Raw genomic sequence first — 61,295 nt, 5'->3', positions numbered from 1 at the left:
ACATAACACGCACAAAAACAGGGGGACTTTGAAGGTGAGGGGAGTCTGAAGTGGGACTCTGAGGCTCCCTTTAACAAACTGAGCCACCGCAATGCGTTGCAGTGCCAACTAGTCAATAATAAAATTATTACCATTATTATTATCATCATTATCATTGTCATACCTATCCCCCTTCAAGATGGCCCCCCTTTTGCTGTTGAAGGGCTGGCCTGTCTGCAGCCCCACATCCTCCCATCAGGGCCCCTACACCAGGGGCAGCGGCAGAGGAAGAGCCTCAGGAAAGCAGCCATGACTCCAGCAGGGCTGGGAACCATCTGGCCAGATGCAGAGGAAGAGGAGAAGGCTAGTTGACCCCTCTCCTTCCCCTCATAGGACCAGGGCCACAAGAGGCGCAGGATGCTGAGCAGGGGGAAAGGCGCTCAGCTGAAGAGCCTCTGGGGGAGATAAGATACCCCTCCATATTTTTTTCAGGATCCTCTAAACTGCACAAGGCCTTCTTAAATGCAGGCTTCAAAGTGATTCAGGAAGTTCAAGTAGCTCCTGTCAGATTTTTTTGTTTCTGTTCTTGCTTCTTTCTGTCCTTGGTTGACTAAAGAGACAAGTGACACTGGAGATGGCACAGATCCCATGATCCATCCCATAAAATAACCAGCTTTTTAAATCTCAGGCAGTGAACCTTGTAGGAAAACCTCACATCTAACTTCCTTTAGTTATTTCTGGATCACAAGCATTAATTAGCACTGCTCCATGATTTGGGGCTCCATTGCTTCCTGAGGCTCCAATCCGTTCCTCTCTCTGTTGCAGGTAGTGATGAATTGGAGCTGAAGAACAAGGGGGACCACGACAAAATCCACACAGTGGGAAAGTCATATCCATATTCAGTGTGCAGAGAGAGCTTCAGTCAGAGCTCCCATTCCACTTCAAATCAAATAAATCCCATTGAGAATAAACCCTATCAGTGCTTGGAATGTGAAAAGAGATTCAGGGAAAAAAACCATCTCACTGTCCATCAGAGAATTCATACAGGGGAGAAGCCCTATCAGTGCCAAGAGTGTGGCAAGAGATTCAGTAGACGAAAATGCTTTACTGTCCATCAGAGAATTCATACAGGGGAAAAACCCTATCAGTGCTTTGAATGTGAAAAGAAATTCAGAATAAAAAGCCATCTCACAGTCCATCAGAGAAGTCATACAGGGGAGAAACCCTATCAGTGCTTGGAATGTGGAAAGAGCTTCAGTCAGAGAAACAAGCTCACTGTCCATCAGAGAATTCATACAGGGAGAAAGCCATATCAGTGCCAAGAGTGTGGGAAGAGCTTCAGTCAAAAGGGGAGTTTAACTTACCATCAGAGAATTCATACAGGGGAGAAGCCATTTCAGTGCCTAGAGTGTGGAAGGAGCTTCATTCAAAAAGGCAATCTTATGGCCCATCAAAAAATTCATAAAGGAGAGAAAACCTTTCAGTGCCAAGAGTGTGGAAAGGGCTTCAAAAAAAAACACAGTTTAACTTCCCATCAGAGAATTCATAAAGGAGAGAAACCCTATCAGTGCCAAGAGTGTGGAAAGAGCTTCAGTCACCAAAGCCATCTTTCTGTACATCAAAGAATTCATACAGGGGAGAAGCCTTATCAGTGCTTGGAATGTGGAAAGAGCTTTATTCAAAAAGGCAATCTTATGGCCCATCAAAAAATTCATAAAGAAGAGAAACCCTTTCAGTGCCAAGAGTGTGGAAAGGGCTTCAGAAAAAAGGACAGTTTAACTTCCCATCAGAGAATTCATACAGGAGAGAAACCCTTTCAGTGCCAAGAGTGTGGAAAGAGCTTCAGACACCAAGGCCATCTTTCTATACATCAAAGAATTCATACAGGGGAGAAGCCTTATCAGTGCTTGGAGTGTGGAAAGAGCTTCATTCAAACAGGCAATCTTATGGCCCATCAAAAAATTCATAAAGGAGAGAAACCCTTTCAGTGCCAAGAGTGTGGAAAGGGCTTCAGAAAAAAGGACAGTTTAACTTCCTGATGGGAAGCAAAGGTTGCAAGCTTTTTAGCTGGGACAATTAGAATAAGACCCACTTTTTGACTATTGACTCAAAACCCTACAGTGTATTTTATATAACAGACTTTTTATTTTTATTCTTTGAATATAATATTGTTTTATTGGTATGGCCGGTGGCTGCCGCAAATAAAGACGGGCATAGTGTCAAAGTGAGACATAAGAGACCCAAATGGCCTGGGTACTCTGGGACACCGCAAGGTAATTTCTGAGGAGTCGATATCCACATTTAGCCACAAGTCCCATGACCTGTGACCTTTCTTGATGCAAGTGGAAGAGTGTTGTGGCATTTTATGAGTCTTTGTGTGCTGTGTATATAAGCTTTCTTCTAATATGCCTCTTGGCAGCCTTTTCGAACTGGCCGTTCTGCTGAACGGTTAGCAAGGCTGTGCTATTGCAATAGTTTGAATAGACCAGGTCCCTGCAGGATGCTGAGATTGCTCTCTCATTCTCTTGGTTCTGATATTTTGTTTCAGGTATTCCCTCCCCTGGGTCACGAACCGGTGATGTAGAAGCAAATGCTGATCACATGAGCAATTCACGTACTTTATATTTTCCTTTCTTCTGTGAGAAGCTTAAGTCAAGGATTCCCTTTCTGCTGTCCTCCGATCATTCACAATGGGCGTATGCCAAGAGGAAAGAATTGTATCCATAAGGAAGCAGAGTCCTTGGTTCATTGTACGCCAAAGGGAGTTAAGAGCAAGAGATGGACAAGTTTGTTTGCTTTAGGGTACTCCAGGGTATGCCTTCAAAGATGGAAGGAAGAAGATGAAGAGCTAAGGGCAGGAATGCATTTAAGGAGGGAATAGAATCTCATTGCATTGTTTCAATAAAATGTTGCATCCCAGGTACAAAGTTTCCATCCTCATTTCTGTCACTGATTGTAAGGCGGGAGAAGCAAGGTTATATAGTGACATCTAAAGGATATTAGACAAATAGTTTATTTGATATACAATAGAACCTTGGTTTTTTAGTGTCTTCGAAGTTGAACGTTTCGGTTTTCAAATGCCAAAAACCTGGAAGTAATTGCTTCCGTTTTTGAATGCACCTCGGACGTCAGATGTCTTCTGCTGTGTGTTTTTCCATATATATTTTTTGTGCCTCAATTTTCGAATGTCTTCCGGAACAGATTGTAATTCTACATGGTGATACAAATAGTTAAAGGTAAAGGGACCCTTGACCATTAGGTCTGGTCGTGACACTCTGGGGTTTCGGTGCTCATCTCGCGTTATTGGCCAAGGGAGCCGGCGTACAGCTTCAAGGTCATGTGGCCAGCAAGACTAAGCCGCTTCTGGTGAACCAGAGCAGCGCACGGAAACGCAGTTTACCTTCCCGCTTGGAGCTGTACCTATTTATCTACTTGCACTTTGACGTGCTTTCGAAATGCTAGGTTGGCAGAAGCTGGGACCGAGCAATGGGAGCTCACCCCGTCACGGGGATTCGAACCACCAAACCACCTACCTTCTGATCGGCAAGCCCAAGGCTCTGTGGTTTAGACCACAGCGCCACCTGCGTCCTGATACAAATAGTTATATGTAAATTTATCTAGACTGAGCTTCCACATATCACAAAAAGGGTTGTATTTATTTGGGAAAGTAGCAAATGTTAAAAGTAAAATGCTTTATTAGGAAGGGAAAATAAAGAGAGTAATGTCAAAGGAAATGGGGTTGGGAAAAGGCTGATGCGGTTTTCTGGCAGTGTTAGACCTCAGAGTTCAGGTCTCAGTCCTTTCAGGGTGCTGTTGGCATCAAAATGAAAGCCAGGCTGGAGCCCGGAGAGCTTGTTGCAGAGCCTCTCCCCGTCCGGGCCTTTCGCGCTCCTCCTGCTTCTGTTTCCAAGGGAGGGAACAGCTCAGAAGCCAGCCCAGAGGGTCCCCCCAAAAGACCCCCATGGGTGCAGGCCGTGCCCGGGGGTCCTGCTTTGCAGAGGGAGAGGGCGGGGAGTTGGGTGCGCCCGGCTCGCCAAGGGTTAAAAGGAACAGAGGACCGGGAATAAAGGAGGAGGCCCCACAGAGCAAAGCCCCCCCCCATCCCTTCCTGCATTGGAGGGGAGGCTGTTGTGTCTCTGCTCCGCAAGGACTGCCTCAGTGGCGCCTTCTAGGATCCGGTGAGTCTCCTTTCTCGTTGGGGAGATGGGGGAGTCCCAGGGCTGCAGGGGAGAGTGAAGGGCAGCCAGGAGGGTCCCCCAAAGAAGACCCCTCTGGGTGCCTGGCTCCTAAAGAGAGAGAGAGAGAGAGAGAGAGAGAGAGAGAGAGAGAGAGAGAGAGAGAGAGAGAGAGAGAGAGAGAGAGAGAGAGAGAGAAGGGAGCCTGGGGAGCGCCGCTTTGCAAGGGTTCAAAGGAACAGCGCAGAAAGCCAGCCAAGAGGCCCATGGAGTCGTCATTATAAGGTACACCCCAAAGTCATCTAGCCTAACCCCCGGCCACGCAGGAATCTCTTGCCCAACCTGGGGCTCGAACCCAAGACCCTGAGATCAAAGAGACTCGTGTTCAACCAACTGAGCTCTCCTGCCTTATTCGGGTTTATTTCTGCAATTCACGTGGATCCTCCTGGGCTCCTCAGAGAGAGAGAGAGAGAGAGAATGTGAGTTTGGTTTGCTCCAGCTTGCAAGGGTTAAAAGGAACTGAGATGCATTCCTAGAGAGGACAGAAAATGAAGGGAGCGAGGTCCTCCCGAGCCAAAGCCCCGCCCACTTTCCCGGGTTCCTCCCTGCAAGAGGGGGAAGGTGGCTTTCGTCCCCTCTGCAGGAGCTGCCTCAGTTTCCCTTCAGGGACCTGGTGAGTTTCCTCTCTTTTCTGGCTTAGGGTGCATTGGGGAGAAGTGGGGCGGGGGTGTCGCAGGGCTGCAGGGGGCGGGTCCATGGGGAGCCTGCTCAGCTCCTGCAGGGGGATCCCCAAGCCAGGGACAAGAGGTTCTGCCCCGCTTCCTCTCTGTAAAACTAGGGAGGCTGCAAGTAGCAGGAGGTCTGCAACTCTCTTTTTCCTTAGCATCAAGATGCCGCTTGTCCCTTTGGGGAGGAGGGGTCACCGAGTCAGGAAGAAAAGGGTATGAAAAGGAATCCCGATGGGATTGAGGAAACAGTCACGTTAATTAGCCCAGGTGGCAGCCAGATGGACACCTTTGGAGGTAGAAATAAATAAAGTCCTATGTCGCAGTACGCAGTTAGACCCATGGAACTCCCATCCACAGGAGGAAGGGATGGCCACCAAGCGAGATGGCTTTAGAAGAGGATGAAGCCAATTCAGGGAGGAGCAGAGGGTTAGCGATGGCTCCTCTACCACACAGTTGGAGGCAGCCGTGCTCCTGAATGCCAGCTGCTGGGAAGTGCAGGGAGAGAGGGTTGCTCTTGGGCTCCAGCCCTGCTGGTGGGCTTCCTAGAAGAGGCCCCTGGTTGGCCTCAGTGAGAACAGGAGGCTGGACTGTCTTCACCCTAAAGAAAAGCAGAGCCCAACCTGGTGGTAACAGAATAAAGGATGCAAGGAGGGAGCTGCATTGACTGGGTTAGCACAGCGGAATGGTGAGGGGAACCAGTTGGGGAACCTGCAAGGGAAGGCGGCTCTGGGCCAGGGGAGGGGTTTGGGGGCAATGATGAGTGGTCAGAGGGAGAAGACTGGGAGGAGGAGGTATCTGAATCTGAAGAGGTAACAGCATAGGTGCCAAGTTCCGGATTGAAAAATCCGGGATCAGCAGTGCCGCGGCACCAGGAGTTGCTTCTATGCACTTCCAGACATGCGTAGAAGCGACTTCTGGCGCTGCGGACATTTTGGAAATGGGCACAGCGGCATCGGAAGTTGCTTCTACGCATGTCCAGAAGATGGATGAGAAAGACTCAGCTGGCACTGAAGCAGGAAGAGGCCATTCCATCCTAACTCATAGCCATGGAGGAATCTGGGGAAAGTCTGTCCAAAGGATCCTGGGTGAGGAGGACACCCTCCACTCAGATGTGCAGAGCGAGCAGCTCGGGCGGCTTTGCTACCAGGAGGCCAAAGGACCCTGAGAGGTTTGCAACCGACTCTACCACCTTTGCCGTCAGTGGCTGAAACCAGAAAGGCACACGAAAGCTGAGATGCTGGACCTGGTGATCTTGGAGCGGTTCCTGGCTGTCCTTCCAGCAGAGATGCAGTGCTGGGTGAGGGAATGTGGAGCACAGACCAGTTCCCAGGCAGTGGCCCTGGTTGAAGGTGTCCTCCTGAGCCAGGCAGAGGAGAGAAAGCAGGCAGAGCAGCAGGTGAGAGAGACTTTCCTCTGGATACTCCCAAGGGGCTCCGAACTTGAGGGGAGTATCCCCCAATTCTCTTCTAATATTGTCATCCTTTTTTTGGTAAGCATCTGAGGAATGATATCCGATACCCCTAAAGTGTTTGCATCAGCTACTTCTTTTCTAATCCTTCTCCCCACTCTCTCTTTTGAACGCTTGTTGCTCTTGCAGGGGAAGGATCAGTTTCCAGAAATGGGTCAGGATTCCTCTGAGGTAGACAGAACTCCGATGGACTCCAGAGAGAAGCCACTGGGTAAGGAGGAAGGAGTTTTTTCTCCATGTAATTATATGTTGTGGATTTTGAAACTAATCCGTGAATTCTTTTCATCCTTTGGTGGAGGTCACTGGGGGCCAAACCCCAGAGGAGGGGAGATGTATTTTTGCACAACTAATACTGTATGTGAAATGGGTACAAACGTCCACATTTATGTGGCTACTCTTACTTTTTGGAAGGCCCACCTGTAGTTTTCCTTCTGAGTAAAGCATGCACTTACCTTTTTCTCTCGTAGGAGACAGAATGATGCCAGCAAAACCTGTTTGTCCATCTTTTCTTGGTGGCGAAGGGGAAGCTGCCACTGTGGAACCGGAGCAGGTAGGGGGAAGGAGCCATGTGGGGAAAGAGCATGTCGTAGACGGGTTGGACACAGAGGAATGGTGGAAGGAACCGCCAAGGAAAGAAGGGTTGAATGCTAAAATAGGCTTCTAAGCCGTTTACACACCATACCAAACAGTGGCCAGGATTCACCCCTTCAGTTGCACAATGGGGCTTTCCCCCTCTCATCCCCCTGTCATTGCCCCCGCGCACCTTGAAGTTGTCTATAGGGCATCAGGAGGGTCCTCCCCACCCGGCAAGAACAGCACACAGAGAAAGAAGAAAGGGATTCCTCCCATGTGGCAAATGGGAATGTGTCCATCATGAAATGTGCAGAAGAAGAATCCCATTAAAACATAACATCAATTAAGAGGCAGAAGACATCAGAGCAAAGTGCAACAGTTCACCTTGATGTTGTCTAAGAGGACAACCTTTTTCTTTTTCTTTTTCTTTTAGGGTCCAGTGTGCTTTGAAGATGTAGCTGTGTATTTCACAGAAAAGGAGTGCGCGTTGCTGGATCCTGACCAGAGAGCTCTGCACAAGGAAGTCATGGAGGAGAATCGTGGGATCTTGGACTCTCTCGGTAAGGCTTCCTCTTGGATCATCCTATCTGCTTTGAAATTCAAGACATCTCTCTATAGGAAGAAGCTCTGATATTTCGATGGGGCTCAACAGCAGCACCTGGGATGCTAACACTCCCACAGCAAGCATTGGATGGAAGACTATTGACTGCTTTCCCTGTGAATATTCTTCCTCCAGTTCTGCCTTTTCAAACCATGATCAGGCTCCTCCGAACTGCCCAGGCCGTCTTAAATATGGGCTTCAGACTGATTCAGGATGTGGAAATAGCTTCTGTCAAGTTCTTTGTTTCTGTTCTTGCTTCTTTCCGTCTCTTGTTGACGAAAGGGAGGATTGGCATAGGAGATTGCAAACTTCTCCTGTAAGGGAGAAATATGAACCTTCACTACTGGCAAGAAATAAATTTTCTTCTCTTTTGAGAGTATATCTGGGACAGGGACAACCCCTTTATCTCCATTTCCATTTCCTGTGAGCCCCTGCTAGGATATTTTTTGCTGGCTGCTCTGGTCACGGCAAAAGAGAAGAGTCAGAAATGCCATCTTGGAAGGGATTTTTTCCTTTGCTCGTTTGCTCCTTATCCCCTTTCTTCTCCCTCCCAGCATCAATATTCGGGGCCTTTTCATTTCCTTGTGTTTTGGACCTAAGGTCTTAGAGGCTTCTTGGTATTTGGGGTGAGGGGGAGCCTTGGAAAGGGCTTGAACAGGCAGAAAGGGCTTTTCTCCAAAGGAGACTTGTATTAGGAGCTGGACCTTTCTGCAGACTCATCAGAAGAGTCACTGGGGAGGCAGGGCTCCTGTGCAAGTGGCCCTGGGATCGACCCTGAATCCAGTAGCAGCGAATCCCTCGGCCACGCAGGTGGGGGGGGGACCAGAAACGCCTGCTTCAGCTTTCCAGGAAAAGGGGGGGGAGGCAAATGCTCATGCCTACCCACTCCTTGCAGGATGACCTCCTTTTGCTCTTGTAGGGCTGCCCTGTCTGGGACAGGCTCTGGGCCTCCCTCTGTCTGCCACAGACTCGTCAGGGCCCCTACACCAGGGGCAGCAGCAGAGGAAGGGCCTCAGGAAAGCAACCATGGCTCCAGCAGGGCTGGGAAACATCTGGCCAGATGCTGAGGAGGAGAAGGACGGTTGACCCCTCTCCTTCCCCTCATAGGGCCTGGGCCACCAGAGGCGCAGGGTGCTGAACAGGGGGAAAGGAGCTCAGCTGAAGAGCCTCTGGGGGAGATAAGATACCCCTCCATATTTTTTTCAGGATCCTCTAAACTGCACAAGGCCGTCTTAAATGCAGGCTTCAAAGTGATTCAGGAAGTTCAAGTAGCTTCTGTCAGATTTTTTTTGCTTCTCTTCTTGCTTCTTTCTGTCCTTGGTTGACTAAAGAGATGAGTGACATTGGAGATGGCACAGATGCCATGATTGGGCCAAACAAAACCCATCCCAGAAAATAACCAGGCTTTTTGAATCTCAGGCCGTGAACCCTGTAGGAAGACCTCGCTTCTTTCCCTGTCACAAGCATTAATCAACACTGCTCTATAATTTGCGGATCCATTGCTTCCTGAGGCTCTAATCTGTTTTGTCACTTAGTTGCAGGTGGTGATGAATTGGAGATGAAGAATGAGGGAGACCACGATAAAATCCACACAGTGGGGAAGTCAGAGTGCGGAGAGAGCTTCAGTCAGAACTCCCATTCCACTTCAAATCAAAGAAATTCCATCAGGAACAAACCCTATCAGTGCTTGGAGTGTGGAAAGAGCTTCAGTCAGAGAAACAAGCTCACTATCCACCAGAGAATTCATACAGGGGGGAAACCCTTTCAGTGCCAAGAGTGTGGAAAGGGCTTCAATAACGGGGGCAATCTCGCTTCCCATAAAATAATTCATACAGGAGAGAAACCCTATCAGTGCCAAGAGTGTGGAAAGAGCTTCACTTGGAAAACAAGTCTCATTTCCCATCAAAGAATTCATACTGGAGATAAACCCTATCACTGCTTGGAATGTGGAAAGACATTCAGAAAAAAAGGCAATCTCACTGTCCATCAGAGAATTCATACAGGGGGAAAACCCTATCAGTGCCAAGAGTGTGGAAAAAGCTTTAGTCAAAAGGGGAGTTTAACTTACCACCAGAGAATTCATACAGGGGAGAAGCCTTATCAGTGCTTGGAGTGTGGAAAGAGCTTCATTCGAAAAGGCCATCTTATGGCCCATCAAGAAATTCATAAAGGAGAGAAAACCTTTCAGTGCCAAGAGTGTGGAAAGGGCTTCAGAAAAAAGGACAGTTTAACTTCCCATCAGAGAATTCATACAGGAGAGAAACCCTATCAGTGCCTAGAGTGTGGAAAGAGCTTCTGTCACCAAGGCCATCTTTCTGTACATCAAAGAATTCATACAGGGGAGAAGCCTTATCAGTGCTTGCAGTGTGGAAAGAGCTTCACTGGGAAAGCAAGTCTCATTTCCCATCAAAGAATTCATACTGGAGATAAACCCTATCACTGTTTGGAATGTGGAAAGAGATTCAGAAAAAAATGTAATCTCACTGTCCATCAGAGAAGTCATACAGGGGAGAAACCTTATCAGTGCTTGGAATGTGGAAAGAGCTTCACTTGGAAAATAAGTTTCACTTCCCATAAAAGAATTCATACAGGAGTGAAACCCTATCAGTGCCAAAATTGTGGAAAAAGCTTCAGTCAACACGGCCAGCTTACTGTACATCAAAGAATTCATACAGGAGAGAAACCTTATCATTGCTTGCAATGTGGAAAGAGCTTCACTAGGAAAATAAGTTTCACTTCCCATCTAAGAATTCATACTGGAAACAAACCCTAGCACTGCTTAGAATGTGGAAAAAGCTTCTGTCAACAAGGCCTGTCTTGTTTCCTGTCAGGGGTACTCCCTACAGGGAGCCTCCCCCCGTCATCCTGACTAGCACTTCACCCAGCAATAGCATGAGCAGCGAGTCAGGAGGAGGGAACGAGGAATGGAGCGGAATGGGGGGAGGGCTCAGTGAGGCGTCCGAGCCCTGGCAACGCTCTGGTCGAGGGACAGCGGATGAGGGGCTTAGCGAGACATCAGAGCCCAGGCGCTGCCCCAACCAGCAAGAGGGGAGACCTCTCCATCCGGCGCCCGAATTGAAGTGCGCACCCTCACGTAGGGCTAAGGGACGGCGTTTCGGGGTGCCCAGGCTTTTATGCTGGCCCTGAAGCAGACGAAAGCCATTGCCGGACTCTGAAAGTGACTAGGTGGCCATGTTTTCTGCTATCTCTGCACTGTAAATAGTATGCACAATAAAACTCTTTAAGACAGTGTGGACTGGAGCATCTTTACTCGGGAGTAGCCCGAACAACTCCCTGATGTTTCCGATCAAAGAACTCACAGTGGGGGAGAACTATAAAAGTTACTATATACAGATTTAATTTTAGGAGACTTCAGTCAGTGTGAGGTGAGGATTGTAGCTGGGTTCTTTGCCACATCTGGTGCCCCATATCTCTTCCTACTATGTACCCGGAACTGTGACTTGCAAGTCCTTGGCCAAGGTGTTTAATACCTTCTTCACGTCATGGCTGAACAGAGTGATAAGAGCAATTGGGCGAGACTGATGAAGTTGCCGTCCATGTTCAACTTTCCTTGGAAGGACTTGGAGTAAAAATTTTGATAGTTGATTGAATATTAAATATTATAGATTTTGATATTGTTCAAAGTGTCCTAGTATTAATTGCATTTAGCCTCTTAGATCAAATGTATTAGGCTTGATTTTTATGGGTCTGCATTTTGTAACCTTCATGCCACCCTCCTGCACTGTGTAAAGCTGTGATGTGTACATTGCCTACCACTTCCAGCCTTATCTGACCCTAGAAGGGCAGGTGATGTTTTGGGAAAGAGGGAGGTGTTGAGCTACCACCACGGTGTGAACTCACATCTCTCCTCAAACCCCTTTGACATGTTTTGGTACCAGGGAAGTAAGATAGGGGATTGGAATGTCAACAGTCCCATGGAAGGCCTGGTTGCCATGGGCATGGTGTCAAAGTGACACATAAGAGACCCAAATGGCCTGGGCACTCTGGGACACTGCAAGGTAATATCAGGGGAGTCCATACCCGCATGGAACCACGTGCCCCATGACCTGTGACCTTTTTCTGATGTTTTATGAGTCTTCAGTGTTGTGCATATAAGTTTCTTCTAACGTGCCTCCTAGCAGCCTTTTCAAGCTAGCCGTTCTGCAGAACAACAGGTTAGCAAGGCTTTCCTATTGCAATACAAGTTTGCATAAACCGGGTCCCTGCAGGGTGCTGAGATTGCTCTCATTCTCTTGGTTCTGAGTTTTTGTTTCAGGTGTTCCCTCCCCTGGGTCACGAACTGGTGATGTGGAAGCAAATTCTTACCACATGAGCAATTCACATACTTCATTATTTCTATTGCTATTCAATTTGTATACAGGTACCGCCCTTGATCTGAAGATGCCTGGGTTTTCACAGCATGATTAGGGAGGCTCAAGGTGCTTCCTCTTTCAGCTCCTCAAAGCTGCAAATTGGTGGTGCTCCTTTTTTCTCCTGCTCTGGAGGTTAGGATATGAACCAGTGGCCTAAAGATCCTGGAATGGGGTTCTGATTAAACTTCAGGAAGATCTCTCTGACAGTAAGAACTCTTCAACAGTAGAACAGACTCCGTCAGAAGGTGGTGTCCTCTTCTTCTTGGGAGGTTTTTAATCAGATGTTGGATGACCCATCTCTCATTGAGTTGAGATTCCTGCATTGTCAGTAGTTGGGGGTGCCTTTCTACTCTACATTTCTGTTCTGTTCTATTCCTGTTTGCCATAGTCAGCCTTGGCATGACCAGGATGGTGGCAGTGTCTGCTTGAAGCTCTTCCTGGTATCTTCTGAACACACACAGAGCATGTTTGCCATAAAAGGCAGTAGTTTCAATCTTTCGTCTGTGAGAAGCTTAAGTCAAGTGCTGTCCTCTTCATTTTCGAAGTTGAGCAGTTAAGCAAACACTCTACTCATTGCACAAGTGTGTGCGCACAGAGTGAGAGAGAAAAACATTTACAAAGCAACAATTGATGTGAGGGGTTGAAATGGTTGTAAAAATACACTGATGGTTCGGGAAACCCTATCAGGCTCCTCAGTGGTCGGAAGGATGGGTGAACTCCCACCAAGGAGAAGCGAAGCAAAGGCAATGGTCGTTTATTCTGTTGCAACCGGGTTCCCTATACAAGCAGCAACAGGAGGAGGAGGAGGAAGCTCTATGCAAGGCAAGTCTGGATTTCTTACACCCCTAGGATTGTGGGGGGTCCTAAACGCCATGGATCCGTCATTTTGCAAGGTGAGGGGAGTTGCATTGGTGTGGAGTCCAAGGTGTAAGGGTTGCGGGCAAATTGATTTCTCCAACCCACAGAGATCCCATTGAAGATGATCTTTAATGACATGACCATCAATTTCTTAGGATAACAAGAGGGCTGGCGATGGGATGGGAGCTTCTCTAATCCAAGTTCTTTCTCCATGGGAGGAAGTGGATCTGTCCTGACTAGCGTCTTCAAAGATGGAAGGAAGGAGACGAAGGGAAGAGCGCTAAGGGCAGGAATGTGTTTAATAGAGAATAGCATCTGATTGCATTGCTTCCATGAAATGTTGCATCCCAGGTACAAAGTTCCCATTCTCATTTCCAACACTGATTGTAAGGCGGGAGAAGCAAGGTTATATAGTGACATCTAAAGGATACTAGGCGAATAAAGTTCACTGGCGGAGGAGCTTAATTTCTTCTTCGCTCGCTTTGAGAGAGAGCCACCAGAGAAGGCTGTATTACAGCTACCAGCCCAGAGTGGCCCCTCATTTACTGTAGAAGAGCATAAGGTGAGGCAGGTACTGAGGTCTCTGAATCCAAGGAAGGCTGTTGGCCCTGATGGCATCACTGGACGGGTGTTGAGGGGCTGTGCGGACCAGCTGGCGAGGGTCTTTACTAAGATCTTCAACAAGTCCCTACACCAGTCTATTATCCCACCCTGCCTGAAGTCATCAACTATTGTTCCTCTGCCAAAAAAATCCACAATTAGTAGTCTGAATGACCACAGACCAGTTGCACTTACTCCGATTATTATGAAGTGTTTTGAGAAACTGGTACGGAGTTACATCATTTCCTGTCTTCCATCGACATTTGACAACTCCCAGTTTGCATACAGGGTGAATTGATCCACGGAGTATGCCCTCACTACCACACTCCATGCCGCTCTGTCCCATCTGGAGCAGCTGGGGAGTTATGTGAGGCTGGTGTTCATGGACTTTAGCTCTGCTTTTAACACTATCCTCCCCCATAGACTGATGTCCAAACTAGAGGCGCTTGGACTTTCTAACTCCATTTGTCTCTGGGTTTTGAAGTTTCTGTCGGACCACTCCCAGAGGGTTAGAGTAGGGTCATATATGTCCACAGCCCTTAGCCTTAACACCGGCTCCCCACAGGGTTGTGTGTTGAGTCCCCTGCTCTATACCCTCTACACCAGGCATCCCCAAACTGCGGCCCTCCAGATGTTTTGGCCTACAACTCCCATGATCCCTAGCTAACAGGACCAGTGGTCGGGGATGATGGGAATTGTAGTCCAAAACATCTGGAGGGACGAAGTTTGGGGATGCCTGCTCTACACTTATGATTGTACAGCTATCCACTCTAGCAACAAAATCATCAAGTTTGCTGATGACACCACTGTGGTGGGGCTCATTTCTGGGGGGGATGAGTCCGACTATCAGGATGAGGTGGAGCAGCTCTATGGTTGATGTGGAGATAATAATCTGGTCCTTAATACTGTCAAGACCAAGGAACTGGTGGTGGACTACAGGAAGAAAAAGGTGGACATTCAGCCCCTGTATATTGGCAGGGACCGGGTGGAGAGGGTGGCTGTGTTTAAGTTCTTGGGTGTTACCATCGAGCAGAGAATGACCTGGAGTGCGAATACCACTGCTCTGGTGAAGAAGGCCCAGCGGAGAATATATTTCCTCAGACTTTAAAAAAAAGAACAAGCTGAGTGAGAGACTGCTGGTGTCCTTCTACCGAGGCTCCATAGAGAACATTCTTACATACTGTATCTGTGCTTGGTTTTCCAGCTTCACAGTCATGGATAGGAAAGTGCTCCAGAAGATCATAATCACAGCCCAAAAGATTATCGGTCATCCTCTGCCATCTCTGGAAGAACTATACAACTCCCATTGCCTTCAAAAAGCAAATAATATTTTACAGGATTCATCTCATCCTGGATATAGTCTTTTTGCACCGTTGCCTTCGGGCAAGAGATACAGAACAATTCAATCAAGAACGAATAGATTAAAAAAGTGTCTATGCAAGAGCTATAACCATCTTAAATGCTGTAACTAAATAATATGATCCCGGAGTTGTGATGGGTGTATGTGTGTGTGTGTATTCTATTCTATTCTATTCTATTCTATTTGATATACTGTACAGCGGAACCTCGGTTTTTTAGCGTCTTCGAAGCTGAACGATTCAGTTTTCGAATGCCGAAAAACTGGAAGTAATTGCTTCCATTTTCAAATGTGGAAGAGGCTGGTGCGATTTTAAGGCAGTGTTTGACCTCAGAGTTCAGGTCTCAGTTCTTTCAGGGTGCTGTTGGCATCAAAATGAAAGCCAGGCTGGTGCCCGGAGGATGTCTTTGCAGAGCCTGTCCCCATTCGGGCCTTTCGTGCTCCTCCTGCTTCTGTATCCAAGAGAGGGAACAGCTCAGAAGCCAGCCCAGAGGGCCCCCCAAATAAGACCCCGATGGGTGCAGGCCATGCCCGGGGAGCCTGCTTGGCAGAGGGAGAGAGGGGGGAGATGGGTGCGCCCGGCTCGCCAAGGGTTAAAAGGAACTGAGCTGGATTTCTAGAGAGGACCAGGAATAAAGGGAGGAGGCTCCCCCTTTCTGCAAGGGGAGGGGGGCTGTTGTCTCTCTGCTCCGCCTTCTGGGATCCGGTGAGTCTCATTTCTCGTTGGGGAGATGGGGGGAGTCCCAGGGCTGCAGGGGAGGGTGCAGGGCAGCCAGGAGGGTCCCCAAAAGAAGACCCCTCTGGGTGCCTGGCTCCTGAGAGAGAGAGAAGGGAGCCTGGGGAGCTCCGCTTTGCAAGGTTTCGAAGGAACAGCGCAGAAAGCCAGCCAAGAGGGCCATGGAGTCGTCATTATTTTGTTGTTTAGTCGTTTAGTCGTGTCCGACTCTTCGTGACCCCATGGACCATAGCACGCCAGGCGTCATTATTAGGGACACCCCTAATAAATCTAGCCCAACCCCCGGCCACGCAGGAATCTCTTGCCCAACCTGGGGCTCGAACCCAAGACCCTGAGATCAAAGAGACTCGTGTTCAACCAACTGAGCTCTCCTGCCTTATTCGGGTTTATTTCTGCAATTCACGTGGATCCTCCTGGGCTCCTCAGAGAGAGAGAGAGAATGTGAGTTTGGTTTGCTCCAGCTTGCAAGGGTTAAAAGGAACTGAGATGCATTCCTAGAGTGGATAGGAAATAAAGGGAGCGAGGTCCTCCCGAGCCAAAGCCCCGTCCACTTTCCCAGGTTCCTCCCTGCAAGAGGAAGAAGGTGGCTTTCGTCTCCTCTGCAGGGGCTGCCTCAGTTTCCCTTCCGGGACCTGGTGAGTTTCCTCTCTTTTCTGCCTTAGGGTGCATTGGGGGAAAAGTGGGGCGGGGTTGTCCCAGGGCTGCATGGGGGCGGGTCCATGGGGAGCATGCGCAGCTCCTGCAGGGGGATCCCCAAGCCAGGGACAAGAGGTTCTGCCCCGCTTCCTCTCTGCAAAACCAGGGAGGCTGCAAGTAGCAGGACTCGGTCTGCAACTCTCTTCTTCCTTAGACACCGCTTGCTCCTTTGGAGAGGGGGGGGGGTGTCACTGAGTCAGGAAGTAAAGGGCATGCAAAGGAACCCCGATGGGATTGAGGAAACAGTCACGTTCATTAGCCCAGGTGGCAGCCAGATGGACACCTTTGGAGGTAGAACTAAAACCTTGGCCTCTATGATAAACAAAGTCCTTCCATGTCACAGTGCACAGTTAGACCCATGGAACTCCCATCAACAGTAGGAAGGGATGGCCACCAAGCAAGATGGCTTTAGAAGAGGATGAGGCCAATTCAGGGAGGAGCAGTGGGTTAGCAATGGCTCCTGCCCTCCCCCCCAGTTGGAGGCAGCCATGCTTCTGAATGCCAGCTGCTGGGAAGAGCAGGGAGAGAGAGTTGCCCTTGGGCTCCAGCCTTGTTGGTGGGCTTCCCAGAAGAGGCCCCAGGTTGTCACCTGAGAGAACAGGAGGATGGACTGTCTTCACCCTAAAGAAAAGCAGAGCCCAACCTGGTGGTAACAGAATAAAGGATGCAAGGAGGGAGCTGCATGGACTGGGGTAGCACAGCGGAATGGTGAGGGGAACCAGCTGGGGAAGGCGGCTCTGGGCCAGGGGGCAATGATGAGTGGTCAGAGGGAGAAGACTGGGAGGAGGAGGTAGCTGAAGCTGAAGAGGTAACGGTGCTTAGTGAGCGGGGAGAATCTGTGGCAGAGAGCAATCTAGACCCAGAGGCAGGAGGGTGGGATGAGGGAGGTCAAGAGGTAGGGATGATTCTGGCTGGTGAAGAGGAATAGGGGTCTCCCCTCCTCCTGTGACAAGCTCCCCCCCCCTCCATCATCATAATCAATTACTTGCTGTTCACCCAAAATTCCCTTATTAAAAAAGTAAATCACAATATTAAGAAGAGTATAAAACTAATCACAGAAAGAAGGCAAATCCTATACATTCATACCTCAGGTTGCGTCCGCTGCGGGTTGCGTCTTTTCAGGGACCCGTCTTTACTTCTGGGTTCCTCCGCATGCGCACATGCATGTGCGAAAGCTCTGCTCAGGTTGCGGACTTTTCAGGGTGCAAACGGCACCCCGGAATGGATCAGGTCCACAACCCGAGGTACCACTGTATCTTTTTTAAACAGTGTCCTTTGGCCCCACCCACAAGTTATTTGGTCCCACCCACGTGTTATTTGGCCAGGTGAAGCTCTGGTCCTTAGGCGGTTGGCCAGGTAAAGATCTGACCCTCAGAATAAAGAAAGTGGGACCCAGCCCAGGAGTCTTGAGAATGTGGTAGAATCCAAGTGCTGGAACATGAGGCAGAAGCAGGAAAGAAATGTGCCCTGACATTTGGGTGTGTGAGTGTATCAGTTACACTTAGTACAAATAACTCACTCATACATTCTGACTTCCTTTATTTTTTAAAGAAAGCGCACTCTGAGTTGTGGTGCAGTCCAGCCCTGGTTCCTAGCAAGACTCATCCATGCTTGCCCAGGGAACATTTATATTCACCTGATTGTGTATTAATTTTTATCAGAAAAATGTATTTGCTTTTTAGGATTTGCTAAAACCTCTCATTAGAACAGACAGAACTTGGCAGAAGACATAGAGACTTATTTTGATTTCTTGGAGGTTTCCTGAGAACAGAGATGGATGAGCAAGACTCAGCTGGGCCTGAAGCAGGAAGAGGCCATTCCATCCTAACTCTTAGCCATGGAGGATTCAGGGGAGAGTCTGTCCAAAGGATCCTGGGTGAGGAGGACACCCTCCACTCAGATGTGCAGAGCCAGCACCTCGGGCGGCTTTGCTACCAGGAGGCCAAAGGACCCAGAGAGGTTTGCAACCGACTCTACCACCTTTGCCATCAGTGGCTGAAACCAGAAACCCACACGAAAGCTGAGATGCTGGACCTGGTGATCTTGGAGCGGTTCCTGGCTGTCCTTCCAGCAGAGATGGAGTGCTGGGTGAGGGAATGTGGAGCACAGACCAGTTCCCAGGCAGTGGCCTTGGCTGAAGGTTTCCTCCTGAGTCAGGCAGAGGAGAGAAAGCAGGCAGAGCAGCAGGTGAGAGAGACTTTCCTCTGGATACTCCCAAGGGGCTCAGAACTTGAGGGAGAGTATCCCCCAATTCTCTTCTAATTTTGTCATCCTTTTTTTGGTAAGCATCTGAGAAATGATAATCCGATACCCCCAAAATGTTTGCGTCAGCTGCTTCTTTTCTAATCCTTCTCCCCACTCTCTTTTGAATGCTTTTAAAAAAAAAAATAAACATTTTTATTTTTATTAGATTTTCCAATTTTAACATCTAATTCATTCTCAAATTATACAAATTATACAAATTTCATTTAAACAATCCAAATCTTCTGCCAAATTATACAAATTTAAAATTGACTTCCCATGCTTCAGACTCAGAAAGTTCCCTCCTCCTCTTGTCACTGCTTTCTAATCCATAATGTCCAGATCTTATCCAATACTCTATTAAAGTCCTGGTTACAGGTAGGTAGCCGTGTTGGTCTGGATCGAAGTAAAATAAAAAAATTCCTTCAGTAGCACCTTAAAGACCAACTAAGTTTTTATTTTGGTATGAGCTTTCGTGTGCATGCACACTTCTTCAGATAGGACTTCCATTTCATGCGGCTCAATGTGGTGCCTTCCATAGTTCTGGTTACAGGTAGGTAGCCGTGTTGGTCTGGATCGAAGTAAAATAAAAAAATTCCTTCAGTAGCACCTTAAAGACCAACTAAGTTTTTATTTTGGTATGATGGAAGGACTATTAAAGTCCTTCCATCTTCTTTCAAGCCCCTGAGTTTTCTCAGGCAAGCGAGTTTGACCCAAATAGAAGTTTTTGTGTGAATTTGTGCCTATGATTCCTCTGTAAATTAACACTGTCTCTTTGCACGCTGGTATCTTGCCAAGTCCGCCCAAGAATCCAAAAATCCATCTCTCAGCCGGCAACAGCCATCTTTGAGCAGTCGTCATAAATCAGATCTTTACACTCCTGTCGTATTTTGCTCCAGATCACTCCTGTGGTATTTCTCGAGATAGTCTTTCCAGGGGGAGAATTGCCAAATCAAAGCTATAAACACACATCCGATCTCTTATTTATGGCTCTCTCCCCCCTTTGACTAATCTCGAGTCGGAATAGTCTCCTCCATGTCAGACTTTGAATTAAAGCTGCATCGTAACTCAAAAATGTCTCAACAAGTTTCCAGCCTCTAATGAGACAGCTTCTCTGATGACCATAATTTGAGGATTCTTTAACCATAATCCAGGCGATTCCAAGGATGATTCTCTGATTGTTCATATTTTCAATTCACACAGTATATATACTCAAATGAACATATTGATTCAATAAATTTCAACTTTCTCATCTCGCTTGCTTTGTAAATATTTTTCGGTTCTTCAGGCGGGCGGTTGTTCAGTGTAAATATAATGAAGCAAAGCTATAATGTTCTCACTCCCCCCTTCAGTCCCGTTAAATACATACATTTCTTGTTGGTTACATTCCTCTGTTCTCTTGTTCTCTCAGCGGCAGAGTTTGGCAGAATGAATCTTCTTTCCTTGTCTGAAGCATGTCCATGACTTAATCCAATCTTTCTCTTCTCATGGAGCCTGTATTCACTCGTAGAAATGGCGTCCGGGGGATCCAAAATTCCCACGGGGGCTTTCCACCAGCGCTCCCAGCTTCTTCCTTCTGAGGTTGAAGCTGGTAACGGGCCACTGTGGGTGAGACTGCACCCCCCATACCCTGGGGGGGCTTCGGGAGGCTGCATACTCCCCTCGGCAGCCTTGTAAATCAGCCCGTGGGATCGGAGAGATGGAATCTGTCAGCCATTTTCTACTGCGATCCAAGCGGAAGTCTCTTTTGAATGCTTGTTGCTCTTGCAGGGGAAGGATCAGTTTCCAGAAATGGGTCTGGATTCCTCTGAGGTAGACAGAACTCCGATGGACTCCAGAGAGAAGCTACTGGGTAAGGAGGAATGAGTTTTTTCTCCATTTAATTTTATTTTGTGGATTTTGAAACTAATTCGTGAATTATTCTCATCTTTTGGTGGAGGTCACAGGGGGCCAAAAGCCCAGAGGAGGGGAGATGTATTTTTGCACAACTAATATGTGAAATGGGTACAAACGTCCACATTTACGTGGCAACTCTTACTTTTTTGAAGGCCCACCTGTAGTTTTCCTTCTGAGTAAAGCATGCGCTTACCTTTTTCTCTCGTAGGAGACAGAATGATGCCAGCAAGACCTGTTTGTCCATCTTTTCTTGGTGGCGAAGGGGAAGCTGCCACTGTGGAACCAGAGCAGGTAGGAGGAAGGACCCATGTGGGGAAAGAGGATGTCGTGGACGGGTTGGACACAGAGGAATGGTGGAAGGAACCGCCAAGGAAAGAAGGGTTGAATGCTAAAATAGGCTTCTAAGCAGTTTACACACCATACCAAACAGTGGCCAGGATTCACATCATCAGTCGCAGAATGGGGCTTCTCCCCTCTCATCCCCATATCGTTGCCCCCCTGCGCACCTTGAAGTTGTCTATAGGGCATCAGGAGGGTCCTCCCCACCCGGCAAGAACAGCACACAGGGAAAGAAGAAAGGGATTCCTCCCATGTGGCAAATGGGAATGTGTCCATAATGAAATGTGCAGAAAAGAATCCAATTAAAACATAACATCAAGTAAGAGGCAGAAGACATCAGAGCAAAGTGTAACAGTTCACCTTGATGTTGTCTAAGAGGACAACCTTTTTCTTTTTCTTTTTCTTTTAGGGTCCAGTGTGCTTTGAAGATGTAGCTGTGTATTTCACAGAAGAGGAGTGGGCGTTGCTGGATCCTGACCAGAGAGCTCTGCACAAGGAAGTCATGGAGGAGAATCGTGGGATCTTGGACTCTCTCGGTAAGGCTTCCTCTTGGATCATCCTATCTGCTTTGAAATTCAACACATCTCTCTATGGGAAGAAGCTCTGATATTTCGATGGGGCTCAACAGCAGCACCTGGGATGCTAACACTCCCACAGCAAGCCTTGGATGGAAGACTGTTTACTGTTTTCCCTATGAATATTCTTCCTCCTGTTCTGCCTTTTCAAAGGATAAAACCCAGCCAGGTGGGTGGGTTATAAATAATGAAATTATTATTATTATAATCATGCATGCCCCCTCCAAGATGGCCCCCCTTTTGCTGTTGAAGGGCTGGCCTGTCTGCAGCCCCACATCCTCTCATCAGGGCCCCTACACCAGGGGCAGCAGCAGAGGAAGGGCCTCAGGAAAGCAGCCATGACTCCAGCAGGGCTGGGAACCATCTGGCCAGATGCTGAGGAGGAGGAGAAGGAAGGCTGACCCCTCTCCTTCCCCTCATAGTGCCTGGGCCACCAGAGGCGCAGGGTGCTGAACAGGGGGAAAGGAGCTCAGCTGAAGAGCCTCTGGGGGAGATAAGATACCTCTCCATATTTTTTTCAGGCTCCTCTAAACTGCACAAGGCCTTCTTAAATGTAGGCTTCAAAGTGATTCAGGAAGTTGAAGTAGCTCCTGTCAGATTTTTTGTTTCTGTTCTTGCTTCTTTCTGTCCTTGGTTGACTAAAGACACTGCAGATGGCACAGATCCCACGATTGGGCCAAACAAAATCCATGCCAGAAAATAACCAGGCTTTTTGAATCTCAGGCAGTGAACCCTGTAGGATGACCTCACATCTAACTCCCTTTAGTTATTCCTGGGTCACAAACATTAATTAGCACTGCTCCATGATTTGGGGCTCCATTGCTTCCTGAGGCTCCAATGCATTTCTCTCTCAGTTGCAGGTGGTGTTGAAGTGGAACTGAAGAATGAGGGAGACCACAACAAAATCCACACAGTGGGGAAGTCCTATTCAGAGTGCAGAGAGAGCTTCAGTCAGAGCTCCCATTCCACTTCAAATCAAAGAAATCCCATTGAGAATAAACCCTATCAGTGCTTGGAATGTGGAAAGAGCTTCAATAACAGAAACAAGTTCACTGTCCATCAGAGAATTCATACAGGGGAAAAACCCCATCAGTGCCTAGAGTGTGGGAAGAGCTTCAGTCAAAAGGGGAGTTTAACTTACCATCAGAAAATTCATACAGGGGAGAAGCCATATCAGTGCCTAGAGTGTGGAAAGAGCTTCATTCAAAAAGGCAACCTTATGACCCATCAAAAAATTCATAAAGGAGAGAAAACCTTTCAGTGCCAAGAGTGTGGAAAGGGCTTCAGAAAAAAGGACAGTTTAACTTCCCATCAGAGAATTCATACAGGAGAGAAACCCTATCAGTGCCTAGAGTGTGGAAAGAGCTTCTGTCACCAAGGCCATCTTTCTGTACATCAAAGAATCCATACAGGGGAGAAGCCTTATCAGTGCTTGGAGTGTGGAAAGAGCTTCACTGGGAAAACAAGTCTCATTTCCCATCAAAGAATTCATACTGGAGATAAACCCTTTCACTGCTTGGAATGTGGAAAGAGATTCAGAAAAAAAGGCAATCTCACTGTCCATCAGAGAAGTCATACAGGGGAGAAACCTTATCAGTGCTTGGAATGTGGAAAGAGCTTCAGTCACAGCAGCCAACTCACTTCCCATCACAGAATTCATTCCGGGCGGAAACCATATCAGTGCTTGGAATGTGGAAAGAGCTTCGCTTGGAAAATAAGTTTCACTTCCCATAAAAGCATTCATACAGGAGAGAAACCCTATCAGTGCCAAAATTGTGGGAAAAGCTTCAGTCAACAAGGCCAGCTTACTGTACATCAAAGAATTCATACAGGAGAGAAACCTTATCACTGCTTGCAATGTGGAAAGAGCTTCGCTAGGAAAATAAGTTTCACTTCCCATCAAAGAATTCATACTGGAAACAAACCCTATCACTGCTTGGAATGTGGAAAAAGCTTCAGTCAACAAGGCCAGCTTACTGTACATCGAAGAATTCATACAGGGGAGAAACCTTATCAGTGCTTGGAATGTGGAAAGAGCTTCACTTGGAAAATAAGTTTCACTTCCCATCTAAGAATTCATACTGGAAACAAACCCTATCACTGCTTAGAATGTGGAAAAAGCTTCAGTCAACAAGGCCAGCTTACTGTACATCAAAGAATTCATACAGGGGAGAAACCTTATCACTGCTTGGAATGTGGAAAAAGCTTTGTTCGAAGAGGCCAGCTTACTGTACATCAAAGAATTCATACGGGGGAGAAACCTTATCAGTGCTTGGAATGTGGAAAGAGCTTCACTTCGAAAATAAGTTGCATTTCCCATGAAAGAATTCATACAGGGGAAAAACCCTATCAGTGCTTGGAATGTGGAAAGAGATTCAGAATAAAAATCCAGCTCACTGTCCATCAGAGAAGTCATACAGGGGAGAAACCCTATCCGTGCCAAGAGTGTGGCAAGAGATTCAGTAACAGAAACTACTTTACTGTCCATCAGAGAATTCATACAGGGGAAAAACCCTATCAGTGCTTGGAATGTGGAAAGAAATTCAGAATAAAACCCCTTCTCACTGTCCATCAGAGAAGTCATACAGGGGAGAAACCCTATCAGTGCCTGGAATGTGGCAAGAGCTTCGTTCAAAGAAGCCACCTCATGGCCCATCAAGAAATTCATACAGGGGAGACACCCCATCAGTGCTTGGAATGTGGCAAAGTCTTCAAAAGAAAGGGCACTTTAACTTCCCATCGGAGAATTCATACAGGAGAGACACCCCATCAGTGCTTGGAATGTGGCAAAGTCTTCAGAAGAAAGGGCAGTTTAACTTCCCATCAGAGAATTCATACAGGGGAGAAACCCTATCAGTGCCAAGAGTGTGGAAAGAGCTTAAGAAAAAAAGAGAGTTTAACTTCCCATCAGAGAATTCATTCAGGGGCAAAACCTTATCAGTGCTTGGAATGTGGAAAGAGCTTCGTTCAAAGAGGCTGCCTCATGGCCCATCAAACAATTCATACAGGAGAGAAACCCTATCAGTGCCAAGAGTGTGGAAAGAGCTTCAGTCGAAATTACAGTTTAACTTCCCATCAGAGGATTCATACAGGGGAAAAACCTTATCAGTGCTTGGAATGTGGAAAAAGCTTCGTTCAAAGAGGCCAGCTTACTGTACATCAAAGAATTCATACAGGGGAGAAACCTTATCAGTGCTTGGAATGTGGAAGGGGCTGCATTGACCGACGTCGGCTCACTGTCCATCAGAGGATTCATACAGGGGAAAAACCTTATCAGTGCTTGGAATGTGGAAAGAAATTCACCCAGAGCGCCCATCTCACAATCCATCACAGAATTCATACAGGGGAGAAACCCTATGAGTGCTTGGAATGTGGAAAGAGATTCATTGAGAAGGCAAAACTTACAATCCATCAAAGAATTCACAGCGAGGTGAACACTGGTCTTGAAAGACCTACATTGGCTCCCAGTACGTTTCCGAGCACAATTCAAAGTGTTGGTGCTGACCTTTAAAGCCCTAAACAGCCTCGGTCCAGTATACCTGAAGGAACATCTCTACCCCCATTGTTCTGCCCGGACACTGAGGTCCAGCGCAGAGAGCCTTCTGGTGGCTCCCTCACTGCGAGAAGCCAAGTTACAGGGAACGAGGCAGAGGGCATTTTCGGTAGTGGCACCCGCTCTGTGGAACGCCCTCCCACCAGATGTCAAAGAGAAAAACAACTACCAGACTTTTAGAAGACATCTGAAGGTAGCCCTGTTTAGGGGAGCTTTTAATGTTTAATAGATTATTGCATTTTAATATTCTTTTGAAAGCCGTCCAGAGTGGCTGGGAAAACCCAGCCAGATGGGCTGGGTATAAATATGTTGTTGCTGTTGTTGTTATTCCAGTGCCAAGAATGTGGAAAGAGCTTCAGTCACAGGGCCCGCCTCGCTTCCCATCAAAGAACTAACATTGGGGGCAAATTATAGTAGTGGCTGTATACAGATTTAATTTTAGGAGACCATAGTAATTCCTACTACGTACCCAGAACTGTGACTTGCAAGTTCTTGGCCAAGGTGTTTCATGCCTTCTTGACAATTTCCTTTCTCTTGGCAGATCAAGATGAGTAGGTGACAGCAAAGGTTGCAAACTTTTTAGCTGGGACAATTAGAGTAAGATCCACTATTTGACTATTGACTCAAAATCCTACAATGCATTTTATATAACGGACTTTTTATCTTTATTCTTTGTATATCATATTGTTCTTTATTGGTAGGCCGGTGGCTGATGCAAATAAAGACTCATTCATTGAATATTTTCTTCACGTCATACCTGGGGAGAGGAATAAGAGTGATTTGGCGACACTGATGAGGTTGCTGTCCATGCCGAGCTTTCCTAGGAAGGACTTAGTGTAAAAATTGTGATAGTTCAGTTAATGTTAGATACTATATTAATATAATATTAATAGATTTTGATTCTGTTCAAAGTGTCCTAGTACTTATTGCATTTAGCCTTTTCGATAGAACGTATGAGGCATGGTTTTTGTATGCCTGCATTTTGTAATCCTCATGCCACCCTCCTGCATTGTGTAAAGCTGTGATGTTTACATTGCCTACCACTTCCAGCCTTATCTGACCCTAGAAGGGCAGGTGATGTTTTGGGAAAGAGGGAGGAGTTGAGCTACCACCAGGGTGTGAACTCACATCTCTCCTCAAAGGTCTTTGTCATCTTTTGGTACCAGGGAAGTAAGATATGGGATTGAAATGTCAACAGTCCCATAGAAGGCCTGGTTGCCATGGGCATGGTGTCAAAGTGAGACATAAGAGACCCAAATTACCTGGGCACTCTGGGACACCGCAAGGTAATTTCAGAGGAGTCGATATCCACATTAAGCCACAAGTCCCATGACCTGTGACCTTTCTTGATGCAAGTGAAAGAGTGTTGTGGCATTTTATGAGTCTTTGTGTGCTGTGTATATAAGCTTTCTTCTAATATGCCTCCTGGCAGCCTTTTCGAACTGGCCGTTCTGCTGAACAACTGGTTAGCAAGGCTGTCTTATTGCAATAGTTTGAATAAACTAGGTCTCTGCAGGATGCTGAGATTGCTCTCATTCTCTTGGTTCTGAGATTTTGTTTCAGGTATTCCCTCCCCTGGGTCACGAACCGGTGATGTAGAAGCAAATGCTGATCACACGAGCAATTCACGTACTTTTTATTTTCCTTTCTTCTGTGAGAATCTTAAGTCAAGGATTCTTTTTCTGCTGTCCTCCGATCATTCACAATGGGTGTATGCCAAGAGGAAAGAATGGTATCCATGAGGAAACAGAGTCCTTGGTTCATTGTACGGCAAAAGGAGTTGGGAGCAAGAGAAGGACAAGTTTGTTTGCTTTAGGGTACTCCAGGGTATGCCTTCAAAGATGGAAGGAAGAAGATGAAGGGAAGAGCTAAGGGCAGGAATGTGTTTAAAGAGGAAACAGACTCTCATTGCATTGTTTCAATAAAATGTTGCATCCCAGGTACAAAGTTTCCATCCTCATTTCTGTCGCTGATTGTAAGGTGGGAGAAGCAAGGCTATATAGTGACACTGAAAGGATACTAGAAAAATAAAGTTTATTTATATATATAAAAATGTAAACTGGCCATGTCCGTTAGTATCCACATTTCACCAAAACCGCTTGACCGATTGCGTTCAAATTTTGACACAATGCCGCATGCGAATATGAGTGTGACCCTGTACCATTTTCAAAGACAGATGTCACACCTGTGCCAGGTAAAACCCCCAAAACCTCGTGTTTCAAAACACACCACCCAGACAAAAATGCATGCTGGGAAAAGAACCAGGTTGCAAACCAGCACCCTCTAGTGGTGGCTACACTGCTACTGCACCTATAAAACCTTCCCTCTCAACAGCACCTCGGCTCCCGTTTACATACTAGGCTGAAGCCTTTACAGACTAGGCTGAATGGAGGTACTGACTCACCTGGGTGGGGGTTGGGGGGAGGGGATGGGATAGGTCAGGACACGGTGGGACCAGTCACAGGGATGAGCCGGGGTGGGGGGAAGAGGGGGCGTGGTATGTCATGGGTCGGGACAGGGTGGGGGAATCACAGGGATAAGGTGGGGGGAGGAGGATACGTCATGGATTGCCACAGGGTGGGGGGAATCACATGGATGAGCCACAGCAACGCGTGGCCGGGCCAGCTAGCTTGATATACAGTGGAACCTCGGTTTTCGAGTGTCTTGGAAGCCAACCATTACAGTTTTCAAATGCCGAAAACCTGTAAGTAATTGCTTCCGTTTTCGAACGCGCCTCGGACATCAGATGTCTTCGCTGCATGTTTTTCCATTTTTGTGCCTCAGTTTTCGATTGTCTTCTGGAACAGATTGTAGTTCTACATGGTGATACAAATAGTTATATGTAAATTTATCTAGAGCTTCCACATATCACAAGAAGGGTTGTCTTTATTTGGGGAAGTAGCAAATATTAAAAGGAAAATGCTTTACTAGAAAAAATAAAGAGAGTAATGCCGAAGGAAATAGGATTGGGAAGAGGCTAATAATAATAATAATAATAATAATAATAATAATAATTTTTATTTATACCCTGCCCTCCCCAGCCAAAACTGGGCGCAGGGGGGCTAACACTAGATATAAAACAATTAAGATAGAACTTAAAAACAAGATTAAATACAAAAATAAAATTGAAATGCAGCCTCATATGAAAAGGGAAAGTGGGGGAGGGGATCAAGTTGGGTCCAGGCCAAAGGCCAGGCGGAACAACTCTGTCTTACAGGCCCTGCGGAAAGAAATCAGGTCCCACAGGGCCCTGGTCTCATGAGACACAGCGTTCCACCAGGTCGGAGCCAGTGCTGAAAAGGCCCTGGTTCTAGCTGAGGCTAATCTGACTTCCTTCGGGCCCGGGACCTCTAGGGTGTTACTATTTATGGACCTTAAGGTCCTCCGCGGGGCATACCGGGAGAGGCAGTCCCGTAAGTACGAGAGTCCTAGGTCATGAAGGGCTTTAAAGGTCAAAACCACCTTAAATCTGACCCTGTACTCCACCGGGAGCCAGTGCAGCTGGAAAAGCACTGGGTGAATATGCTCTCGTGGCAGGGACCACTGCAACATTCTGCACCCGCTGGAGTTTCTGGGACAGCTTCAAGGGCAAATTATAGTAATCAAGCCTGGAGGTGACCGTTGCATGGATCACTGTGGCCAGGATGGGGTGGGAAAGGTAAGGGACCAACTGCTAGATGCGCCGAAGGTGAAAAAATGTCGCCTTAGCTGTTGTTGTAACCTGCGCCTCCATAGAAAGGGAGGCGTCAAGGATTACACCCAAACTCTTAACGGAAGGCAATGGCACTAATTGGGCCCCCGCAAGAGAAGGGAGTTGGTCTCTCATCCCTATGCCATCCTGACCCAGCCAGAGGACCTCTGTCTTTGAAGGATTTAGTTTCAGTCGGCTCCCACGAAATCATCCAGCCACAGCCTCCAAGCATCTGGTCAGTGTGTCCGCGGCCGAGTCGGTGTGGCCATCCATCAACAGATAGAGCCGAGTGAAAACCCAGCCCAAACCTCCGGACAATAGTGGCAAGGGGGCGCATAAAGATGTTAAAAAGCATTGGGGAGAGGATTGTGCCCTGCAGCACACCACACACCGAGGAGTGGCACGACAACATCTCCCTCCCTAGCGCCACCCTCTGTCCCCAACCAGGGATTAAAGAGCATAACCATTGTCAGGCTATGCCCTGTATCCCCACTTCGGTGAGGCGGTGCTCCAGAAGATGATGATGACCATGTCAAAGGGCTGCTGACAAATCTAAGAGAATCAGCAGTCCCGACCCACCTCAGTCCAGTTGTCTACGGAGATCATCTGTTAAGGAGACCAGAGCCCTCTCGGTCCTGAAACCAGGAGGGAAACCTCCAGTACCTGCCAAGCTGTTCAGCAACAGCTCTCTCAATTACCTTGCCCAGATACGGAAAATTCGAAACTGATGCGATTTTAAGGCTGTGTTAGACCTCAGAGTTCAGGTCTCAGTTATTTCAGGGTGCTGTTGGCATCAAAATGAAAGCCACGCTGGTGCCCGGAGAGCTTGGCGAGGAAAAGGCCGGCCAGGAGGATGTCCTTGCAGAGCCTCTCCCCCTCCGGGCCTTTCGTGCTCTTCCTGCTTCTGTTTCCAAGGGAGGGAACAGCTCAGAAGCCAGTCCAGAGGGGCCCCCAAAAAGACCCCCATGGGTGCAGGCCATGCCCGGGGAGCCTGCTTGGCAGAGGGAGAGAGGGGGGAGATGGGTGCGCCCGGCTCGCCAAGAGTTAAAAGGAACTGAGCTGGATTTCTAGAGAGGACCGGGAATAAAGGGAGGAGGCTCCCCCTTTCTGCAAGGGGAGGGGGGCTGTTGTCTCTCTGCTCCGCAAGGGCTGCCTCAGTGGCGCCTTCTGGGATCCGGTGAGTCTCCTTTCTCGTTGGGGTGATGAGGGAGTCCCAGGGCTGCAGGGGAGAGTGCAGGGCAGCCAGGAGGGTCCCCCAAAGAAGACCCCTCTGGGTGCCTGGCTCCTAAAAGAGAGAGAGAGAGAGAGAGAGAGAGAGAGAGAGAGAGAGAGAGAGAGAGAGAGAGAGAGAGAGAGAGAGAGAGAGAGAGAGAGAGAGAGAGAGAGAGAGAGAAGGGAGCCTGGGGAGCGCCGCTTTGCAAGGGTTCAAAGGAACAGCGCAGAAAGCCAGCCAAGAGGCCCATGGAGTCGTCATTATAAGGTACACCCCAAAGTCATCTAGCCTAACCCCCGGCCACGCAGGAATCTCTTGCCCAACCTGGGGCTCGAACCCAAGACCCTGAGATCAAAGAGACTCGTGTTCAACCAACTGAGCTCTCCTGCCTTATTCGGGTTTATTTCTGCAATTCACGTGGATCCTCCTGGGCTCCTCAGAGAGAGAGAGAGAGAGAGAATGTGAGTTTGGTTTGCTCCAGCTTGCAAGGGTTAAAAGGAACTGAGATGCATTCCTAGAGAGGACAGAAAATGAAGGGAGCGAGGTCCTCCCGAGCCAAAGCCCCGCCCACTTTCCCGGGTTCCTCCCTGCAAGAGGGGGAAGGTGGCTTTCGTCCCCTCTGCAGGAGCTGCCTCAGTTTCCCTTCAGGGACCTGGTGAGTTTCCTCTCTTTTCTGGCTTAGGGTGCATTGGGGAGAAGTGGGGCGGGGGTGTCGCAGGGCTGCAGGGGGCGGGTCCATGGGGAGCCTGCTCAGCTCCTGCAGGGGGATCCCCAAGCCAGGGACAAGAGGTTCTGCCCCGCTTCCTCTCTGTAAAACTAGGGAGGCTGCAAGTAGCAGGAGGTCTGCAACTCTCTTTTTCCTTAGCATCAAGATGCCGCTTGTCCCTTTGGGGAGGAGGGGTCACCGAGTCAGGAAGAAAAGGGTATGAAAAGGAATCCCGATGGGATTGAGGAAACAGTCACGTTAATTAGCCCAGGTGGCAGCCAGATGGACACCTTTGGAGGTAGAAATAAATAAAGTCCTATGTCGCAGTACGCAGTTAGACCCATGGAACTCCCATCCACAGGAGGAAGGGATGGCCACCAAGCGAGATGGCTTTAGAAGAGGATGAAGCCAATTCAGGGAGGAGCAGAGGGTTAGCGATGGCTCCTCTACCACACAGTTGGAGGCAGCCGTGCTCCTGAATGCCAGCTGCTGGGAAGTGCAGGGAGAGAGGGTTGCTCTTGGGCTCCAGCCCTGCTGGTGGGCTTCCTAGAAGAGGCCCCTGGTTGGCCTCAGTGAGAACAGGAGGCTGGACTGTCTTCACCCTAAAGAAAAGCAGAGCCCAACCTGGTGGTAACAGAATAAAGGATGCAAGGAGGGAGCTGCATTGACTGGGTTAGCACAGCGGAATGGTGAGGGGAACCAGTTGGGGAACCTGCAAGGGAAGGCGGCTCTGGGCCAGGGGAGGGGTTTGGGGGCAATGATGAGTGGTCAGAGGGAGAAGACTGGGAGGAGGAGGTATCTGAATCTGAAGAGGTAACAGCATAGGTGCCAAGTTCCGGATTGAAAAATCCGGGATCAGCAGTGCCGCGGCACCAGGAGTTGCTTCTATGCACTTCCAGACATGCGTAGAAGCGACTTCTGGCGCTGCGGACATTTTGGAAATGGGCACAGCGGCATCGGAAGTTGCTTCTACGCATGTCCAGAAGATGGATGAGAAAGACTCAGCTGGCACTGAAGCAGGAAGAGGCCATTCCATCCTAACTCATAGCCATGGAGGAATCTGGGGAAAGTCTGTCCAAAGGATCCTGGGTGAGGAGGACACCCTCCACTCAGATGTGCAGAGCGAGCAGCTCGGGCGGCTTTGCTACCAGGAGGCCAAAGGACCCTGAGAGGTTTGCAACCGACTCTACCACCTTTGCCGTCAGTGGCTGAAACCAGAAAGGCACACGAAAGCTGAGATGCTGGACCTGGTGATCTTGGAGCGGTTCCTGGCTGTCCTTCCAGCAGAGATGCAGTGCTGGGTGAGGGAATGTGGAGCACAGACCAGTTCCCAGGCAGTGGCCCTGGTTGAAGGTGTCCTCCTGAGCCAGGCAGAGGAGAGAAAGCAGGCAGAGCAGCAGGTGAGAGAGACTTTCCTCTGGATACTCCCAAGGGGCTCCGAACTTGAGGGGAGTATCCCCCAATTCTCTTCTAATATTGTCATCCTTTTTTTGGTAAGCATCTGAGGAATGATATCCGATACCCCTAAAGTGTTTGCATCAGCTACTTCTTTTCTAATCCTTCTCCCCACTCTCTCTTTTGAACGCTTGTTGCTCTTGCAGGGGAAGGATCAGTTTCCAGAAATGGGTCAGGATTCCTCTGAGGTAGACAGAACTCCGATGGACTCCAGAGAGAAGCCACTGGGTAAGGAGGAAGGAGTTTTTTCTCCATGTAATTATATGTTGTGGATTTTGAAACTAATCCGTGAATTCTTTTCATCCTTTGGTGGAGGTCACTGGGGGCCAAACCCCAGAGGAGGGGAGATGTATTTTTGCACAACTAATACTGTATGTGAAATGGGTACAAACGTCCACATTTATGTGGCTACTCTTACTTTTTGGAAGGCCCACCTGTAGTTTTCCTTCTGAGTAAAGCATGCACTTACCTTTTTCTCTCGTAGGAGACAGAATGATGCCAGCAAAACCTGTTTGTCCATCTTTTCTTGGTGGCGAAGGGGAAGCTGCCACTGTGGAACCGGAGCAGGTAGGGGGAAGGAGCCATGTGGGGAAAGAGCATGTCGTAGACGGGTTGGACACAGAGGAATGGTGGAAGGAACCGCCAAGGAAAGAAGGGTTGAATGCTAAAATAGGCTTCTAAGCCGTTTACACACCATACCAAACAGTGGCCAGGATTCACCCCTTCAGTTGCACAATGGGGCTTTCCCCCTCTCATCCCCCTGTCATTGCCCCCGCGCACCTTGAAGTTGTCTATAGGGCATCAGGAGGGTCCTCCCCACCCGGCAAGAACAGCACACAGAGAAAGAAGAAAGGGATTCCTCCCATGTGGCAAATGGGAATGTGTCCATCATGAAATGTGCAGAAGAAGAATCCCATTAAAACATAACATCAATTAAGAGGCAGAAGACATCAGAGCAAAGTGCAACAGTTCACCTTGATGTTGTCTAAGAGGACAACCTTTTTCTTTTTCTTTTTCTTTTAGGGTCCAGTGTGCTTTGAAGATGTAGCTGTGTATTTCACAGAAAAGGAGTGCGCGTTGCTGGATCCTGACCAGAGAGCTCTGCACAAGGAAGTCATGGAGGAGAATCGTGGGATCTTGGACTCTCTCGGTAAGGCTTCCTCTTGGATCATCCTATCTGCTTTGAAATTCAAGACATCTCTCTATAGGAAGAAGCTCTGATATTTCGATGGGGCTCAACAGCAGCACCTGGGATGCTAACACTCCCACAGCAAGCATTGGATGGAAGACTATTGACTGCTTTCCCTGTGAATATTCTTCCTCCAGTTCTGCCTTTTCAAACCATGATCAGGCTCCTCCGAACTGCCCAGGCCGTCTTAAATATGGGCTTCAGACTGATTCAGGATGTGGAAATAGCTTCTGTCAAGTTCTTTGTTTCTGTTCTTGCTTCTTTCCGTCTCTTGTTGACGAAAGGGAGGATTGGCATAGGAGATTGCAAACTTCTCCTGTAAGGGAGAAATATGAACCTTCACTACTGGCAAGAAATAAATTTTCTTCTCTTTTGAGAGTATATCTGGGACAGGGACAACCCCTTTATCTCCATTTCCATTTCCTGTGAGCCCCTGCTAGGATATTTTTTGCTGGCTGCTCTGGTCACGGCAAAAGAGAAGAGTCAGAAATGCCATCTTGGAAGGGATTTTTTCCTTTGCTCGTTTGCTCCTTATCCCCTTTCTTCTCCCTCCCAGCATCAATATTCGGGGCCTTTTCATTTCCTTGTGTTTTGGACCTAAGGTCTTAGAGGCTTCTTGGTATTTGGGGTGAGGGGGAGCCTTGGAAAGGGCTTGAACAGGCAGAAAGGGCTTTTCTCCAAAGGAGACTTGTATTAGGAGCTGGACCTTTCTGCAGACTCATCAGAAGAGTCACTGGGGAGGCAGGGCTCCTGTGCAAGTGGCCCTGGGATCGACCCTGAATCCAGTAGCAGCGAATCCCTCGGCCACGCAGGTGGGGGGGGGGACCAGAAACGCCTGCTTCAGCTTTCCAGGAAAAGGGGGGGGAGGCAAATGCTCATGCCTACCCACTCCTTGCAGGATGACCTCCTTTTGCTCTTGTAGGGCTGCCCTGTCTGGGACAGGCTCTGGGCCTCCCTCTGTCTGCCACAGACTCGTCAGGGCCCCTACACCAGGGGCAGCAGCAGAGGAAGGGCCTCAGGAAAGCAACCATGGCTCCAGCAGGGCTGGGAAACATCTGGCCAGATGCTGAGGAGGAGAAGGACGGTTGACCCCTCTCCTTCCCCTCATAGGGCCTGGGCCACCAGAGGCGCAGGGTGCTGAACAGGGGGAAAGGAGCTCAGCTGAAGAGCCTCTGGGGGAGATAAGATACCCCTCCATATTTTTTTCAGGATCCTCTAAACTGCACAAGGCCGTCTTAAATGCAGGCTTCAAAGTGATTCAGGAAGTTCAAGTAGCTTCTGTCAGATTTTTTTTGCTTCTCTTCTTGCTTCTTTCTGTCCTTGGTTGACTAAAGAGATGAGTGACATTGGAGATGGCACAGATGCCATGATTGGGCCAAACAAAACCCATCCCAGAAAATAACCAGGCTTTTTGAATCTCAGGCCGTGAACCCTGTAGGAAGACCTCGCTTCTTTCCCTGTCACAAGCATTAATCAACACTGCTCTATAATTTGCGGATCCATTGCTTCCTGAGGCTCTAATCTGTTTTGTCACTTAGTTGCAGGTGGTGATGAATTGGAGATGAAGAATGAGGGAGACCACGATAAAATCCACACAGTGGGGAAGTCAGAGTGCGGAGAGAGCTTCAGTCAGAACTCCCATTCCACTTCAAATCAAAGAAATTCCATCAGGAACAAACCCTATCAGTGCTTGGAGTGTGGAAAGAGCTTCAGTCAGAGAAACAAGCTCACTATCCACCAGAGAATTCATACAGGGGGGAAACCCTTTCAGTGCCAAGAGTGTGGAAAGGGCTTCAATAACGGGGGCAATCTCGCTTCCCATAAAATAATTCATACAGGAGAGAAACCCTATCAGTGCCAAGAGTGTGGAAAGAGCTTCACTTGGAAAACAAGTCTCATTTCCCATCAAAGAATTCATACTGGAGATAAACCCTATCACTGCTTGGAATGTGGAAAGACATTCAGAAAAAAAGGCAATCTCACTGTCCATCAGAGAATTCATACAGGGGGAAAACCCTATCAGTGCCAAGAGTGTGGAAAAAGCTTTAGTCAAAAGGGGAGTTTAACTTACCACCAGAGAATTCATACAGGGGAGAAGCCTTATCAGTGCTTGGAGTGTGGAAAGAGCTTCATTCGAAAAGGCCATCTTATGGCCCATCAAGAAATTCATAAAGGAGAGAAAACCTTTCAGTGCCAAGAGTGTGGAAAGGGCTTCAGAAAAAAGGACAGTTTAACTTCCCATCAGAGAATTCATACAGGAGAGAAACCCTATCAGTGCCTAGAGTGTGGAAAGAGCTTCTGTCACCAAGGCCATCTTTCTGTACATCAAAGAATTCATACAGGGGAGAAGCCTTATCAGTGCTTGCAGTGTGGAAAGAGCTTCACTGGGAAAGCAAGTCTCATTTCCCATCAAAGAATTCATACTGGAGATAAACCCTATCACTGTTTGGAATGTGGAAAGAGATTCAGAAAAAAATGTAATCTCACTGTCCATCAGAGAAGTCATACAGGGGAGAAACCTTATCAGTGCTTGGAATGTGGAAAGAGCTTCACTTGGAAAATAAGTTTCACTTCCCATAAAAGAATTCATACAGGAGTGAAACCCTATCAGTGCCAAAATTGTGGAAAAAGCTTCAGTCAACACGGCCAGCTTACTGTACATCAAAGAATTCATACAGGAGAGAAACCTTATCATTGCTTGCAATGTGGAAAGAGCTTCACTAGGAAAATAAGTTTCACTTCCCATCTAAGAATTCATACTGGAAACAAACCCTAGCACTGCTTAGAATGTGGAAAAAGCTTCTGTCAACAAGGCCTGTCTTGTTTCCTGTCAGGGGTACTCCCTACAGGGAGCCTCCCCCCGTCATCCTGACTAGCACTTCACCCAGCAATAGCATGAGCAGCGAGTCAGGAGGAGGGAACGAGGAATGGAGCGGAATGGGGGGAGGGCTCAGTGAGGCGTCCGAGCCCTGGCAACGCTCTGGTCGAGGGACAGCGGATGAGGGGCTTAGCGAGACATCAGAGCCCAGGCGCTGCCCCAACCAGCAAGAGGGGAGACCTCTCCATCCGGCGCCCGAATTGAAGTGCGCACCCTCACGTAGGGCTAAGGGACGGCGTTTCGGGGTGCCCAGGCTTTTATGCTGGCCCTGAAGCAGACGAAAGCCATTGCCGGACTCTGAAAGTGACTAGGTGGCCATGTTTTCTGCTATCTCTGCACTGTAAATAGTATGCACAATAAAACTCTTTAAGACAGTGTGGACTGGAGCATCTTTACTCGGGAGTAGCCCGAACAACTCCCTGATGTTTCCGATCAAAGAACTCACAGTGGGGGAGAACTATAAAAGTTACTATATACAGATTTAATTTTAGGAGACTTCAGTCAGTGTGAGGTGAGGATTGTAGCTGGGTTCTTTGCCACATCTGGTGCCCCATATCTCTTCCTACTATGTACCCGGAACTGTGACTTGCAAGTCCTTGGCCAAGGTGTTTAATACCTTCTTCACGTCATGGCTGAACAGAGTGATAAGAGCAATTGGGCGAGACTGATGAAGTTGCCGTCCATGTTCAACTTTCCTTGGAAGGACTTGGAGTAAAAATTTTGATAGTTGATTGAATATTAAATATTATAGATTTTGATATTGTTCAAAGTGTCCTAGTATTAATTGCATTTAGCCTCTTAGATCAAATGTATTAGGCTTGATTTTTATGGGTCTGCATTTTGTAACCTTCATGCCACCCTCCTGCACTGTGTAAAGCTGTGATGTGTACATTGCCTACCACTTCCAGCCTTATCTGACCCTAGAAGGGCAGGTGATGTTTTGGGAAAGAGGGAGGTGTTGAGCTACCACCACGGTGTGAACTCACATCTCTCCTCAAACCCCTTTGACATGTTTTGGTACCAGGGAAGTAAGATAGGGGATTGGAATGTCAACAGTCCCATGGAAGGCCTGGTTGCCATGGGCATGGTGTCAAAGTGACACATAAGAGACCCAAATGGCCTGGGCACTCTGGGACACTGCAAGGTAATATCAGGGGAGTCCATACCCGCATGGAACCACGTGCCCCATGACCTGTGACCTTTTTCTGATGTTTTATGAGTCTTCAGTGTTGTGCATATAAGTTTCTTCTAACGTGCCTCCTAGCAGCCTTTTCAAGCTAGCCGTTCTGCAGAACAACAGGTTAGCAAGGCTTTCCTATTGCAATACAAGTTTGCATAAACCGGGTCCCTGCAGGGTGCTGAGATTGCTCTCATTCTCTTGGTTCTGAGTTTTTGTTTCAGGTGTTCCCTCCCCTGGGTCACGAACTGGTGATGTGGAAGCAAATTCTTACCACATGAGCAATTCACATACTTCATTATTTCTATTGCTATTCAATTTGTATACAGGTACCGCCCTTGATCTGAAGATGCCTGGGTTTTCACAGCATGATTAGGGAGGCTCAAGGTGCTTCCTCTTTCAGCTCCTCAAAGCTGCAAATTGGTGGTGCTCCTTTTTTCTCCTGCTCTGGAGGTTAGGATATGAACCAGTGGCCTAAAGATCCTGGAATGGGGTTCTGATTAAACTTCAGGAAGATCTCTCTGACAGTAAGAACTCTTCAACAGTAGAACAGACTCCGTCAGAAGGTGGTGTCCTCTTCTTCTTGGGAGGTTTTTAATCAGATGTTGGATGACCCATCTCTCATTGAGTTGAGATTCCTGCATTGTCAGTAGTTGGGGGTGCCTTTCTACTCTACATTTCTGTTCTGTTCTATTCCTGTTTGCCATAGTCAGCCTTGGCATGACCAGGATGGTGGCAGTGTCTGCTTGAAGCTCTTCCTGGTATCTTCTGAACACACACAGAGCATGTTTGCCATAAAAGGCAGTAGTTTCAATCTTTCGTCTGTGAGAAGCTTAAGTCAAGTGCTGTCCTCTTCATTTTCGAAGTTGAGCAGTTAAGCAAACACTCTACTCATTGCACAAGTGTGTGCGCACAGAGTGAGAGAGAAAAACATTTACAAAGCAACAATTGATGTGAGGGGTTGAAATGGTTGTAAAAATACACTGATGGTTCGGGAAACCCTATCAGGCTCCTCAGTGGTCGGAAGGATGGGTGAACTCCCACCAAGGAGAAGCGAAGCAAAGGCAATGGTCGTTTATTCTGTTGCAACCGGGTTCCCTATACAAGCAGCAACAGGAGGAGGAGGAGGAAGCTCTATGCAAGGCAAGTCTGGATTTCTTACACCCCTAGGATTGTGGGGGGTCCTAAACGCCATGGATCCGTCATTTTGCAAGGTGAGGGGAGTTGCATTGGTGTGGAGTCCAAGGTGTAAGGGTTGCGGGCAAATTGATTTCTCCAACCCACAGAGATCCCATTGAAGATGATCTTTAATGACATGACCATCAATTTCTTAGGATAACAAGAGGGCTGGCGATGGGATGGGAGCTTCTCTAATCCAAGTTCTTTCTCCATGGGAGGAAGTGGATCTGTCCTGACTAGCGTCTTCAAAGATGGAAGGAAGGAGACGAAGGGAAGAGCGCTAAGGGCAGGAATGTGTTTAATAGAGAATAGCATCTGATTGCATTGCTTCCATGAAATGTTGCATCCCAGGTACAAAGTTCCCATTCTCATTTCCAACACTGATTGTAAGGCGGGAGAAGCAAGGTTATATAGTGACATCTAAAGGATACTAGGCGAATAAAGTTCACTGGCGGAGGAGCTTAATTTCTTCTTCGCTCGCTTTGAGAGAGAGCCACCAGAGAAGGCTGTATTACAGCTACCAGCCCAGAGTGGCCCCTCATTTACTGTAGAAGAGCATAAGGTGAGGCAGGTACTGAGGTCTCTGAATCCAAGGAAGGCTGTTGGCCCTGATGGCATCACTGGACGGGTGTTGAGGGGCTGTGCGGACCAGCTGGCGAGGGTCTTTACTAAGATCTTCAACAAGTCCCTACACCAGTCTATTATCCCACCCTGCCTGAAGTCATCAACTATTGTTCCTCTGCCAAAAAAATCCACAATTAGTAGTCTGAATGACCACAGACCAGTTGCACTTACTCCGATTATTATGAAGTGTTTTGAGAAACTGGTACGGAGTTACATCATTTCCTGTCTTCCATCGACATTTGACAACTCCCAGTTTGCATACAGGGTGAATTGATCCACGGAGTATGCCCTCACTACCACACTCCATGCCGCTCTGTCCCATCTGGAGCAGCTGGGGAGTTATGTGAGGCTGGTGTTCATGGACTTTAGCTCTGCTTTTAACACTATCCTCCCCCATAGACTGATGTCCAAACTAGAGGCGCTTGGACTTTCTAACTCCATTTGTCTCTGGGTTTTGAAGTTTCTGTCGGACCACTCCCAGAGGGTTAGAGTAGGGTCATATATGTCCACAGCCCTTAGCCTTAACACCGGCTCCCCACAGGGTTGTGTGTTGAGTCCCCTGCTCTATACCCTCTACACCAGGCATCCCCAAACTGCGGCCCTCCAGATGTTTTGGCCTACAACTCCCATGATCCCTAGCTAACAGGACCAGTGGTCGGGGATGATGGGAATTGTAGTCCAAAACATCTGGAGGGACGAAGTTTGGGGATGCCTGCTCTACACTTATGATTGTACAGCTATCCACTCTAGCAACAAAATCATCAAGTTTGCTGATGACACCACTGTGGTGGGGCTCATTTCTGGGGGGGATGAGTCCGACTATCAGGATGAGGTGGAGCAGCTCTATGGTTGATGTGGAGATAATAATCTGGTCCTTAATACTGTCAAGACCAAGGAACTGGTGGTGGACTACAGGAAGAAAAAGGTGGACATTCAGCCCCTGTATATTGGCAGGGACCGGGTGGAGAGGGTGGCTGTGTTTAAGTTCTTGGGTGTTACCATCGAGCAGAGAATGACCTGGAGTGCGAATACCACTGCTCTGGTGAAGAAGGCCCAGCGGAGAATATATTTCCTCAGACTTTAAAAAAAAGAACAAGCTGAGTGAGAGACTGCTGGTGTCCTTCTACCGAGGCTCCATAGAGAACATTCTTACATACTGTATCTGTGCTTGGTTTTCCAGCTTCACAGTCATGGATAGGAAAGTGCTCCAGAAGATCATAATCACAGCCCAAAAGATTATCGGTCATCCTCTGCCATCTCTGGAAGAACTATACAACTCCCATTGCCTTCAAAAAGCAAATAATATTTTACAGGATTCATCTCATCCTGGATATAGTCTTTTTGCACCGTTGCCTTCGGGCAAGAGATACAGAACAATTCAATCAAGAACGAATAGATTAAAAAAGTGTCTATGCAAGAGCTATAACCATCTTAAATGCTGTAACTAAATAATATGATCCCGGAGTTGTGATGGGTGTATGTGTGTGTGTGTATTCTATTCTATTCTATTCTATTCTATTTGATATACTGTACAGCGGAACCTCGGTTTTTTAGCGTCTTCGAAGCTGAACGATTCAGTTTTCGAATGCCGAAAAACTGGAAGTAATTGCTTCCATTTTCAAATGTGGAAGAGGCTGGTGCGATTTTAAGGCAGTGTTTGACCTCAGAGTTCAGGTCTCAGTTCTTTCAGGGTGCTGTTGGCATCAAAATGAAAGCCAGGCTGGTGCCCGGAGGATGTCTTTGCAGAGCCTGTCCCCATTCGGGCCTTTCGTGCTCCTCCTGCTTCTGTATCCAAGAGAGGGAACAGCTCAGAAGCCAGCCCAGAGGGCCCCCCAAATAAGACCCCGATGGGTGCAGGCCATGCCCGGGGAGCCTGCTTGGCAGAGGGAGAGAGGGGGGAGATGGGTGCGCCCGGCTCGCCAAGGGTTAAAAGGAACTGAGCTGGATTTCTAGAGAGGACCAGGAATAAAGGGAGGAGGCTCCCCCTTTCTGCAAGGGGAGGGGGGCTGTTGTCTCTCTGCTCCGCCTTCTGGGATCCGGTGAGTCTCATTTCTCGTTGGGGAGATGGGGGGAGTCCCAGGGCTGCAGGGGAGGGTGCAGGGCAGCCAGGAGGGTCCTCCAAAGAAGACCCCACTGGGTGCCTGGCTCCTGAGAGAGAGAGAAGGGAGCCTGGGAAGCTCCGCTTTGCAAGGGTTCAAAGGAACAGCGCAGAAGGCCAACCACGAGAGCCATGGAGTCGTCATTATTAGGGACCCCCAAAGTCATCTAGCCCAACCCCTGGGACTCGAACCCAGGACCCTGAGATCAAAGAGACTCGTGTTCTACCAGCAGATCTCTCCTGTCTTATTCGGGTTTATTTCTGCAATTCACGTGGCTCCTCCTGGGTTCCTGAGAGAGAGAGAGAAAATGTGAGCTTGGTTTGCTCCAGCTTGCAAGGGTAAAAAGGAACTGAGATGCATTGCTAGAGTGGACAGGAAATAAAGGGAGCGAGGTCCTCCCGAGCCAAAGCCCCTCCCACTTTCCCAGGTTCCTCCCTGCAAGAGGGGGAAGGTGGCTTTCGTCTCCTCTGCAGGAGCCGCCTCAGTTTCCCTTCAGGGACCTGGTGAGTTTCCTCACTTTTCTGGCTTAGGGTGCATTGGGGGAGAAGTGGGGCGGGGGTGTCCCAGGGCTGCGGGGGCGGGTCCATGGGGAGCATGCGCAGTTCCTGCAGGGGGATCCCCAAGCCAGGGACAAGAGGTTCTGCCCCGCTTCCACTCTGCAAAACCAGGGAGGCTGCAAGTAGCAGGAGGTCTGCAACTCTCTTCTTCCTTAGCATCAAGACGCCGCTTGCTCCTGGGGGAGGGTCACTGAGTCAGGAAGTAAAGGGCATGCAAAGGAACCCCGATGGGATTGAGGAAACAGCCACGTTCATCAGCCCAGGTGGCAGCCAGATGGACACCTTTGGAGATAGAAATAAAAATTTGGTCTCTATGATAAAGTCCTTCCATGTCACAGTGCACAGTTAGACCCATTGAACCCCCTCTCACAGGAGGAAGGGATGGCCACCAAGCGAGATAGCTTTAGAAGAGGATGAGGCCAATTCAGGGAGGAGCAGTGGGTTAGCAATGGCTCCTGGCCCCCACAATTGGAGGCAGCCATGCTTCTGAATGCCAGCTGCTGGGAAGTGCAGGGGGAGAGAGTTGCCCTTGGGAGAGAACAGGAGGCTGGACTGTCTTCACCCTAAAGAAAAGCAGAGCCCAACCTGGTGGTAACAGAATAAAGGATGTAAGGAGGGAGCTGCGTTGACTGGGTGGGCACAGAGGAATGATGAGGGGAACCAGCTGGGGAAGGCGGCTCTGGGCCAGGGGAGGGGTTTGGGGGCAATGATGACTGGTCAGAGGGAGAAGACTGGGAGGAGGAGGTATCTGAAGCTGAAGAGGTAACAGGGCTCAGTGAGCAGGGAGAATCTGTGGCAGAGAGCAATCTAAACCCAGAGGCAGGAGAGTGGGATGAGGGAGGCCAAGAGGTAGGGATGATTCCAGCCCTGCCCACAAGTTATTTTGCCCCACCCACTTGGCTCTCGGGGGGGGGGGGGGTTGGCCAGGTAAATATCTGACCCTCAGAATAAAGAAAGAGGGACCCACTGAAGGCGTCTTGAGAATATGGGAGATTCTAAGTGTTGGAACATGAGGCAGAAGCAGGAAAGAAATGTGGGTGGGAGAGACCCCCACTATTGCCTTGGGTCCCAGTGGTACTTAGCACAAACTCATCCATTCTGACTTCCTTCCTTCTTCTTCCTTCCTTTTTTTTAAAAAGAAAGATCAGTCTGAGTTGTGGTACAGTCCAGCCCTGGTTCCTAGAAAGACTCATCCATGTTTGCCCAGGGAACATTCACCCAATTGTGTATTCATTTTTATCAGAAAAAATGTATTTGCTTTTTAGGATTTGCTAAAACCACACATTAGGACAGACATAACTTTCAATTTCTTGGAGGTGTCCTGAGAACAGAGATGGATGAGGAAGACTCGGCTGGCACTGAAGCAGGAAGAGGCCATTCCATCCTAACTCATAGCCATGGAGGAATCTGGGGAAAGTCTGTCCAAAGGATCCTGGGTGATGAGGACGTCCTCCGCTCAGATGTGCAGAGCCAGCAGCTCGGGCGGCTTTTCTACCAGGAGGCCAAAGGACCCCGAGAGTTTTGCAACCAACTCTATCACCTTTGCTGTCGGTGGCTGAAGCCAGAAAGGCACACGAAAGCTGAGATCCTGGACCTGGTGATCTTGGAGCAGTTGTTGGCTCTCCTTCCTCCAGAGACAGAGAGCTGGGTGAGGGAATGTGGAGCACAGACCAGTTCCCAGGCAGTGGCCTTGGCCGAAGGATTCCTCCTGAGCCAGGCAGAGGAGAGAAAGCAGGCAGAGCAGCAGGTGAGAGAGACTTTCATCTGGATACTCCCAAGGGGCTCAAAACATGAGGGAGAGTATTCCCCAATTCTATACTAAATTGCCCATCCTTTGCCATTCCAGTTCTAATCTAATTCTTTTGAATGCTTGTTGCCCTTGCAGGGGAAGGATCTGTTTGCAGAAATCAGTCTTGATTCCTCTGAGGTAGACAGAACTCCGTTGGACTCCAGAGAGAGGCCACTGGGTAAGGAGGGAGGAGTTTTTTCTCTGGTCACATTTTGTGAATTCTTTTCATCTTTGGGGGGGAGGTCACAGGGGACCAAGAGCCCAGAGGAGGGGAGATGTATTTTTGCACAACTACAGTAATATTTGAAATGGGTGCAGTGCTGGAAATGTAATGAGAAGGAAGGAGATTTTTATCATATGTGGTGGAAATGCGAAAAAGTTAAAAGATTTTGGGAAATGATATATAATGAATTGAAAAAGATTCTTAAGTATACTTTTCCCAAAAAACCAGAGGCATTCTTATTAGAAATTATTGGACAAGAGATTGCAAAGGAGGACTATATAATATTTTTGTATGCGACAACCGCGGCTAGGACTTTATTAGCCCAAAAATGGAAAACTCAGGATTTACCGACGATTGAAGAGTGGCAGACAAAAATTATAGACTATGCCGGGCATGTCAAACCTGCGGCCCTCCAGATGTTTTGGACTACAATCCCCATCTTCCCCAACCACTGGTCCTGCTAGCTAGGGATCATGGGAGTTGTAGGCCAAAACATCTGGAGGGCCGCAGGTTTGACATGCCTGGCTATGCGGAACTAGCGAGACTGACTAGCAGGATCCGGAGCCAGGGGGAAACAAGGTTCCAAAAAGACTGGAGTAAATTTGTGGATTATATGGAAAAGAACTGTAGAAGTTTAAAGACACTTGCAGGACTGAAATAAATCCTACAAATTGATTTTAAATGGATGGAATAAAGGAACTGCGAGATAAGAGCTGAATAGAAAACCAAATGAGGGGAGGGAGGGAAGTCAAGCTCGGCAGAGCATTGAGAAGGAGAAATTTGGAAAGAATTGTTAAAAAGATAGTTGTGTGTGTTGTATTTGTTTTTGAATGTTTGTTTGTTTTGTTTATTGTTTTAAATGTGTTTATTTGGAAAATTTAATAAAATGCTTTATAAAAAAAATAAAAAAAATATTTGAAATGGGTACAAACATCCACATTTATGTGGCAACTCATACTTTTTTGAAGGCCCACTGTAGTTTTCTTTCTGAGTAAAGCATGCACGTACCTTTTTCTCTCGTAGCAAGACCTGTCTGTCCATCTTTTCTTGGTGGCGAAGGGGAAGCTGACATCACGGAACTGGATCAGGTAGGAGGAAGGAGCCATGTGGGGAAAGAGGATGTCGTGGACGGGTTGGACACAGAGGAATGGTGGAAGGAACCGCCAAGGAAAGAAGGGTTGAATGCTAAAATAGGCTTCTAAGCAGTTTATACACCATACCAAACAGTGGCCAGGATTCACATCATCAGTCGCAGAATGGGGCTTCCCCCCTCTCATCCCCATATTGTTGCCCCCCTGCGCACCTTGAAGTTGTCTATAGGGCATCAGGAGGGTCCTCCCCACCCATCAAGAGCAGCACAGAGGGACAGAAGAAAGGGGATCCTACCATGTGGCAAAAGGAAATGGTTGTTCACATGATTTGAAGAACATCAGGTTCTTAATGATCTCATGAAAATACACACTGAATAATTCCATTAAAACATCAAAATATGCATCCATAAAATGTGCAGAAAAAGATTCCCATTAAAACAGAACATTCATTAAGAGGCAGAAAACAATAGAGTAAAGTATAACAGTTCACCTTTATTTTGTCTAAGAGGACAACCTTTTTCTTTTAGGGTCCAGTGTGCTTTGATGATGTAGCTGTGTATTTCACAGACGAGGAGTGGGCGCTGCTGGATCCTAACCAGAGAGCTCTCCATAAGGAGGTTATGGAGGAGAATTGTGGGATCTTGGACTCTCTTGGTAAGATTCTCGGTTGCCTCATCCTACCTGCTTTGAAATTCAACACATCCCTCTATGGGAGGAGCCTCTGATATTTCGATGGGGCTCAACAGCAGCACCTGAGATTGTTGACTGTTTTCCCTGTGAATATTCTTCCTCCAGTTCTGCTTTTTCAAAGCATAAAACCCAGCCAGACGGGTGGGTTATAAATAATGAAATTATTATTATTATAATCATGCGTGTCCCCCTCCAAGATGGCCCCCCTTTCACTCTTGAAGGCCTGTCCTGTCTGTAGCCTCCCACAGCCACCCATTAAGATGAAGGGCCTCAGGAAAGCAGCCATTACTCCAGCAGGGCTGGGAACCATCTGGCCAGATGCAGAGGAGAAGAAGAAGGAAGACTGACTGCATTCCTTCCCCCTCAGACTCCATCCTTGTCCCCCCCCCCCAATAGGGCCAGGGCCTCCAGAGTTGCATGGTGCTGAGGAGGGGAAAAGGAGCTCACCAGAAGACCCTCCTGTGGAGATAAGACCATCCTCACATATTTTTTTCCAGGTTCCTCTAAACTGCCCAGGGCATCTTAAATGTAGGCTTCAAGGTGATTCAAGAAGTAGCTTCTGTCAGATTTTTTGTTTCTGTTCTTGCTTCTTTCTGTCCCTGGTTGACTAAAGAGATGAGTGACATTGGAGATTCCACAGATGCCATGATTGGGCCAAACAGAATCCTTCCCAGAAAAATATCCAGATTTTTTGAATTTTGAATCTCAGGAAGTGAACCCTGTAGGAAGACCTCACATCTAACTCCCTTCAGTTCTTTCCCTGTCACAAGCATTAACCAACACTGCTCCATAATTTGCGGATCCATTGCTTCCTGAGGCTCTAATCTGTTTGTCACTTAGTTGCAGGTGGTGATGAATTGGAGATGAAGAATGAGGGAGACCACGAAAAAATCCATACAGTGGGGAAGTCATATCCATATTCAGAGTGTGGAGAGAACTTCAGTCAGAGCTCCCATTCCACTTCAAATCAAAGAAATCCCATTGAGAATAAACCCTATCAGTGCCCAGACTGTGGAAAGAGCTTTACTCGAAAGGACAGTTTCACTTCCCATCAGAGAATACATACAGGGGGGAAACCCTATCAGTGCTTGATATGTGGAAAGAACTTTGTTCAAAGAGGCCACCTCATGGCCCATCAAACAATTCATACAGGAGAGAAACCCTATCGGTGCCAAGAGTGTGGCAAGAGCTTCAGAAAAAAGGACAGTTTAACTACCCATCAGAGAATCCATACAGGGGAAGAACCTTATCAGTGCTTAGAATGTGGAATGAGATTCAGAGGTAAAAGCCAGCTCACAGTCCATCAGAGAAGTCATACAGGGGAGAAACCCTATCAGTGCCAAGAGTGTGGCAAGAACTTCAGTCACAGCTGCCTGCTCATTGTCCATCAAAGAACTCATACAGGGGAGAAACCCTATCAGTGCCAAGAGTGTGGAAAGAGCTTCAGTCGAAAGGACAGTTTCACTTCCCATCAGAGAATTCATACAGGGGGGAAACCCTATCAGTGCTTGGAATGTGGAAAGAGCTTCGTTCGAAAAGGCCACCTCATGGCCCATCAAACAATTCATACAGGAGATAGACCCTATCAGTGCCAAGAGTGTGGCAAGAGCTTCAGAAAAAAGGGCAGTTTAACTTCCCATCAGAGAATTCATACAGGGGAAAAACCCTATCAGTGCATGGAATGTGGCAAGAGCTTCATTCGAAGATGCCACCTCATGGTCCATCAAACAATTCATACAGGAGAGACACCCCATCAGTGCTTGGAATGTGGAAAGAGCTTCAGAAAAAAAGACAGTTTAACTTCCCATCAGAGAATTCATTCAGGGGAAAGACCTTATCAGTGCTTGGAATGTGGAAGGGGCTTCATTGACAGACGCCAGCTCACTGTCCACGAGAGGATTCATTCAGGGGAGAAACCCTACCAGTGCTTGCAATGTGGAAAGATTTTCACTTGGAAAATATGTTTCACTTCCCATCAGAGAAGTCATACAGGGGAGAAGCCATATCAGTGTTTCGAATGTGGAAAGAGCTTCGTTCGCAGAGGCCTTCTCAGTGTCCATAAAAGAATTCATACAGGGGAGAAGCCATATGAGTGCTTGGAATGTGGAAAGAAATTCACCCAGAGGGCCCATCTCACAACCCATCACAGAATTCATACAGGGGAGAAACCCTATGAGTGCTTGGAATGTGGAAAGAGATTCATTGAGAAGGCCAAACTCACAATCCATCAAAGAATTCACAGCGAGGGGAAACTATTTCAGTGCCAAGAATGTGGAGAGAGCTTCATACACCAGGCCCATCTCGTTTCCCATCAAAGAACTCACATTGGGGGCAAATTATAGTACTGGAGACTTTTTAGGAGACTTTAGTTTGTATGAGGTAAGGATTGTAGCTGGGTTCCTTGCCCCATCTGGTGCCCCATAGCTATTCCTAATACGTACCCAGAACTGTGACTTATAAGTTCTTGACCCAGGCCTTTAATGCCTTCTTTACAGTTTCCTTTCTCTTGTCAGATCAAGATGAGCAGGTGACAGCAAAGGTTGCAAGGCTTTTAGCTGGGACAATTAGAATAAGATCCACTATTTGACTATTGACTCAGAACCCTAAAATGTGTTTTATATAATGGATTTTCATTTTTATTCTCTGTATATCGTATTGTTGTTTTATTGGTATGGCCGGTGGCTGACGCAAATAAAGATTTATTCATTCATTGAATATTTTCTTCATGTCATGCCCTGGGGTGAGGAATAAGAGTGATTTGGTGACACTGATGAGGTTGCTGTCCATGCTGAGCTTTCCTAGGAAGGATTTGGTGTGAAAATTGTGGTAGTTGAATGAATATTAGATATTATAGATTTTGATTCTGTTCGAAGTGTCCTAGTATTTATTGCATTTAGCCTTTTCGATAGAATGTATGAGGCTTGATTTGTGTATGCCTGCATTTTGTAATCCGCATGCCACCCTCCTGCATTGTGTAAAGCTGTGATGTGTACATTGCCTACCACTTCCAGCCTTATCTGACCCTAGAAGGGCAGGTGATGTTTTGGGAAAGAGGGAGGAGTTGAGCAACCACCAGGGTTATATTGTGACATCTAAAGGACACTAGACAAATAAAGTTTATTTGATATACAGCGGAACCTTGTTTTTTTAGTGTCTTCGAAGCTGAACGTTTCGGTTTTCGAATACTGCAAACTGGGAAGTAATTGCCTCCGTTTTCGAATGCACTTCAGATGTCGAACATCTTCCACTGCATGTTTTTCAATTTTTTTCCTTTGCACCTCAGTTTTTCAAATGTCTTCTGTAACGGATTATAGTTCTACATGGTGATACCAATAGTTATACGTAAGTTTATCTAGAGGTTCCACATATCACAAGAAGGGTTGTCTTTGCCTATAGCATTTTGTCATAGTGAGAAATGAAGGACGAAGAGGATAAATCAATAATGATTAGATGGGCACAAGACTTTGGACATAATCTACAATTTGACGACTGGGAAAAGCTATGGAAAGTAATATTGAAATTTACACATTGTTCTTTGTTGAAGGAAAAATATATGAAAATGATGTATAGATGGTATATTACACCAGTCCAAAAATGTATAAAACTGGGAACAAGATGTGTTGGAAATGTAAAGAAAAAGAAGGGACTTTTTACCATATGTGATAGGAATGTAAGAGAAGTTAAAAAATATTGGGAAATGATGTGTAATGAATTGAAAAAAATGTTTAAAAGGACTTTTGTTAAAAAGCCGGAAGCCTTTTTATTAGGGATTTTAGGACAACACATACCAAAGAAGACTAAGAATTTATTTATGTATGCTACAACTGCGGCAAGAATTTTGCTAGCACAATAATGGAAGAAAGAAGAAATACTAATGAAGGAACAATGGCAAGAAAAATTGATGAGCTATGTGGAACTGGCAAAATTAACATACAAACTTTGTTAAAAGGACAATCGAGACTTTAAGCAAGAATGGGAACTTTTTACAAGTTATCTGAAGAAACAACAAAGAGACTTAGACTCACTGGCAGGATTTGAATAAACATACTGTACACAAATTGTATTAGTATAATATAAACTTGAACATTATAAAAATAACAGTTACAATTGTAAAACATGCAGAAACAATATAGATCTATAAAACAGTTATGGGAGCTGGGGGAAGTCCTGGGGGGAGGGGGAATGGGAAAAATGGGGGGGGGAGGTATTTGTAATGTTGAGAATTGGTATGGATTTAAGATGCTTTCAATAAATTTATTTTAAAAAACCAAGAAGGGTTGTCTTTATTTGGGAAAGTAGCAAACACTAAAAGGAAAATGCTTTGTTAGAAAGAAAAAATAAGATAGTAATACCAAAGGAAATGGGGTTGGGAAGAGGTTGATGCAGTTTAAAGGCAATGTTTGACCTCAGAGTTCAGGTCTCAGTCCTTTCAGGGTGCAGTTGGCATCAAATTGAGAATAAGAATTTATTATTTCTACCCCGCCCATTTGGCTGGGTTTCCCCAGCCACTCTGGGTGGCTTCCAACAGAAGGTTAAAAAGGTAAAGGTAAAGAGACCCCTGATCATTAGGTCCAGTTATGGACGACTCTGGGTTTTGCGGCGCTCATCTCGCTTTACTGGCCGAGGAAGCCGGTGTATAGCTTCTGGGTCATGTGCGCAGCATGACTAAGCCGCTTCTGGCGAACCAGAGCAGTGCACAGAAACACCGTTTACCTTCCCGTCTGAGTGGTACCTATTTATCTACTTGCACTTTGACGTGCTTTTGAATTGCTAGGTTGGCAGGAGATTCCCGTCACGGAGATTCAAACCGCTGACCTTCTGATCGGCAAGCCCTAGTCTCTGTGGTTTAACCCACAGCGCCACCCGCATCCCTGTAACAGAAGGTTAAAAATACATTAAAACATCAGTCATTAAAAACTTCCCAAAACAGGGCTGCCTTCAGATTTCTTCTATATGTCATGTTGTTTTTGTTGTCGTTTAGTCATGTCCGACTCTTCATGACCCCATGGACCAGAGCACGCCAGGCACCCCAGTCTTCCACTGCCTCCTGCAGTTTGTCAAATTCATGTTGGTAGTTTCGATAACACTGTCCAGCCATCTCGTCCTCTGTCGTCCCCTTCTCCTTGTGCCCTCCATCTTTCCCGACATCAGGGTCTTTTCCAGGGAGTCTTCTCTTCTCATTAGGTGGCCAAAGTATTGGACCCTCAGCTTCAGGATCTGTCCTTCCAGTGAGCACAGAGCTGATTTCCTTCAGAATGGATAGGTTTGATCTTCTTGCAGTCCATGGGACTCTCAAGAGTCTCCTCCAGCACCATGATTCAAAAGCATCAATTCTTTGGCGATCAGCCTTCTTTATGGTCCAGCTCTCACTTCCATACATCACTACTGGGAAAACCATAGCTTTAACTATATAGATCAGGCATCCCCAAACTTCGGCCCTCCAGATGTTTTGGACTACAATTCCCATCACCCCTGATCACTGGTCCTGTTAGCTAGGGGTCATGGGAGTTGTAGGCCAAAACATCTGGAGGGCCGAAGTTTGGGGATGCCTGATACAGATTTTTGTTGGCAAGGTGATGTCTCTGCTTTTTAAGATGCTGTCTAGGTTTGTCATCGCTTTTCTCCCAGGAAGCAGGTGTTTTTTAAATTTCTTGACTGCTTTCACCATCTGCAGTGATCATGGAGCCCAAGAAGGTAAAATCTGTCACTGCCTCCATTTCTTCCCCTTCTATTTGCCAGGGTGTGATGGGATCCATGGCCATGATCTTAGGTTTTTTTTTATATTGAGCTGTCATCAAAGTTGTGTCATCTGCATAACCGAGGTTGTTGATATTTCTTCCGGCAATCTTAATTCCAGTTTGGGATTCATCCAGTCCAGCCTTTCACATGATGTATTCTGCATATACCTAAGTTAAATAAGCAGGGAGACCATATACAGACAGACTTGTACCCCTTTCCCAATTTTGAACCAATCCTGTTCTAACAGTTGTCCCACATAGAGATTTCTCAAGAGACAGATAAGGTGGTCAGGCACTCCCATTTCTTTAAGAACCCCCCATTTGACACAGTCAAATGCTTTCGTGTAATCAATGAAGCAGAAGCAGGGCCGGACCTACGGAAAAGGGCAGGAAACGCCATCTCCTGGCCTGGCCGCCTCCGTGGGCTCCTCCTGGGCCTGCCTGGCCATGGTGTGTGTGTGTGTGTGTGTGTAATCCAGCTGCCCTCAAACTCTTCCCAGCCCCAGACAATGGGGGGGGGGGTGAACGAGAAGCTGGGAGGCGAAGCAGCCAAGAGGGAAACTCAGGGAAACTGGCAACTGTTTCTCTCAGACACACGAAGACCCTGGCTGTCTCCAGAAGGGGAGTCATCCCCATCTAATAAAAGACACTATGAATTGAAAGTGGATGCCCTATGTACAGTCATACCTCGGTTTAAGTACGCTTCGGTTTGAGTACTTTCAGTTTAAGTACTCCGTGGACCTGTCTGGAATGGATTAATCCACTTTCCATTACTTTCAATGGGAAAGTTCACTTCTGGTTAAGTACGCTTCAGGTTAAGTATGCTTCAGGTTAAGTACAGACTTCCGGAACCAGTTACACTCATACTTCGGGTTAAGTACGCTTCAGGTTGAGTACTCCGCAGACCCATCTGGAACAGATTAATCCACTTTCCATTACTTTCAATGGGAAAGTTCGCTTCAGGTTAAGTACGCTTCAAGTTAAGTACAGACTTCCAGAACCAATTGTGTACTTAAATCGAGGTACCACTGTACTTTTGGGGTGAGCTGGCCTGACCAAAAACCCCTCACAGCTATGGGCAAAGGCTGGCTGGGGTTGGCTGAGCTGGGGGGCCTCCCAGCCTGATCCACTGGAGGGGCAGCCACCTCACTCTGAGCCCCCATCATTTCCGGGAAGGGGTTGGGTGAAAGCCGAGGGCAGGCTCCCTCAGAAAATGGTGGCCTCTCCTTCCTCAGAGGTCTGCTTGCTTGTTTGTATTTTAAGAAATATTGTCCAAAGATATACAAAAGTTCACACCAAATACGAAGTATCTTTTAATGATACAGCAGAATAAAAGTGCTTTTACGATCTACAGTAATCTTTTTTAAAAAAAGGAACAGTAGCAAAAATAAGAAAGAAAAGAAAGGGGGAAAGAAACAGAAGAGAGAGAAAAAAGAAATAAAATTGGAGGGGGGATTAAAAGACTTCTGGTTCTCTGTCCTGCAGCTAAATACAGTATCCACTCATTAATGTCCAACTATTTTATTATCTAAAAGCCAGTGATTTTTTTCAATCTTCAAATCCAGGTGTCACAAGTTCATTTTCTCTTTCATGCAAAAAGTCCATAAGGAGATTCGAAACCTTAGTAAATGTCAATAATGATTTTTCTCTAATTAAACACATTAGCTTTGCCATCTCACCTAAGTCCAATAATTTTCTCAACCATTTCTCTACAGTAGGTAGAGCTCCATCTTGCCATGTTTGTGCATATAACAACCTCGCTGCTGTAATCATATATTGGAATAATCTTCTACAGTCCTTTTCCAGATGTGCTTCCTTGGAGGTTTTTAAGTAGAGGTTGGATGGCCATCTGTCAGGGGTGCAATTCTTGCATTGCAGGGGGTTGGACTAGATGATCCTTGAAGTGCCTTCCAACTCTGCAATTCTATGAGACTATGAAAGCACAGAGCAGGGTTTAGTTCCGCTGCAGGGAGAAAGGCTTCGGCCACGAAGAGCTCACCTCTTTCTGGAATTTTAAGGTGTCATAAATAAGACGCATGTTCCTAAGTGCACAAGGTAAACATACTGTGTTTCTCATATTATAAGACACGTCTTATATTTATTTTTTCCTTAAAAACACACACTATGGCTTATTTTCAAGGGATGTCTTATTTTTTTCCTCCTCCTCCTGCCACGGCTGGCATTGCTGCTGCACCTATCACTATGTCTTATTTTTTGGGGTATGGCTTATATTCCTTGAATGCTTAAAAATCCTGCTATGGCTTATTTTATGGGTATGTCTTAAAATATGAGAAACAGGGTACATGTGCATAAACCACATGTCTGAAATGGTACATGAGAGCAAGACCAAGGCCATCTTTAGCCCCCAGTTCAACTCTAACCCCCCCCTTTAAAGCAGGTAGAAGGAAATTCTTGACAAAACCTTTCCCATTAGGTGGAGTTCTTTTCACTTACTAATCCCTCAAATCCACTAATAGACAAACTTCTCACCAACCCCCCAAATTTGTTCCAATTAGTTCCTGCCTCCACTCATTCTTCTCTGGCAGATAATGAACCTAGGGGGATACTGGGTCCCTTAATGGGGAGTTGGGCTGTACAACCCAACCCCCAAATTTTGTCTAATATCAGACTCAAGGAAGAAGCCACGGGCAGAGTCTCCCTCTTCAGCAGAGGCCTACCTAGGCTCCCTTGCACCCGGGGAAAGGAGCTGGGATACTCAGGGATAGAAGGGGGGGAGGCTTTGGCCTGCGATGCTCACTCTTCTCCCCTACAACAAAAGTGGGGGGCGGAAGTTAACTTGGGGCTTAGCCACACTTCCTCTTGGCCACTGCTTTCCCCTGGGGGAAACCACTCTCTGTCAGTGCAAACGACAATTTGGATTTCCCCCGGATAGCCATTTCTGCCAAATTATCGCTAAAGAGCAGTTTTTTTCCCTAGGAAAGGGGTGGGGGGCAAGGAAGAAACAAGGCACAGCACAAGTTTGGAGGAGCTGTCGGCTCCACAGCCTATTTTAAGATACACATTGATCCATAGGAAGCTGCCTCATACTGAGATCATTCATCCACCTAGCTCAGTATTGTCTAAACGGACTGGCAGCCATAGTTCTCCAGGGTAGGAACCTCTCCTAGCCCCACCTGGTGACACCATTGGGGATTGAACCTGAGACAACGGCATGCCAAGTAAGATGCTCTACCTATGGCCGTTCCCATTTAATGTCAGGTGCCAGTTTGGAAAGACCCCACATATAAACTGCAGGGATGGCTAAGTTGGGGCTAGAGATCTTTTGCTTTTCAGTCACACAACACATGCTCTGAAGGTGGTGTGTGCGTGTGGAGATAAAGGAAGAACTCCCACCTCCTTACAGACGTTCACATGAAGAACCAAACTTTTGGCGAGAGGTCGTCTTCATTCCCATCCATGGGCACTGGAGCCTCCTCAAGTGAGGGCTGCCTCTTAAGACTCAACGTGTGGGACCCCGATCCTGGCGCTGCAGTACAGAATGGTCATATCTCAGGGGTCCTTTGCTAGTGCCCCCCCACGTCCCGGTTTCACATTGGCAGGAAAGCATTTGTTAGCACATAAAAAAGTGCTGTTGGGGACCCCCTCGGTGGAGTCGGTTCCCTCCTCCCACCTCCATAACAGAACCTTCTCGACTTGGCAACTTTGGAACCAAGTGACTGTTGCATCATCTCTCGTTCCGGAGTCAGGCCGGGGTTCTCTTGGCTCCAGGGCGCGGCTGAACCTCTCTTTGCAAGAAGCCACGTTGCACCCGTGTTTCTGAGCTTGGGCGAGCCCAGAACGATGGTCACAATCGAGTCGGAATCGGACTTCTACGACGTGTTTGAGATCCTGGGGAAGGGCACCTTCGGGGAAGTGGTGAAGAGCTGGAAGCGCAGCACAGGCGAGATGGTGGCCATCAAGATCCTAAAGAACGACTCCTACCGGAGCAGGATCATCAAGAATGAGCTGAAGCTTCTGCAGACCATGTCCGAGGTGGACTCAGAGGAGTCCCACATCGTCCAGTTCCACGAGTTCTTCCACGACGAGCTCAAGTTCTACCTGGTCTTCGAGCTGCTGGAGCAAAACCTCTTTGACTTCCAGAAGGAGCACAACTTTTCCCCGCTGCCCGTCCGGCACATCCGGACAGTGACCATACAGGTGTTGAGGGCCCTGGCTAAGCTGAAGGAGCTCTCCATCATCCACGCAGACCTGAAGCCCGAAAACATCATGCTGGTGGACCAAGTTAGGTACCCTTTCCGAGTCAAGGTGATCGACTTTGGCTCAGCCAGCATCTTCAACGAGGTGCGCTACGTCAAGGAGCCCTACATCCAGTCCCGCTTCTACCGGGCGCCCGAGATCCTGCTGGGCCTGCCCTTCTGCGAGAAGGTGGATGTCTGGTCCTTGGGCTGTGTGATGGCCGAGCTGCACCTGGGCTGGCCCCTCTACCCTGGCAACAACGAGTATGACCAGATCCGGTACATCTGCGAGACACAGGGGATGCCTAGGCCTGCCCTGCTCAACGCAGCCAGAAAGGCTCACCTTTTCTTCAAGAGGAGCCAGCACCCCGAGGTGGTCAACTCCTGGCAGCTGAAGACCCCGGCAGAGTACCTGGCCGACACCAAGGTGAAGTCAGTGGAGAGGAGGAAGTACGTGCTCAAGTCCCTGGACCAGATGGAGACGGTCAACGTCCACAGGATGATCTACCCGGACACGGAGGCCCTGGCCGAGTACTTCGACCTGCGCAGCATGGTGGAGCTCATCAAGCGCATGCTGACCTGGGATTCACACGAGCGCATCACGCCCAGCGCTGCCCTGAAGCACCCGTATGTCTCCACCCAGCCGCTGAAGCAGAACTATGACCTTACCCAGTACTACCAGTTCTGCCTGCGCAGCCTCCACGAGTCGCTGCCCAGCCACGGCAAGACCGAGGAGGAGGCGCAGCTCTACGGTGCCATGGAAGAAGAGCGTTTCTACTCAGCGCGCGACAGTTTCCAGGAGGAGAACAGCGCCCATGGCATCCAGAGGACCACCAGCCAGATGGATGACCTCAGCATCGCCGAGGCCGGCCAGGAGGCACCCCTGAAGGTGTGGGGAGAAGGGCCCAGTGGGGGGCTGTATGAGCCGACCCACCCTGGGCCCCCGGAGGCGGCATCCGGCCGGCGCAAGCCTGTCCTGCAGAGCCTACGCTTGCGCCAGGAGCAACCGCAGCAAGAGCCCATCCCGGCCTACTACCGGAACCGCCGCGGCAGCCCCCGGCACCGCAAGGTATCCCACCATGCCAAGCCAGACCCCACCTTTGAGAACCTGATCCTGCTGGGGCAATACTCCCCCGAGGAGCCCCCCACGTGGGAGAAGGAAAGCAACACCAGCACAGCCTCCCTGCCAGAGTCCAACGCCAGGGAAGACCCCGGCTACCCCAAGGGCTTGGTGCTTTCGCCCACCACTCAGGTAACGAGGGCTGGGGAGAAGGGGCCACAGCAGGGTGGGGGGACTGATGTGGGGATCTCAGAGGAGCCGTGAGCCCAACAGTTGAGGCAAGGGATGGGTCTCGGCTGAAGATGGGTCTTGGGGAAGAGTCATGGTTCAGGGCAGGGCATCTGCGTTGCAGGTTCAATCACCGAAAGCATCTCTGGGTAGGGCTGGGAGAATCACAGAATTGTAGAGTTGGAAGGGACCCCGAGGGTCATCTAGTCCAACCTGCTGCAATGCAAGCATCTCATCCATGACAAATGGCCACCCAACCTCTGGTTAAAAGCCTCCAAGGAAGGAGAGTCCACCACCTCTCATGGGAGTCCATTCCACTGTTGAGAACCAACCCCAGGGGGCTATGGCTGCCAGTCCGTATGGACAATACTGCTTAAGATGGGCCAAAATGGCCTGACTCCCCTGTGTACCAAAGAAAGAGTCCAAGGCGTGTCCCCAAGTGTTGGAACTGGGCGACCACCAAGCCTCCGGGGCAACTTCCGCAGTGGGCTAAGCCAGGAGAGGGTGCACCTGTGGGTGAAGTAGGAAGGAAGGGTCTTCAGGGATCCATAAGGTGCTGGAAGGTCTCTTGGAAACTCTGAAAAGAAGGACACCAAGAACTCTGGCCAGAAATTTCAATGTTAGGAATAAATCCTACTCGTGAGTTACAGTCAAAAAAGGTATGTATTCTGGTAAGACTAACAGTCTTGAAGAGAACAAATGAATACAAACAAGGAATGAGCTTCAAGTTCACTAGAGTGTATGTAGTTTGAAATAAATGTTACAACTTAGAAAATGATAGTACATTACGGTGTAACGACACAAAAGGCATCAACTAATAATGTCCGTAAATATCAGTAGATACCTCATAAATTATGTAAGGGACCAAATGCTATATAATGCTATGTCATACTATAAAACTTAAGCCATGCCGATTGAGAATTTTGATGTAATCTATGTATTATTTGTTATTATTTGATATTTTTGATATTACCAGCTGATGAAGACGTTCACATCAAAACAGGGCCCTGTCTGTCCTGGGTTCTTCTACTGAATCGACTTGGCATTCCGGCTCTATATAAAACGACCCTTTTGAACACTTTTGGAATCGGACTGATATTTACGGATATTATTAGTTGATATCTTTTGTGTCGTTACACTGTAATGTACTATTATTTTCTAAGTTGTAACATTTATTTCAAACTACATACAATCTAGTGAACTTGAAGCTCATTCCTTGTTTGTATTCATTTGTTCTCTTCAAGACTGTTAGTCTTACCAGAATACATACTTTATTTGACTGTAACTCACGAGTAGGATTTATTCCTAACACTGAAATTTCTGGCCAGAGTTCTTGGTGTCCTTCTGTTCTAACGAGAACTCTTGGAAACTCTGGCAATACTTTAGTTACCAGGGCTAGGCTCCCTCCCCCTCCACCCAGATAGAAAAATGAGGCTGCCCACCTGCTCTCAGACCAACAGTGACTCCTTTTGCCCTCTGTATTGCTTTGCTGCTTTCCACACATGCCCCCTTGGTTCCACGAACTTAATAATAATAATAATAATAATAATAATAAATTTTTATTTATACCCCGCCCTCCCCAGTCAAAACCGGGCTCAGGGCGGCTCACACCAATAAAATTACAATAAAACATAAAAAGCAATTAATTAAAATACAGATTAAAATACAGTATTAAAATGCAGCCTGATTTTAAGTAGTCCATAAATCCAAGCCACGAGGGAGGAAAACACAGGGGTCAGACTAAGTTCAACCCAAAGGCCAGGCGGAACAGCTCTGTCTTGCAGGCCCTGCGGAAAGATGACAAATCCCGCAGGGCCCTGGTCTCCTGTGAAAGAGCGTTCCACCAAGTTGGGGCCAATACTGAAAAGGCCCTGGCCCTAGTGGAGGCCAATCTAGCCACCTTATGGCTTGGGATCTCCAGAGTATTGTTGTTTGTGGACCTTAAGGTTCTCCGCGGGGCATATTTCTCTCCAGTGCCCCCTACCCCACCCTATTAGAAGCATTATTCAGACCAGCGCTTGGCATGACCCACCAAGGAAGGCAGCATCGCCATAAAAATTATAAACATTCACAATTTATTCAAAAGCCACTTACAACTATTTAGCTGAATTAATTCAGCAAAACTGATTAACTTGGTCCAGAGATGCCTGATTTTCAAAATCTGACAGTCCTTTGGCAAGAGTCTTGTGTACCACATTCAGCAAATTCAGTCAAATCCTAACACGATGGATGGATGATATCAGTGTCTGGTTTAAAGACCCTTAGCAGGAGCCGTAAATCACCACCTCCAGCACCTCCCTGCCACCCATTTGCCTCTTAGCACCCCCACTAAGTAATTCCACTGTCTCCCCAGAGGGTGGGACCACTCCCTCCCTCTGGGAACTGTTGGTCTAGATCTTTCCTGCCTTCCAGACAAGCTTGAGCCAGGAGGAGCCTAACATTAAAATGCCAGGGTGAAGGAAGAGCACAAAGTCAGGGTGGTTTGAAGGTGCAGGGGTCCCCCTCCCTCAAGGTCTCCTTTCATGGCATGGGAAGAGCAAGGTAAAGGGGGGGATCTGCACTTTTCAGAGCTTGGTTGTCAATAGTTGCTCCCCACAGAAACAACTTGCCAGCCGCTTGCAGGACTCCGACCTCCCTCTCCCACTGCAAACACAACAGGGCAAGGGGGATTCCCAGCCTGTCTCCACTTTCTGCTTGGCGCATGGTGATTGCAGCACAGACATGCTCCTTGCCAACCTGCCAGGACCATAGCTTCACTCGCCTTGTTGCGGTTTTGGCTTGGAGGCCAGTGCTACCTTGACAGCAGCTGCTCAGAAGCCTGGAAATGAGGGTTAGGTGCCAACAGCCAGGGGTGGCGTTGTGGTTAGGAGTGTTGGGCTAGGACCTGGGAGAAACCAGGGCTCAAATTCCACCCCCACAACTCGGCCATGATGCTCACTGGGTGTGATCTGGGGCCAGCCACTGTCTCTCTCAGCCTTGCAGAGTTGTTGTGGAGATTAAATGGAGGGGAGAACAATGAACATCACATTGAGCTCCCTGGAGGAAAGATGGGCTAGTAAATGAGTGAATGAGGCTTGTGGGTAAATGGCAGAGAAAATTATGTGAAGATGAAAATAAATGGGGGTGCAGTGGGGAGTGAAGCCTGACATCAAAATATTCAGCAGGGGAAAGCAGAATTTCTCCATCCCTCGGCGATGGTGAAAAGGACACAGCTGTCTTATTATCACAAAATCCAGGTGAGATTCAGGTCACAGCGCCAGGTGTGGGGTGAAACCATTCCGCCTACTCCAGTGAACCACTGGCTACTCCTGGGTCTTGTGGGGAGAGAATTTTGTGCCAGCTTTGTGCTGCAGCAGCGAAAGAGGCAAAGCCCAACCTCTGGGAAGAGATGCAGAGTGAAACAGTATCTTGCTTCTGTGAGCTGTGCATGGGCTTAGGCACATCAGGAAACGGGTTGTAGTTCCAACTTCCCAGTGGATATAGCAGAGCTGGGGAAAAGGGCCAACTGCCTTACTCCCCACCTCCAAAAAAGGGACAGATAAACCAACAGGCATGATAAGGTGGGGGAATCTGTAATAGGGGATAATACGAGAAAAGGTTAGGGAGGAGGGAGAGAATATTATTATTATAGAAAGGTTGCAGTGCTTGGGACTTAAATTTAGAGAAAACATAAGTGAAAGAAGCTTCTAAAACTATTCATGCTGTGGGGAAAATTCATAATGCTAGATCAGGCATCCCCAAACTTCGGCCCTCCAGATGTTTTGGCCTACAACTCCCATGATCCCTAGCTAACAGGACCAGTGGTCGGGGAAGATGGGAATTGTAGTCCAAAACATCTGGAGGGCTGAAGTTTGGGGAAGCCTGTGCTAGATAGAACTCCTGGACAGAGGTTGGATAGCCACCGGTCAGGGATTCTGTAGCTGTGATTCCAGCATTGCAGCGGGTTGGACTAGATGACCCCCTTGGGGACCCCTTCCAACTCTACAATTCTATATAGCAATTATCTCCAATCACCTAGAGCTACTGCTTCACAAGTGCCCTGAAACATATCCTGGGGCTGCTCCCATGAATGCAGCACAAAACACAGAACCACAGAACAGCAGAGCTGGAAGGGGACCCCCCATAGCCACCTAGCTTGCAGGGAACCAGGGGCTGGTGTTGGACGTGGGTCCGGTAACGCGGTGCCATCTTTCTCTTTGGCAGAGAGCGCAGCCAGAGGTGTACGAGCCAGCCGCCCAGCTGCCTGGGCCCACCAGCTGGCTGCCGAAGGAGAACTGGCTGGCAGAGCATGGCATGGAGAGGGGCCCCCTCAAGGCAGTGCTGCACGCTTCCCGGAACCGCCACCAGCTGCAGCCGTACCTGCAACACATCGCCAGCCACCACTGACCCCGCGGGCCCTCCCCACCCCCCCACCCCGGACGAGGGCAGGCGCAGCAGAGAGATGGCCCCAGCCGGGGGCCCTCGAAACAGATTCCTTTGTAGCCACTAAATATATAGACTGTTCCTCGCTGCCCAAAGCTACTTGCTTTAATAAAAGCCACCTTACTCTTACCGAACTATGCGGAGCCCTGATGGCAGTGCGAAAAGGTGCACCAGGCTGGATGGGGCGGGGCGGGGCGGGGGGGGGGAATCCCCTCTATTCCCTGAGCAAAAAGGCCTGCCAGTCTGTCTTGGCAAACTGCAGCCTGGGCCCCCCGCCTCTGTCCTCCCAGCAGCGCCAGATGCACACAAACACACTTGACCACAGCAATAATAAACTCTTTA

General features: G+C 47.9%; 6 protein-coding genes across 10 annotated transcripts in view; all 6 read left to right on the top strand.

Annotated features, from left to right (window-relative positions):
* Positions 1-3,212, top strand: part of LOC132592284 (gastrula zinc finger protein XlCGF57.1-like) — a 6,495-nt gene extending 3,283 nt beyond the window's left edge. The window contains exon 5 of the mRNA XM_060275517.1: positions 805-3,212. Coding sequence (XP_060131500.1) covers positions 805-2,018 — 1,214 coding nt within the window. The 3' untranslated portion in view covers positions 2,019-3,212. The remainder of the gene's footprint in view (positions 1-804) is intronic.
* Positions 3,213-5,861: 2,649 nt separating this feature from the next.
* On the top strand, positions 5,862-27,148 carry LOC118087140 (zinc finger protein 420-like). Of its 3 annotated transcripts, none has more exons than XM_060275515.1 (6): positions 15,384-15,418; positions 17,827-18,331; positions 20,156-20,237; positions 20,490-20,572; positions 21,030-21,156; positions 22,050-27,148. In XM_060275515.1, the coding sequence occupies exons 2-6, from the start codon at positions 17,918-17,920 to the stop codon at positions 24,704-24,706; spliced, it is 3,363 nt and encodes a 1,120-aa protein (XP_060131498.1). In that variant the 5' UTR covers positions 15,384-15,418; positions 17,827-17,917; the 3' UTR covers positions 24,707-27,148. The 3 variants fall into 3 exon arrangements, with proteins under 3 accessions (XP_060131499.1, XP_060131498.1, XP_060131497.1); XM_060275514.1 differs by lacking the exon at positions 15,384-15,418 and adding an exon at positions 15,429-16,083; XM_060275516.1 differs by lacking the exons at positions 15,384-15,418; positions 17,827-18,331; positions 20,156-20,237 and adding exons at positions 5,862-6,278; positions 6,480-6,561.
* Positions 6,574-11,251, top strand: LOC118086156 (zinc finger protein OZF-like). The gene is made up of 3 exons (XM_060275519.1): positions 6,574-6,900; positions 7,357-7,483; positions 9,060-11,251. The coding sequence occupies exons 1-3, from the start codon at positions 6,793-6,795 to the stop codon at positions 10,295-10,297; spliced, it is 1,473 nt and encodes a 490-aa protein (XP_060131502.1). The 5' UTR covers positions 6,574-6,792; the 3' UTR covers positions 10,298-11,251.
* A 4,175-nt stretch (positions 27,149-31,323) lies between the features above and the next one.
* LOC118087133 (zinc finger protein OZF-like) lies at positions 31,324-37,087 on the top strand. The gene is made up of 5 exons (XM_060275518.1): positions 31,324-31,758; positions 31,960-32,041; positions 32,298-32,380; positions 32,837-32,963; positions 34,541-37,087. The coding sequence occupies exons 1-5, from the start codon at positions 31,597-31,599 to the stop codon at positions 35,776-35,778; spliced, it is 1,692 nt and encodes a 563-aa protein (XP_060131501.1). The 5' UTR covers positions 31,324-31,596; the 3' UTR covers positions 35,779-37,087.
* Positions 37,088-40,934: 3,847 nt separating this feature from the next.
* LOC118087134 (zinc finger protein 260-like) lies at positions 40,935-49,482 on the top strand. 3 transcript variants are annotated; one of them, XM_035119493.2, is made up of 6 exons: positions 40,935-41,462; positions 42,833-43,263; positions 43,402-43,483; positions 44,552-44,616; positions 45,147-45,273; positions 46,150-49,482. In XM_035119493.2, the coding sequence occupies exons 2-6, from the start codon at positions 42,850-42,852 to the stop codon at positions 47,649-47,651; spliced, it is 2,190 nt and encodes a 729-aa protein (XP_034975384.2). In that variant the 5' UTR covers positions 40,935-41,462; positions 42,833-42,849; the 3' UTR covers positions 47,652-49,482. The 3 variants fall into 3 exon arrangements, with proteins under 3 accessions (XP_034975384.2, XP_034975385.2, XP_034975383.2); XM_035119494.2 differs by having other exon boundaries at positions 42,782-43,263; XM_035119492.2 differs by having other exon boundaries at positions 42,656-43,263.
* A 5,312-nt stretch (positions 49,483-54,794) lies between these two features.
* Positions 54,795-60,917, top strand: HIPK4 (homeodomain interacting protein kinase 4). The gene is made up of 2 exons (XM_035119497.2): positions 54,795-56,495; positions 60,735-60,917. Exons 1-2 carry the CDS (start codon positions 54,849-54,851, stop codon positions 60,915-60,917), a joined length of 1,830 nt encoding a protein of 609 aa, XP_034975388.1. The 5' UTR covers positions 54,795-54,848.
* The last annotated feature ends 378 nt before the right edge of the window (positions 60,918-61,295 follow it).

Source organism: Zootoca vivipara, chromosome 6 (genome assembly GCF_963506605.1).
Source record: "Zootoca vivipara chromosome 6, rZooViv1.1, whole genome shotgun sequence".
In the NCBI taxonomy this organism is placed as follows: domain Eukaryota; kingdom Metazoa; phylum Chordata; class Lepidosauria; order Squamata; family Lacertidae; genus Zootoca; species Zootoca vivipara.
This window is presented reverse-complemented; position numbering and strand designations above follow the sequence as displayed.

What these genes read in the sequence shown, in the direction of transcription:
- LOC118086156 (XM_060275519.1), top strand. Translation starts at nt 6,793, where the DNA reads ATGCACTTACCTTTTTCTCTCGTAGGAGACAGAATGATGCCAGCAAAA. An exon ending in CCACTGTGGAACCGGAGCAG is followed by an intron (nt 6,901 to 7,356) that starts GTAGGGGGAAGG and finishes TTTTTCTTTTAG; the next exon opens with GGTCCAGTGTGCTTTGAAGA. An exon ending in TGGGATCTTGGACTCTCTCG is followed by an intron (nt 7,484 to 9,059) that starts GTAAGGCTTCCT and finishes TTTGTCACTTAG; the next exon opens with TTGCAGGTGGTGATGAATTG.
- LOC118087140 (XM_060275515.1), top strand. Translation starts at nt 17,918, where the DNA reads ATGGATGAGCAAGACTCAGCTGGGCCTGAAGCAGGAAGAGGCCATTCC. An exon ending in CTCCAGAGAGAAGCTACTGG is followed by an intron (nt 20,238 to 20,489) that starts GTAAGGAGGAAT and finishes TTTCTCTCGTAG; the next exon opens with GAGACAGAATGATGCCAGCA. An exon ending in TGGGATCTTGGACTCTCTCG is followed by an intron (nt 21,157 to 22,049) that starts GTAAGGCTTCCT and finishes TTTCTCTCTCAG; the next exon opens with TTGCAGGTGGTGTTGAAGTG.
- LOC118087133 (XM_060275518.1), top strand. Translation starts at nt 31,597, where the DNA reads ATGCTGGACCTGGTGATCTTGGAGCGGTTCCTGGCTGTCCTTCCAGCA. An exon ending in GAAAGCAGGCAGAGCAGCAG is followed by an intron (nt 31,759 to 31,959) that starts GTGAGAGAGACT and finishes TTGCTCTTGCAG; the next exon opens with GGGAAGGATCAGTTTCCAGA. An exon ending in TGGGATCTTGGACTCTCTCG is followed by an intron (nt 32,964 to 34,540) that starts GTAAGGCTTCCT and finishes TTTGTCACTTAG; the next exon opens with TTGCAGGTGGTGATGAATTG.
- LOC118087134 (XM_035119493.2), top strand. Translation starts at nt 42,850, where the DNA reads ATGGATGAGGAAGACTCGGCTGGCACTGAAGCAGGAAGAGGCCATTCC. An exon ending in CTCCAGAGAGAGGCCACTGG is followed by an intron (nt 43,484 to 44,551) that starts GTAAGGAGGGAG and finishes TTTCTCTCGTAG; the next exon opens with CAAGACCTGTCTGTCCATCT. An exon ending in TGGGATCTTGGACTCTCTTG is followed by an intron (nt 45,274 to 46,149) that starts GTAAGATTCTCG and finishes TTTGTCACTTAG; the next exon opens with TTGCAGGTGGTGATGAATTG.
- HIPK4 (XM_035119497.2), top strand. Translation starts at nt 54,849, where the DNA reads ATGGTCACAATCGAGTCGGAATCGGACTTCTACGACGTGTTTGAGATC. An exon ending in TGCTTTCGCCCACCACTCAG is followed by an intron (nt 56,496 to 60,734) that starts GTAACGAGGGCT and finishes TCTCTTTGGCAG; the next exon opens with AGAGCGCAGCCAGAGGTGTA.